We start from the raw sequence: 70214 nt of genomic DNA, 5'->3' as shown, positions 1-70214 counted from the left end.
ATCTTTCGCTTTGTACAGGTTCATAGCAATCTAATTGGAGTGCACGCTGGACGTTACTGAAGTGAACTCTTTTAAGCAGAACAATCTGACTACTGACATTGAGCATGTTGTCATTATGCTTGCAGATGCTTCTTAAAGACTTTAGAGACCGTACTTGTGGTACTCGTGGTAGTGTTGACGATGGAGTATCAGAGTTATCTTTTGCAAGTTAATAGTTCTATGAAGACGTCGGTCGTTTTGGATGCGCTCTAGAAGCTGTCCTGAGCATTCTTCTTTTTACGAGTTATTTTAGGATAGATTTGCTTTTAGATCAATGTTGAATTATGATCCTTTTCCGATTTCAATACGCGCTTATAGTTCCTGATCACATGCCGTCTTCGTACTCATGCGCATGTGCACCACACGCTTCCGTTGATTCTTGTTAATTTAACTACGTCATCTTCAGATTAGCTTAAGATCTGTTACATAGGGTTGCATGGTCTAAATGGTGTGTTGCTTGCCTATACGGCATGTGGAGACTTTAAAAGTTGCTTTGTATTATCATGACTACTCTTTTGAATAAAAAGCTATAGTAAAGCCTTTAATGCCGTCATTACCCATGTCGAAATACCAAGTTCGCATACTAATCCAACTCACACAGTTCAAGTGCAACCAGCAGTGTTTAAAGTGCTAGACATTGTAGGAGTTCGAAGAGTAGCAGGATAAGGGAGAGTGGGGTAATTCCGGACACGGGGTAATTCCGGACACTTCGATTTTCACTGGGTTTGAGTTAAGATAACTCAAAAGCCCGCGTAACAGAGGAAGATAATCAGTTAAAAATGATAATTCCAAATCGCCAAGGTAGGAGGTCAAACCGTTTGGCTGTGGTCGCTTCACGAAATTTGAGTACCATCAAAAATAGGCAAAAGCTGCATCTTTCCCTCGTATTTCCATGTACTTATCGTACCTTACCGTCAAGTTCAGTCCCATGACTAAAATTTTATCATATTATATGGTCATTGGACTTTACTTTGACCTTTCGGGATTGCTCGTATGGCTCGCCGTTTTCTTACAATTGAACATCAAAGGTTTTCACTACCTGTGGGGTAAATCCGGACAAGAGGGGTTATTTTCTTCAATTTCCCGCATAATGTTAAGGTAGTGGGTTTAAAACTGTGGACATGCATCCCCACCGTTTAGAAGGATAAAGAAAGAACGAAAAATAGCATAGCAGCTATGTTTAAGAGCATTACTCAAGACAGTGTTGTCAATTTAGGGGTTTTGATAGAAACTATTTCTTATAATATGCTTTGAGTAATAAATCAAACACTTCAGTTCGCAGCAAATGTCCTTGTGCGCCTTCTGAAATCATGCCTCACATCAAAACAAGCGAAAGTAAGCTCGAGTGGTGTCAAATATTAAGGTCGTCCGGAATTGCCCCATAGGTCGTCCGGAATTACCCCAGCCTGGGGCAATTCCGGACACTTGCAGGGCTTTTGTTGGGCGCCTATATCTCCCTAACCGTTGCTGAGATTTGGCTTTCATGTATATCATTTTGAAGGTAAAGGTCCATACTTTACTCTCCTGTAGTAACATTTGACCCAAGAAGCATATTCAAGCTCAAAGACCAAAAAGAAAAAAAGCGTCCGGAATTACCCCACTCTCCCTTAATATGTGCAGTCTAGGCCACATGGCTCCTGAAATCAAGGTCTCGGATTTCAATGAAAAGCGGTCAAATCGTGGCTTTGGATGCCCAAAGACGTTATTTAAGACTTAAGACAGTAATTGTTTGGTTGCCAGAGAAAAGAAAATAGAGAAGCTCCAGACCAAAAAAAAAAACACTTGGCCGGCGGCATCCTAGAAGCGGGCACTTTTTAGTGTTTTATCGGTTCCTTGTATGCATGCGAACTGCAGAAAAGACACTTGGACGAAATCCGACACCCCCTATGGTTTTCGTACGGGTCTGAACACCCTAAAAATGGCTGTTTTCGAGGGTTTGTGAGTAGATGGGTTCTCGCTAACCGAGACCCAAAAAAAGCACCCAAATGGGTCTCAGGTACTCAAAAAAGTGCGCTCTTTCGGATGCCATGTCGCACGAGGCTCTTACGAGGTCGGGTTCGGCCCTATCCCATTTTGAATGGCACCTCTTGTAACACACTTTTAGCATGGTGCCACAAAACATTTTTTCGGGAACGAAGTCTCCTAGAGCTCTGATAAGAACGGAACCTGGAGGCGACTTTGTTCCCGAAAAAATGTGTTTTGTGGTTCCATGTTAAAAAAGCGTTGCAAGAGGTGCTTATCAAAAGGAGATAGTGAAAAAAATGTTTTTTTCTGTACATAATATGTGTATTTCATACGAAATTTGTACGAAAGTTGAGCTCAACAAAAATATGTGACGTCTCGTTCACAATTGTACAAAACATTTGGTGGGAGAGGCTACGGCTATCTTGATCTTGATATCCACTGCGCATGCAAATGTTAGAAGGACTCGTTTGTTTGGGCTGGGCGCCTCAGCGGAGCGCGGCACTAGTGATAACCAAACCACAGCGAGAATCGCTGTGCTGTACACACTAAATGTTTTTGTACCAATTTAGTACGAGACTTAACAGTTTTGGTGTGCGCACACGAACTTTTCGTGCAAATTTGAACGCGATTTTTCACAAAAATGGAGAAATAAGTACAGTTTTTCGCACAAAAAAAATGTGCGAAAAGTTCGTGTGCTCAAAAAGCTGCGATGTCTCGTATAAAGTTGCACACAACATTAAACGCCTGGGGTCTCAAAAGATGCTAAATTCAATTACCCTTGACGAGCTATGAATAAATTATTGCAGCCACGGATGCGATGATTTGAATGAACCACTACTGTCAGTAGCCTTTTTTTTATCGCTGCTGATTGTATGCAACTTATCACATTAGAAATATCAGTGGATAACACTCCACGCCTTTCTTACCAGCACCACCTTGCCCGAAAGGTCATGTTCGGGGCCGTGCCGCCAGCTCCAATACACTATCACAGCCGCCACAGCCAACACAGCCGCCAGCGCGAGGACGACCATGACCGCCTTACGTGGCGTCCGATGACACACTGCCACGCACTGCGCAGGGCGCCAGCTCCGCAAGAGACTGGCAGACTGTATGACGCGCCGGGGGCCGCGTGCCCCGCTGTCGGTGCTATCACTGAGAATCAAAAGGTCAGACTGCTCGCCACGGCAAGACAAAAAGTCGGACCACTGCAAATGCAAGGGCGATACTTAAGTACAATTTTTGGTGATACTACATAGTATCGCCAACAAACGGCCTTACCGAAAAATCTTGCCTTCAGAACGGCAATACTCAGGCCAAAATAGGGCGATACTTTCGGGTATTGCCAAAATTGTGGCATTAAACTAAGAACTTGTCCCCTTGATTTGTTCAAAGTTTATTGCCAAATTGTGGCAATACTCCAAAGTATCGCCAAATTTTGGCGACACTTTTGTGTATCGCCGTTTTGAAGGCAATACTTTTCCGTAAGGCCGTTTATTGGCAATACTCAATTGTATCGCCAAAAAAAGTTCTTAGCAAAGCGGTCTTGCCGTGGACCGGCCGGGCAGAGAGGCGGGGCTGATGAGGTGGGAGCAGTGGGACCCATTTTTCACTCCAGTAGTTCCCAAGGTAAGATCACTGTAAAAAAACGGACATTTTTGTCCGGAAAATTAACGGAAGATAGAAGTACGGATACGCGGCAAAAAGCTGCACTTAACTAAATCCGTATCATGGCCGTACCTGACGTAAATACGCCGTATCATCTTCAAAATCATAATTTTTCTTTAGCGATATTTGAAATTTTATCTCGTGAACGTCTAGAGATAAAAAAAGTTCTGCACAAGATAACTCAAATTCAATTTTTATTTTAAGTTATCCTAAGCATAACTTTTGAATCTCTAACCGTTTACGAGACACAGGCACCCAAAAACTCAAAAATTGTTAAGTTACCACTCTGCAAACTCAAGTGTGTGGCATACACTTCTTTTCTGCATGCCTGGCAGGCACACACTTCTTTTCTGCATGCCTCAGGCACACACTTGCTTGTATGCATGCATTAGCGACGGCAAGTGTATGCATGCATTAGCGACGGCAAGTGTGTGCCTGAGGCATGCGGCAAAGAAGTGTGTGCCTGCCAGGCATGCAGAAAAGAAGTGTGTGCCTGCAGGCATGCACCAAGAAGTGCATGCCTGGCAAACACTTGAGTTTGCAGAGCACGCCCTGCGTACCATTCGTCCTCTCTCGCGTGGCCTCCCCGCCTGGCGACACGGACTTGACCTTGGAGGTTAATGGGATATTATGTTATCGTCCTACTGCCGGGAGGACTGCCTCTTCCTCGTCCCTTCCCCGCACGCAGCGCCGGGCCGAGCCCAGCGTCACACACTCTAAATGTCTTACGGCAAAAGGTTGCACCACCATATTATGGTAGAGATTTACTGCACACGAAATTCGACAAAATATCTGTGAGGAATGGTGAATTCTCAATGGTGGGCTATGAAGTCAGCTAGAATTTTCTCCATATCATAGAGAATCAGCCAGGCGCGGATCCAGGGGGGGGGGGACAAAAGTCGCACATTACCCCTGCAGGTAGGCAACTATCGCGACATCGCCCCCCCTGAACCCGTCCCTGGATCCGCCCTTGGAACCAGCTCTCAAAAACTTTTGAAGGGCACAAAGAACACTTTGATGAAGCTTTCCACGCTTTCCCCGCATTCCACTCTCAGCCGTTTACTATTTCTCATTAGCAGACGCATTTCTGTAAGCTACCATAATACTTAGTATTCCGTTCTTAAATACTTAAAAATGTCTTTTTGATTTACTTAGAAAACGGTTATATCAGTACAGTAATAAGCAATTGCTAAGTGGCACATACAAAAAATACTAAGTATATGGTTGCTTACAGAAATGCGTCTGCACTGAGATTCCAAACGCTACAAGTATAGCACGTATGGTGCAATGCAGCTGAGATATCGCACCGTACGTGCAATACGATAGCCATATTGCACCTTAGGTGCGATGCATCCCGAAAGTGCCCTATGCTAATGCATGGGGAAGGGGAGGCATTGCACTTCATGTGCGACGCTTTTGCATCGCACCAATAGACGTTATACTCATAGCGTTAGGAACGCTATAGGCCTACTCATAGCGTTTGGATTCTCAGTGTGCTAATGAGAAATAGTCAGTAAAAGGCTGAGAGTGTGCACATGACGGTTTGGAGTCGAGGTGTTAGGTTTGGACCTACACTGAAAATTAACGAGAAAGCGTCAAACTTTGTTGTATCACCGATACACTTTTGAGTATCAACCGTCGAAGGGCAATATCACGCCCAGGAAATCAAGGGCCAGTCTCACTGATGTCTGACCTTTCTTTATCGATAAGTCGTGTTATCGCCCTTTATTCGATTATATATTTGAGTACGAGACACTTAAGGGTGATACATTTGTGAATGACCATTCTTCTCATTCTTTTTGTACTATCGTCCTAAAAATTACTGAGATATTGGACTCTTTGAATATCAGTTAAGTTGTTAGTTATCGACTCAGCCTTAGCACTTAGTGTTACTATTCTTCTGATAAATATTTTAAGTTTGAGCCCCTAGTAAGCCAGCCAAAAAGGAAAAGAAAATATCAAAAATGCAATTTGACCTTCAATTTTACCTAAGATTGGTCACAATCTCGGATGTGAAGGCTGGAGACTGGAGGTGACTGCAGGCGCATAATGCCTCACACAGCACAATACACTATAAAAAGGCTTAAAACCTCAGGATAGTAAAAAACTAAATGACTTGCAGCTTTTACTTAGGCTCGAGACTTTGAATACACCTTCATGTTCAAACTGAAAGTTAATGAGATCAATGAAATAAAATCGAACAACTTGATATAGATGAAATTGATCAATTATTATTCACACCATAATAGCCACAGTCGTATACAGAATTTATAATTAGAAAAGGGTCACTACTGACTTGCGACTACCTTAATAGCTATGAAGCACGAAGTCACAATTCAGAGACTGGCAGTCAAAAATTTAAAAATACAACACATGTCAAGGTGACTGAAGGATTCAACGAGTACTCCATGATCTACCGTAAAGAGAATCGCACAATAAAATAGAAAACTAGAAAGATTGACCGACGGATACGTAACCATTTCAAGTGAAAGGCAGTCGACACGACATAAAAATAAAGCAAATTAAAAACTTCCACAGCAAACGGACACTGTAAGAGATCACGGTTAAGTCACACATCATTCATCTGTGGCCAGTCTGTGGGCTATTCTTCACACTGCGAAGCTCATCAGCAGTGACGGTCCGACGGTCCCGGACTTTGATCTCTACGCGATGGCACATCCTGGGTTGGGTGCCGCGCCTTCTTCGTCGTCGTCCTCCTCGTCCGAGGAATCGTCCGGCCTGTCGACGTTGCGCTTGCCGAGCACCACCTCCACGGGGCGGCCCGCCGCGGCGAAGCGCTGCTCGATGGCGCGCGCCGCGTCCTGCAGCTTGCCCTGCTCGCTGAGCAGCCCCGGGTGCAGCCGCACGGACTTGAGGCAGGGGGCGTTGGCGGGGGTGATGTCCGCCAGCACGCGGGGCTGCCAGGCCGGCTCGTCGCCGTCGTCCAGGTGCAGGTGCTCGAGCAGCGGCTGGCTCTTGAGGATGTTCTTGAACGCCGAGGGGAAGCCGGTGCAGAAGGCCACGGACAGGGTCTTGAGCTTGCGCATGCCGCGGACTGACTTGTACAGGCCCTGCGCCAACTGCTTGGTCACGCCGAACTTGAAGAACGTGAGCGTCAGGTCGTCCACGCGCTCCGCGACGGCCGGCTTGGCCAGCACCTTGAGGACGGAGAAAAAGAACACCAATTAATTGTCACACTCGTACTGTGTTTTATTTCAATATCGTATTGTCGATTACGCGCATCAATCGTTGGTCAAAACGAAATTGATGATTAGTAAACGTCAATTTCCTTTTCCTGATATGATGAGCCTCGTAACGGAATTTAATTAATGCGGAGAGCCGTCAATGAATAACTAACAGGATAAGAGTGCAGTTCAAACGAATCTTTACATACATACACGACGGACACGAACCTGCCTGTCTACATAGTACACACTTACAAATTAGCATTAAGTTAACAATACACAGCATTGAGTTACGGGACTTAGCATGCAGTGTCTACTTAGTTAGCAGTCAGGTTTGAAGTGTACTGAAGTCGACTGACAAAGCAATATCGTTTGGCTCAAGTCGAGTCAGGCTGGTACAAACTAAAACCATGTACCCTTCACGTACGTAAGTTACGCACTACCTGACACCATGCATACGCTTCTCCTTATGCACAACAACCTACACATTAAGCGTTGATGAGCACATTATTCAGAAGCTTATGCAAGCGCAGCATAACTTACGTAACTTACAAGAACTGCGTAAGCACTGTGAAAATTTGAGTCGTCACTTCATGATAATGTCAAGGCTTCTTTTCCTTACAACGAAGTCTTTAAAACAATTGATAACATGGTTGTCACGCCCATGCAATAAGTATGGGAGCTTGGGTGAAAATATCATAAATTTGTGGTGAGGTTGTCACCATTTGAAAGTGATGAGATTATCTATCACGATATGGACAAACTGACCACAAATTTTCACAGTGTGTCTCAAGCATCGCGGCGGTACCAACCTTGGCGACGGCCCTCACGTCCTCGCCGGCCGTGCCCGCCATGAGGAGGTGGGCGGCGGTGAAGTCGATCTTGGTGAGCTCGGCGCAGCCCTCCAGCACGGCGACGCTCTTGCAGCAGGGCACCGTGGCGTCGACGAGTCCCTTGCACGCGGCCAGGGCGGTGAACGCGGCCGCCAGGTCGGTCGGGTGCATCGAGACGCCGCCCACCTTCGCCTTGCGCAGGGACTTGGCGTTGGCCCGGATCAGCGCGGGCAGCAGGGTCCGCTTGGTGCACGGCGGCCCGAACGTCACCGACAGGCTCTGGAGGCGCCACTTGGCGGGCACCAGCTTCACCTTCGTGGAGCCCTGCAACTGAAGCAAGAGCAGACGAGCGGTAAGGCAGGGCGTTTTAAACACTGAGAAAACACTGGTGCAACTCAAGCGTACTTTTACGCCTTTCTTCATGCGTAGTAGAACCACGCTCGGCTTATCAAGCGTAGTTCTCCATTTCGCCTCTTTCCCGCCTATCCAAATGCATCGGAAAATTTCTTCTGTATGCTTGACTTCAAACGTGAAGTCTTCAAGCATAGTTGTATGCTTGAATGAAGCATACAACTACGCTCTAGTTTTACTAGTGAACCTTACAAACTATTTCAAAGCCTAACAAAGCAAAGCAGTTCGTTAGAACAAAAGTTATTTTTACCATTCATTCATAAAGCTTGAGAAACCATCCCTACTCGCCCGAGCGCTACAGACCACCGCCCTTCCTCGCAAGGGGCTGAGAGGGCATCTTAACTTCGTGGGTACACACTAAATGTCATGGGACTTTTTTTGTCCCATGAATGATGCAATTTTAAGCACATCCGGTGGTGATGCAATTTTGTGTCAGCCAGGCGGGACAAATTGTCTTGTGAAAGTTCAATTTGCAGCAGGCGTCGGACAAAATGTGTCTCCAGACGGCAACAAAATTGTATCAGCGTCGGATGTGCTTAAAATTGCATAAATCGTGGGACAAAAAAAGTCCCATGACATTTAGTGTGTAAAGATGGTTTCCCAGCACACGGTGAGCTTAGACGTTCTCCCTGCGCCGGGGCGAATTACGATGGTTCCATCAAGAGGGGTCGGTACGCTAATGAACAGATTACTACATTCGTGGTACGAACACTGGTAAAACTAAAGCGTAACTCTATGCTTGAGTCAAGCATAATGTTACGCTTGAGACGTTACGCTCTCTGGTATAACTCAAGCGTAGTTGTATGCTTCTTTCAAGCACACAACTCCGGTTGCAGACTTTACGCTTGATGTCAAGCGTAGAGAAGAAATTCTCCCATGCATTTAGATATGCGGGAGAGGGGCGAAATGGAGAACTACGCTTGAAGCCGAGCGTAGTTCTACTACGCTTGCGGAAAGGCGTAAAAGAACGCTTGAGTTCTACCAGTCCTTAAAATGAAGCATAGACTAAAATTTCCCCATGCATTAAGACAGGGAGATTATTGGTGGATGAGCCTGTTACGCTTGATTTCAAGCGTCAAGCGTAAACTAACTATGCTTGACGACAGAGGGTAACACTACGCTTTAGTTTTACCAGTGAAGAACCTCCCGTCGAAGGTCCGTGAAAAACGACGATGCAACTAGCGGAGTTATTCACGTGAAGTTCCTCGAATCACATGCACACCTCTCACTCCGCCTGTCACACAATTAACTATCCCTCTTAAAGAATAAATCAAACAATCTCTCTAACACAGTTGATCCAGGAAGCGGAAGAAGGAAATAATTCGACCTATCTCCAAATTGAAATTTTCTTATAATTGTGCCTCAGGATGGGTTGCATCATTACACGAAATTGTTTGACCCTACTCCTAACAGTTGAAGAGAAAATCCACATGAAAAATGGATATAACTCATCTTGACCCCTTTCAGGGTCTCAATTGCATCGGGAAATGGAGGTAACTCAACCGAAGTCCACAGAACTCCATTGAACAAAATGGCAAAAGGAGATAACTCAACTTGTGTCTTTCTGAATCTTATGTGAAAAGAATCAACTCAACTTGACTCCTCATCACTAGTTGCAAAAAAGAGGTAACTCCAAAAATGTACCACAGAAATACAGACTCTACACAGACCTCAGCTCCACTTAAAAAGTTCCACTTCAGGAAAACTTAGTAAACATGGTTCTGTAGTCCATTCCAGCGTTAAGAATTAAATCACAGAAACCGTCTGCAGAGTAATGCTACACTGTAGAAAATTTTCATAGTTATTTCTTAGACTTTTTGGACAAAAATGCAATTGCATCATTCATCTGATTGGATTCAGTTTACCCTGCAATCAGTTTATAATTTCTCCTGAAAAATGAAGAAAATTGAGTTACCCCATTCTTCCGCCTCATGGATCAGTTATGAAAGAGTCCAAGAGTTACTTCGTGAGCAAACGAACTTTTCGTAAAAATTTAAACGCATTTTAGCAGAGGTTGGGAGAAAATACGCAGCTTTTATGCATGGAATTAAATGAATAACTTTAACTGTACAAAAATCAGTAACATCTTGTCACAATAGAACTGATACTGTACTCTCGCTCGAAAAGAGACAAGCACACACACAATCCCACCAGACGCTTATAAACCGTCTCCTGAGAATAACCCAATACTCCTGAGAATCCCATGAGAATTTCCAGTGAAATGACCGATATTCCTGGAAATGCCAGGGGATAGTTCTACCGTGCACTTTCTCAATTAGTTCCCCTCCACTCACGTTCAGGCAGTATCCGGGGAGCTCGAGCGTCGTGAGGCCGGTTTCCTCCAGCGCGGTCCAGAAGCGCTGCAGGGCGCCCGGGGCGTCGTACGCGGCGTGCTGGTAGGGCGCGGACACGACCAGCTTCTCCAGGTGGCCCCTCACGCGGCCCAGCAGCGCGATCACGCTGTCCAGGCTGGCCTCGCCGAAGGTCAAGACAAGCTCCTTGATTCTGGGCGTGGCCGTGTGGAGCGCAACGAGCACCTTTAACAACGGGGCACAACTCCAACAAATTAGTAAACCTAAATTCATCGGAAGCCTTGGAAAGTTTTCGAAGTTAACCGCACTCGAACTGCAGCCGATCATCTGCAGTTTGACTGTGGCCGATGCATACTTCATTCTTCACACAAAAATAGCACATTTGTGAACACTTCAAGAACAATTGAGCCACACTACAACTACCCTGCTTATCCACTTCTAAGCATAATCTGACATCAGTTCCTGGGTACAATTCAGACTGCGGATTCTCCCGCGCGGATCAAAAATTGAAAGGAATTTACACTGAGAAAAACTAACAAACTATTACAGGCCATACAAAGAAAAACAGTTTGTTATAGTAAAGTTTTTTGAGCATACATAAGCCAAGAAAGAAAATACTTCGTAACTTACGAACTATTTCTTCGAATTACAAAGTAGACTTGTTTGCATTATGTACGGTATGCTCAAAATACTTTGTAAGGTTTGAAGCGTGTAGTCACAATTCAAAGATTCAAAAAAAAAAGTTGACAATCGAAACTTTGCGAAATTTAGGCGAAATTCACATGAATTCTTCAGGAAACAGAGAACTTCATGCCGAGATTCAAGGAAATTTGGAGGTAAATCGTAAGAGATGAGGTGGAAACCAAATGTTTGTTCACACTGCCAATCCAAGTGTGGACCAAGTCCACGCTTCCTTGCGTCGACCATTTATGGTCCACGCTTCCTTGCGTGGACCAGTTTGGTCCACGTTTCCTTGCGTGGACCACAGTTTGGTCCACACTTCCTTGCGTGGACCACGGTTTGGTCCACGCTTCACAGTCTGGTCCGTGTCAGTTTCCCGCACAGTCTGTGTCAGTCAAGGAAGTGTGGCCCAAAGTGTGGTCCACGCAAAGAAGCGTGGACCAAACTGTGGTCCACGCAATAAAGCGTGGACCAAAGTGTGGTCCACGCAAAGAAGCGTGGACCAGGCTGGACCACGCAAGGAAGCGTGGACTTGGTCCGCACTTGGATTGGCAGTGCACTGAAATTCAAAGTTACTTCCGCTTACCTGAAGCAGGGCCGTCCGGGTGCCCGGCCTGTTGCCCAGCGACAGCTCCAGCGCCGCGAGTTGGGGCGCCTCCGCCAGCGTCGCCAGGAAGTCTTGCAGCGCGGCCTCGTCGCGCATCGTCTTGGAGGAGCACCGCAGCCGCATCGCAGACCACTTGTCCGCGTCGCCCTGCGGACACAATGCGCACAAGCGGGTCAGAGATTAACATTCCGTCATAAGAATTGACTATGCCGATCAAAATAACAGGAAACGCAGCGATATACATCGGCAACGGCACTTTCGTTAGTGTAGTGACGTTAAGTCACTCTTGATGGAGTGTACTCATCTGAGTACACTCACGTTGGAGTGTACTTGCGAGTACACCCGCGCGAAAGGATCAGTAGTCAAACTGTATTTGAAACTGCAGTGGCTCATCTGCAGTTCCTTTCTGCAGTTCTTTTCTGCCCTTAAACTGCATTTAAAGTGCCATCAGTTCTGTATTGCTGGCTGCAGTCAATTTTGTGCTTTAAAGTGCACAGAAACTGTCCTTCAACTGCATTTTTGTTGCCAGATCCAACTGCAGTCTGCTTTGGCAGTCCAGAATGTAGTTCAAACGACAGTCAAAGTTCAACTTATTTCCAAATCCAAATGCCGTGACAAATATACTTCTAATTTGCTCTTTGCTTACACATGGAGAGTAAAAAAAAGTGTATGACATATGCATTCCCGGGGTCAATTGGGAATGCAGTCAAAAACTACAATTAAAGTTTATTGCTGTAGAAGTCAAAGAGTACTTCCAACTTCACCCTGAATGCCCTTTCACGTCACGGCCTGGAATGATTCTAATGTTCTAAATTTCGCCGAGTGAAGCTCGGCACTGCTTCCAGATAAGCTTGTCTCGGCAAATGACGGGAAAATTCCTCGTGGAGTGGAGCGCGCCGAGCGGCGGTAATCCCTCGTCTACCTGAGCGCGCGGGCATGGCCAGTGGCATCGCCCGCGCTGGCGCCAGACCCTCACACGTCTCCGTAGCGCAGTTGGCAGCGTTGCGGTCTGACAACCCTGAGGCCCGGGTTCGACTACTGACTGACAAACTTCAACAACGACTAAAAAAAAAAAAAAAAAAAAAGGGGGAGAGAGTGGGAGGGAGGGAGGCACCATAAAGCTGAAAATCAAAATTTTTGAATTTTTATGGCAAAACCGTATTTTTGTCAAAACTGTCGTGAACTGTCCGCAAAACTGCAGTTGAAACTGAAAAGGTCCTAAAAAACTACTAGTTTTTTGGCAGTTAGAGCACAGTTCAAGTACAGTTAAGTGTACTTAAACTGTATTTTAACCGTACTCGAACTGCAGCCGGTCATCTGCAGTTAGACTATGCCCGATGCATACTTCATTCTACACACAAAATAGCACATCTGTGAACACTTTCAGAACAATTGAGCCACACTACAACTACCCTCCTTATTCACTTAAAAGCATAGTGTGACATCAGTTCCTGAGTACAATTCAGAATGCAGATTCTCCCGCGCGGGCACGCTGAACAGAATGTGCTGAGCACACTGTTGAGTTTGCAGTGAACTCTTTATCGCTCAAAATTGAATGAGAATCACGTTGTCACCGAAACACTCTCATTCCAAGTACGTGACATCACGTTGGAACGACGTTCGAGCTGAAACTTTGGGCATTGAGTCACATACGTTTGGATGTGAATCGGTAAAAAATTAGCTTGAGAGGCATTTTTTTTAAGAAGTCCGATCGTGGAACACGACCGATGCCGATTTCCTCCATTTTTTGGTCAAAGGTAGTCAAAAGACTCCTGTTCACATTCAAATGACTGTGACACTATGCTTAATCGAACACGACATTTTGTCACGTTCGTTTCAACGTTAAGTGTACTTGGAATGAGAGTAAATTTATGTGAGGAAATCCTCTTGCAAATTTGGGTAGTAAAAAATACCTCACCCAACATAGGGTATTGATTGATGAACACTAATTTCTTTCTCAGTACGCAAGTTCAGCTCGGACCTACCTGAGGAGCGGCTTGCTGCTGCGCGACGTCAGCGTTCTGTTCGTCCACTGCATCTTGCCGCATCTGCTTGGCGGCCACGCCGAGTCCATCATGAGAAGGTCCGGCCTCGTTCGTCTGGAACACAAGGAGAACTGCATTGTAGAAACACATGTGCACACGTGCGAGGGCAGCCTTCGAGTGAAGAAAAAAATAATCTGCAGAACTGTCCATAGACAGTTTGCCTCATATAAAGGAACGTGGCTAGAACACTGCTAGAAGAATGAAAATGCTGGGATGCAAATGGATACACCGCATTCCAGCACTTTACGAACTTCCCATCCCCACTGAGAAAAGTTGTAATTTTTCAGCACATTAAACTACCAGTACTACACATAATTAGAATGCTCGTGCAGCAAGTGAGGTCACACCCTACGGGATGCTTCATTAGTTTAAACGCGAGCAGCGTTTATCATCAAGTTGTGCTCAGATTTGTTTAAAGTTAGGTTAGGTTTTCAAGCATTTTGACGCATATTATGAACATGCCACGTGAACACTAAGTCGTGCGAGTTTCACGTGCAAAGTCAATTGGCAACGACTACAATGCTCTAAAGTTAATAGGGTGCAACTTTCGGTTCGAAACAAATTCACACCTACTCTAGATCAATCAGAATCAAAGCGGAACACTTACATTTCTTCGCTTAGCTCCCGGCGCCATTGTGAGTTGTTACTGCAGAAGCTCAGCGACCGTCAGGCGAAACTGTTCACAGAGAATACACAAAATTGATGGTCACGCACACTAAGTTCTCAGACACTTTTCGACGGAAGTGACGCAAGATGAAGAACACGCGAGAGCTTTGAGCTATCGGAGCGAGAATTCGCGACGCAATAGAGAACTTCGGAGAAGAGCTGGACCGGAAGTTGCGAAGAAATCAAGAAGAACAAAGTACGTGAAATTTGTGCGAATGAGCGTCTGCGTCGCCGTTCTGCCGCTTCCGCAGAGTTACAAGACCGGCGTTTGTTCTTCTTGATTTCTTCTCAACATCCGGTCGAGCTCTTCTCCGAAGTACCCCATTAACGCAGGAGCAAGCACAGCGCGCATTAGCGCATGTAACGCAGGACCTAGCGGAACGTGCATAAGCGCATGGTACGCAGGAACTACTAGAGCGTGCACTAGAGCATGGTACGCAGGAACTAGTGTAGCGTGCACTAGCGCATGTTACGCAGGATCTAGTGCAACGTGCATTGGCGCAAGTTACGCAAGAACTGGTGAAGCGTGCACTAGCGCATGTTACGCTGGATCTACTGCAGCGTGCATTTGCGCATGTTACGCAGGAGGGGAAATGACTCTAAATTTTAACACCTACATTTACCAACATAAAAAAAATTACTCAGATTCAATAATGCTACGAACAATTCAGATAGTTCAAGCCCGAAATTTCAGCCGTCGAAGAACTGAATTAAGATCTAATACAACCACTGTGCATGCGAGCCTCAAAGGGGAGGAGGGAACTCTGCGCATACGCAGAAGCAGCTTGAGATCTTAGTTCTTTGACTACCCGTAGAAGGAATCGCTGAAATACCCTATGAACAGCGCGAACGCGTTGCAAAACCGTTAAGAACTTCCGAAAGCTCCGTTTCACGCAACGGTTAAGATTGTACTAAACCTGCTGGAAGCAGGGAGTTGGTTAACGTGAAGAAAGAGATTGAGAAGTAAGGAAATTCCTTTGAACACGTTCTCTGAGAGCGATCAAGACTTACTTCAAACAAAGTCAGCTTAAGTACTAATGGAATCCACCAGCACCCCAAACCCAGTTTTGCTAAGCCTCCAGGGGCAAAGCTTCACAGAGAGCCTTGGAGATCAGCGCAGGGCGATACCACGTTGCGTGAGCGATGATCAGTGGCACTCAGGTTATGGAGCAACGAAAGTAAATCAGGATGTTACGTTTAGTCCAGATGCGAGGTTTAGCAGAAATACTTTCTAGTACTCGCGGAAGTGTAAGAGACGATAAAGTGAGACACTCACCCAACAGGGTAATTTAACGAATCCCTGGCCCGGAAGTCAAAGAACAAAAGTAAGAAAAAAGACCGCTTCTGCGCATGCGCAGACGCTGCCTCGGAGTGGAGAGGAACGTCTGCGCATGTGCAGAAGCGGTTTTGGTTCTTACTTTAGTTCTTTAACTTCCGGGCCAAGGATTCGTTAAAATACCCAATGGGGCAGGAGGAGAAAGGTAACGAGCGGCATGTTACGCCAAGTCGTAATCTAGCAGCTTTCCCGACGAACTTGCCAAATTCAAGAGGCTAACACCGTGAGGCCTAACGCCAGGACTTCAGATGGCCTAAACCTGAAGCCTGTTACGCGGGGTGCAGTAGCTATGCGCCGGAGGACTTCGCCAAACACTCGGGCACCTGCAACCGCGGGAATGAGAGTAGGACCGGAGTGTGGTGCGTTCTCTTGATATGATGTTGCGAATAATATTAACGGGTTTCAATATACCGAGAAGATTAACCCCGACCTAAATGGCCATAAGTATATACCAAGTACAGTGTGTGTACACACTTTTTCCACCCTGAAGTCGTAATGTTACCGAATTATACTCGCATCAACACTCACACTTCGGAACCCGAATACACCCTTTCAGTCGTCACCATCTGAAGAGCGAAAGTGATCAACAAGCAGGAACCAGTTGCACGCTACCTAGCGGAGACTTATGAACTTCGTCCAGACTTACGCTTGTGACCAATCAGGGTTACGGCAGATTCTGGCATTTAACAGTAACCGCCGTTAAATGGCGCACTACTGGTTCCAGAATTTACGAGTACTTTCGTTATTTACACGGCGATAACGGACGGGGCAGCATGTTACGCAACAGCTATCATATTTTAACGACGGTTGATATCGAAGGGACATACGTTGTGTGCTTTCAAACACCTCCTGCAATCAGCGGAACCTTTAGAATTAAGCTTACTCAGGTAACGAGATATTCGGAATGGAAGAAGTCATCTGAAGAAGACCTTCACCAGCTACCTCACGAAGTTAAATGACAAACAAAATGCTTCCCAATCTATTTGTAATCAAGTCGTTCTTGGCGATTTCTTCACCATTCTCGTTACCTGATCGTCAGCAAGTGAAGACCGAAGGCGGAATCTCCTCTTTCCTTCTAGATCAGTGCTCCGCGGGCTGAGAGAGAACGCCACCTTTGGTACCGACTGCCAAAAACAAGCTTCAAGAGAGAGACCCGCACGTGCGACCACTGGTATAACTGAAACGTAACTCTATGCTTGAGCCAAGCACTAAGTTACGCTTGAATACGTTACGCTCGAAATGAAGCATACTCTGGAAATTTCACTATGCTTTTAAAAGGGAGAATCTAGGCGTATGAGCGTGTTACGCTTGATTTCAAAGCGTAAATTGATGACGCTTGAATACAGAGAGTAATATTACGCTTTGGTTTTACCAGTGACGCGTCTGGCTGGACGCGAAGATCACTGCGGTGCATGAGGCGGATTTCTTAGACAACGCGCTGTAGCCTCCACTGTAGCATGCAAGGGCACCAGAGGACGACCGAGGCAAACGATCAATCGAACAAGCTGCCCCACTCTGACACTACCTGCAGACACCAGGCGCCCTCTAAGAAGCCGGAGATGCAGTTGCTTCATAACTTCAAACGAAAATGAATACTCGAAAAGTTGCATAGTGAAGACTCTCTATGTTAAAGTGAAAATTGTCCATATCATAATGGTGCAGCTGCCTTTATAACATTTCATCGGGAATTCACTGTACCTTATAGATATTTTGACGAACTTCGCTTGTATTATGGAGAAAATTGCTGGATCCAGCTAAGGAGGAACAGGGAGACAGATTTCTTTCGGCTGTGTACTTCCGGTGTGGTGCCAACATCAGGGAGATTGATTGATTGATTTATTGATTTAAGGTACACGACAACGAGACTGGGGAGTCCTACGAGCGCCAGTACCGCTCTCACAAAATTTCAAACATAATTGAAAACATAGGGAGGGAGAGAGAGAAAATCTTCTTTCTTCCGTGGCTTCCAGGCCGGCCTTCTCAGCCTCTTCCTCCCGGCAACATCAGCGAGGGCGGTGACTGCACGCAGCAGTATAGCCAACTTAACATTTATACATATAAAAATAGGCTGTGGAGCTTACAACACAAAGCGAGGAGTTAGTTGGTGAACATGCCAAATGTAAATGGCAAAAAAATGTTCTCTCACACTTTTATCACATGCCATACTGTTATATTAATCTGTACATATAAACTCATGAATAATCACTATTATTGTAGGTTTGCAGACTAACAACAAAGCTGTTTTAACATAAAAATAACTCAATATGGTGACTGACTTAATCTTGCAACACATGGCGTCTCTGAATGTACAAAATTTTTAGTGCTTCAATGGCTAGGTGAAGATGTCGGCCGTTTGGTCACCGTTGAGCTGCCCTGATTTTAGTTTGATGGCAGTCTGATTGTCGACGAACATTTCTGCAGGTATGTCCTTGTTTGTTAGCTCAAGCAGAAGAGCCCTGATGAACTGTAGTTCTTTACAGCACTCTACAGCTGAGATGTATTCTGCTTCAGTGGTTGAGAGAGCCACTACAGGCTGGCTGGATTCTGGAGCACCAGGAGAAAGGACTACCATTTATCACAAGGTAGGTGTACGCCAGACTGTGTCTTGTCGTAACAGGCTTCGCGATGCTGCGCCAGTTTCGACAATCCACGCCTGGCGTATACACCTACCTTGGCCTGCGTCGCTAACCTGCCTTCGGCAGGCTGCCTTCCTTGGCAGACTGTAGGAATGGGCGTGATCCCCTCAAAAAGAGCATTTGGTCATCAAAATCTACACTAATGGGGCTAAACTTTCGGTCGGAGGTTTGAATGGGTTCTATTTTCGTCATCAGCAGCCTCCAAAACATTTAAAACGACATTGAACTTGACAAAAAATTGAAAGTTCCAAAAAAGTTGTTTTTTCCTGCCGTTTTTAAAGTGTTTTTTGGCTAATATGACCAAATGGATTGAGATAGAAAGCTGAATTTTGGTGTGTGGCGAGCCAAGGATATGCCCAATGACCCTGCAAAATCTCAGCAGAATCGGCCGAGCCGTTTGGGAGGAGTAGTGCGGACACACAGACACACACAGACAGACAGACATGAAAAACTTTTCAACCCCACTGGAGTAACAGGCTTCGCTATCGCTCAGCCAATTATGGTGCAGCCGGTGGTGCTTCTCATCTTGTCTACTATGCCAGACCCGGCAAAGTTGGCGTCAATGAATGCTTGTATTGTTATATCCTTATGACGTCCATACATGATGCCGTACACTGTTAAAAAAATTCTTAAATTTAATACATAATGACATCTTAATTTTAATAACCTTTTGAAAGGATATGAAAATCTCATAAAGGTTTGTGAAGTTTAAGAAAATTTTTTACATTTACCAAAACATTTCTGACAAGTAATGAAAATATTGGTAAGTTTCAGAAACTTTATTAAAATTAAAAAACAGGTTCATTAAATTTGAGACTGTTTACCAAATGCAATAATTTGTTTCTTAAAATTCAAAATTACCATGACTTTTCATATTTGATTCGTATCCTGCCAGTTAAAATTGTGATCATTGGACGCTTCACTACCAGTGTACGTAAAGAACAAATTTGGATGATCTTGGTCATGTGAAGTCGTGTTTGGAGGCCCTGGGATGAGCGCTTCCACTGCCTAGCGGAGTCTCCGCCGAGAGGCTTGGAGTCATCCACATCCTAGAGCCCGCCTCGCAGAGCTCACTCGTGGCGCAGTTGGTAGCGTCGCGGTGCGGTAATCCGGAATTCCGGGTTCGAGACCGAGTTTGAACCATGCTTCCAAGCGATTTCGGCAGTGAAATCGACTACTACCATACAATGAACAACTCATTACGTACATAAGGCGTTCAATTTTTACCTGCTCTATATTAAATTCTTCTTAAATGCAAAAACAACTTTTAAGAAACAGATTATTACTTTTCAAATTTGATTCTTACTTTTAAGAAGAAAAAGTTTATTACTTTTCCTAGCAAAAAGTCTTTGTAAACTGCTTCATAAAAAAGTTTCTTAAAATTAAGATGGATTTTTTTAACAGTGTAGTTTGGCACTGTGTTTAGACATTTAATTGTTCTTCTCGCTCTTATCAGGTCGGCCTTCGTTGGATCTTCAGTGTATCGGCTTGCATAGCTCACTACAAATGAAATGTCGGGCCTGGTTTTGCAGCTAAGATAGAGATCCTAAGAGCTCTCTGTATGGATATCGTTTGTCTCTAGCTCAGCGGTTCCCAACCTTTTTCAGCCTGCGACCCCAAAATGGGTTCTAAAAGTTTTCGCGACCCCAGGAATAAAACAAGGTAGGTGTACGCCAGACTGTGTCTTGTCGTAACAGGCTTCGCGATGCTGCGCCAGTTTCGACAATCCACGCCTGGCGTATACACCTACCTTGGCCTGCGTCGCTAACCTGCCTTCGGCAGGCTGCCTTCCTTGGCAGACCGTGGAAATGGGCGTGATCCCCTCAAAAAGAGCATTTAGTCATCAAAATCTACACTAATGTGGCTAAACTTTCGGTCGGAGGTCTGAATGGGTTCTATTTTCGTCATCAGCAGCCTCCAAAACATTTAAAACGACATTGAACTTGACAAAAAATTGAAAGTTCCAAAAAAGTTGTTTTTTCCTGCCGTTTTTAAAGTGTTTTTTGGCTAATATGACCAAATGGATTGAGATAGAAAGCTGAATTTTGGTGTGTGGCGAGCCAAGGATATGCCCAATGACCCTGCAAAATCTCAGCAGAATCGGCCGAGCCGTTTGGGAGGAGTAGTGCGGACACACAGACACACACAGACAGACAGACATGAAAAACTTTTCAACCCCACTGGAGTAACAGGCTTCGCTATCGCTCAGCCAATTATGGTGCAGCCGGTGGTGCTTCTCATCTTGTCTACTATGCCAGACCCGGCAAAGTTGGCGTCAATGAATGCTTGTATTGTTATATCCTTATGACGTCCATACATGATGCCGTACACTGTTAAAAAAATTCTTAAATTTAATACATAATGACATCTTAATTTTAATAACCTTTTGAAAGGATATGAAAACTCATAAAGGTTTGTGAAGTTTAAGAAAATTTTTTACATTTACCAAAACATTTCTGACAAGTAATGAAAATATTGGTAAGTTTCAGAAACTTTATTAAAATTAAAAAACAGGTTCATTAAATTTGAGACTGTTTACCAAATGCAATAATTTGTTTCTTAAAATTCAAAATTACCATGACTTTTCATATTTGATTCGTATCCTGCCAGTTAAAATTGTGATCATTGGACGCTTCACTACCAGTGTACGTAAAGAACAAATTTGGATGATCTTGGTCATGTGAAGTCGTGTTTGGAGGCCCTGGGATGAGCGCTTCCACTGCCTAGCGGAGTCTCCGCCGAGAGGCTTGGAGTCATCCACATCCTAGAGCCCGCCTCGCAGAGCTCACTCGTGGCGCAGTTGGTAGCGTCGCGGTGCGGTAATCCGGAATTCCGGGTTCGAGACCGAGTTTGAACCATGCTTCCAAGCGATTTCGGCAGTGAAATCGACTACTACCATACAATGAACAACTCATTACGTACATAAGGCGTTCAATTTTTACCTGCTCTATATTAAATTCTTCTTAAATGCAAAAACAACTTTTAAGAAACAGATTATTACTTTTCAAATTTGATTCTTACTTTTAAGAAGAAAAAGTTTATTACTTTTCCTAGCAAAAAGTCTTTGTAAACTGCTTCATAAAAAAGTTTCTTAAAATTAAGATGGATTTTTTTAACAGTGTAGTTTGGCACTGTGTTTAGACATTTAATTGTTCTTCTCGCTCTTATCAGGTCGGCCTTCGTTGGATCTTCAGTGTATCGGCTTGCATAGCTCACTACAAATGAAATGTCGGGCCTGGTTTTGCAGCTAAGATAGAGATCCTAAGAGCTCTCTGTATGGATATCGTTTGTCTCTAGCTCAGCGGTTCCCAACCTTTTTCAGCCTGCGACCCCAAAATGGGTTCTAAAAGTTTTCGCGACCCCAGGAATAAAACAAGGTAGGTGTACGCCAGACTGTGTCTTGTCGTAACAGGCTTCGCGATGCTGCGCCAGTTTCGACAATCCACGCCTGGCGTATACACCTACCTTGGCCTGCGTCGCTAACCTGCCTTCGGCAGGCTGCCTTCCTTGGCAGACCGTGGAAATGGGCGTGATCCCCTCAAAAAGAGCATTTAGTCATCAAAATCTACACTAATGTGGCTAAACTTTCGGTCGGAGGTCTGAATGGGTTCTATTTTCGTCATCAGCAGCCTCAAAAACATTTAAAACGACATTGAACTTGACAAAAAGTTGAAAGTTCCAAAAAAGTTGTCTTTCCTGCCGTTTTTAAAGTGTTTTTTGGCTAATATGACGGAATGGATTAAGATAGAAAGCTGAATTTTGGTGTGTGGCGAGCTAAGGATATGCCCAATGACCCTGCAAAATCTCAGTAGAATCGGCCGAGCCGTTTAGGAGGAGTAGTGCGGACACACAGACACACACACAGACAGACAGACAGACATGAAAAACTTTTCAACCCCACTGGAGTAACAGGCTTCGCTATCGCTCAGCCAATTACGCGACCCCATCCCTTGTTTTTTTTTTGGGGGGGGGAGATTTTTTCGAAAAAAGAAAAAAAAACTTGTTACAGTTTGAATTTTGATCCAATTTACATGGTTTGAGTGCATTTAAGATAGAGGGCAGTCTAGCATCTCTCTCCTTTTCATTTTCTTCTTTTGATGGTTTCAATGGTAGTGTTAACGGGCTTACACTGACTCATTCGGAACCTTTGCAATGCAGACCCTTGTTAAGATAATTGTTCTGACAAATGAGGATGCCTGTTATTTTAAATTCAATTCCCAGGCATGTTTTTGGTTGTTCTTCGATTTTTTTAGATTAAGGGTGTGGTCAATTTTGTTCTGGCTCCTGCTCATTATGATATCATCGTCAACATGCACAGCCAAGAACAAGGCGGGCTTGCAGCTGTCGAGCGTGCTGCACGTCCTCGCGCCGCCCGGCATCGGCGGCGTCGGCGCGCTGCCGCTCCTCGTCGACGCGGACCTGCAACGCGTCGGCGCGGACCTGCTGCTCCGCGAGGCGCAGCTGCAGGGCGCGGTTCGAGGCTTCTGCAGCCTCGGCGCGGGCCTCCGCCTTCACCAATTCCCGCAAATATTTGCGGACTTCACGTGCAGTTGCATCGTCGCGGTCGGCAACTAGAGTCAGTTGCCGCGGCGCTCGCCATTTGCGCGAATGTTGGTCATCATCTCCAGGACGCTGTGATTGGCTCGCAGCACTTCTCTGTAGGTCTCCAAAAATCGCCTCGTAGCTCCTCCACGAGCTCCGCGGCGCTCTCGTTGACGAGCGCCTTGAACAAGTTGTTTTTGTAGATACATTTATCCGTTATGAGCTGTGTCATATTGATGGAGTCCCAGAGTATCGATATAACTGAACTGAGAAAAACTTACTTCGCTATGTTTCATTCCCATCTCTCCTACGGTATTACACTATGGTCATACAATCTTAGCAAGGCAGATTTTGGAGAAATTTTTAGATATCAAAAGACAGCAATTAGGTTAATAGAGAATGGTAACAGGAAAGCCGTATCCTGCAGAGGAATATTCAGGAAACTGAATATTTTAACATTTATTTCGATCTTCATCTTACAAGCCGCATTCGTAGCTAGGAAACAACTTAAAGACCATACCAATGAAAAAGTTCACAATCATAACACCAGGCAGAAAGGAAATTTACACCTAGCGAACGACAACACCCCTCAAGAACAAATTATAGTAAAAATTTATAATAAAATTCCATCAGAATGGAGAAACTTATCTGATCAGAGATTTAAGAATGTACTTAAAAAGTCGCTAATTGAGCATGAGTGTTATGATCTGGAGGAATTCTTTGACCTTTCGCAGCTGTGATTTGCCAACCCATAGTATATCTAAGCATTTTTTTTAGTGTATCTAAGTATTCTTTTATGTATTTAAGTACTCTTTTTATGTAAATGGTGCCCTCAATTTACCGTGTGATTTTTCCTATCATTTTACTAATGTATGACAACATTCCTCATGTACATGAATAACGAAGGCTAAATAAATAATAATAAGAGGTATGCTGTCTGCCTTTTTGACCATCTCATAGGAGCTTGTTTGAGACCGTAGTGCTTTGTTGACGCGGCAGATTTTTCCTTCGTGTTCGAAGCCTTCTAGTATTTTCATGTAGATTTCAGTATCAAGCACACCGTTTAAAAAAGCAGTCTTCACATTAAAAGTTTTATGGTCATATTCTCATTTGCTGCCATGGCTAGCAGAACCCGGAGGTTGGTTGTGTCAACAACGGGACTGTGGTTTGTTAAAATTCTAGGTATTTTCGCTCACATCCTCTTGCGATCAATCTAGCTTTAAACATCCTATTTTATTTTCTTCTATTTTCAAGATAAAGTTTGTCAAACCAACCGTCGTGGTGTTGTTACGTTGTGAGTGAGAACTGTTACACAGAATTGAAGAAAACATGACTAGAAAACCATAGCCTTTTGTAACAAGCTAAACAATTCAACGTCAGCAACAGGGGCAGTTTTAATGCGCGACTACAGTGCTGGTGTTTTCATCTTCCCGATTTTCGCAAGGGCGCAGACGCCGTGAAAATAGTTGCCAACCCGTGCAAATTAATCTACTGCCTTCTTTCTGCTACGAACATTTTAATAATGATGGACTCCAAAGATGTTCCATTGTCAGAACACTGCGGAATACATTACCATTGGAATTTTTCGAATTTCCCTGCATTTTGATTTCCATTTATTGTCATGTTTAAATTATGACGGGTGACACATCGACCACATTGGTACCACTGCCATTGGTAGTCTCCCCTGAGCCACCTATCCCTTTACACAACTTCTTTTCTTTCTCCACACTCTTGCACAATAACCAAAACCAAATTGACGGTTCGTGACTCCTGGGATATCTTGAAATCGTATTTTTTACAATTGCGTCCTCCTCATCCTTGACCATGGTCTTTCTCCATTTTGGATCATTGTGGTATGTTTCATATGGGAGACATACTTCTCCATTGGTGGTGATGTAGATTTCATGGTTTTCATTGTTTCATCGCAAGGTAAAAAATCAATTCTTGGTAACTTTTTCGGAAATTCCAAATTAAACTTGGTGACGAAAGTGCCTGTGTAGCCTTTAAAAACTTGGTGACGAAAGTATCTGTGTAGCCTTTAGCTATGGTCCTTGGACTAAGTTCTGCAGCATAGTAGCCCTGTCTATCTTATTTACTAAGCTGCGACTGTTTTAAAACTAGTCTTTGGCTCACAATTTATTTTTTGGAACCAGTTGTGGGTCTTGACGATACAACTGTGAAAGGTAGTTAATTTACTGCCTTTAAAGGGCGGTGATTTTTGTACCACCTTTGGAAAGGCGGTAATAAATGGATCCCGCCCGTAGCAATATTACCGCCCCCAAAACTGGTAATTTTACCGCTCTTGGATTTTCCGTGAGTCTACAGACACTCGAAACACGTGGTTGAGACTGTTAACGAAAGATCGGAAACGACATAAGTAGATCTATTCTGTGTGGGTGATTACGTGTGTGTGGGCGAATTCTGAGTGCCACAAATTTGAAAAGTGAAACTTTCATTACGGGGCCAATTTTGGTCCGAAGAGCAATCTTGAGTACTCCAAGATGACCCTCCAAGCTTAGGTGCGGCGTCAAGTTCATTTTTCACCCCTTTAAAAACACACCAAAATAATGACGGATCTTACAGATCAGAGATGACGGAAATTTCATGTTTCGGTCCCTGTGCAAAAACTACCTATCCGACATTCCCCGTGTTTCGGCCGCTCCTTGCCCTAAAGTTTTCACGCGTAGTGCAAGCTTTCAACATTTCTCGTTTGGTAGTGAACGGGGATGACGGAACTTACATCAATTAAAAATACGCACCTATTTTTGGACTTACCCCGCCCTAAGTACTCTATTGAAAACTGTGATATCCACAGTTTCTCATCCTAGGGTAGTATCCGGCTCACTATAAGGAGAATTTTTCATACCTCGATCATGCATTGACCGGAGCTTAGCTTCTTACTTTCTTCTGAATTTTGTCTGTCAGGAATGCGCATGGCTATGGTGCATGTTAAGACCGCGCGCCCTGCGCAGCTGTCCATCCTCTCCCAGGCTAAGGTGCACCACCGCCGGACACGCCGAACGAGATCCTGCTGGCCCCCAACACCATCACGTCGGAGCCCGCCAATACGATCCGCCTGTGCTTCAGCGGCAAGGGTCGAGGCTGGGGCCGTGTTTACGAATAGCCGTCCTTTATCTTATCTTTGTGTGCCAGGTCTTGCCAAAAAGTATATTTATGTGAAGATCGAAAATCGATGGTTTTCCTTTCTGGTTTCTGTTGTTGTGTCCCAAACTAGGACTTGCACCAGTCCAAAGACAACACTTAAAATTGGCCATAGAATTTTATTTGTTCCTAGACTATTGAAAACTTGACTTTGTTACCCTCAATGCTGGGATAAAGTAGGAAAGACTCAACGAGTAGAGCACCCGCGCAAATATTTAGAACGAGCTGTTTATAAATTTTGAGCTTTTCAAGTATAAAAGATTAGTCTCCCGATAAACAAATCCTTTTCATGGCTACATCGCGGGATGTGAAAATGGGTGACCCATTCATCTGACTACAAGTTACAATTACAAATCAGTCGGAATTTCAGTCAGAAATTGATCCAGGAAGCGGAAGAAGGGAATAACTTGACTTATCCCCAAATTGAGTTTTTATTTTATTATTGTACCTTAGAATGGTTTACATCATTACACCAAATTATTTGACTGAATTCCAAGCAGTTTAGGAGAAAATCCACATGGAAAAAGGGTATAACTCAACTTAACCCCTTTTACGGTCTAAATTTCGTTGGAAAATGGAGATAACTCAACCTTAGTCTACATGAGTCCGTTTGACAAATTGGCAAAAGGATATAACTCAACTTGTGTTTTTATGGATCTAGTGTAAAAAGAATCAACTCAACTTAACCCCCCCCTTAATTTTAAATTTCAATTTGGAAAAAAGAGCTAAGTCCAAAAAATACACCAGAGTAACATACACTTTATGCAGACTATTGTTCCACTTGACTTGTCTCAAAATTCCTCTTGGTTTAGGAAATATAAGGTGAGCTGACTCTGTTTTCCATTTCAGCGGAAAGTGATAAGTCGCAGAAATCCTCTACGGAGTGACCTTACACTTTTTATTTTTTTCCAAAATTTTACTAATGCTTTTTGAAATTATTAACATCTGCAACATTCATTTGTTTTGTTTTAGTTTTCCCTGCTAACAGTTTTTTGTTTCTCCTGAAAAATGACCAAAATTGAGTTATCCCCTTCTTCCGCTTCCTGGATCAATTTAGGCAGTGCAGCTATTAACCGCTATTGTCCTAAATGAGTATACCATAAGAAATACTGGAAATCGTCTGGCTATGGATGTTCCAACAACCAACTTTGGCCTCAGGTACTTGATTGCAAGCGTTGTCAAACCAAGTGATAAGAACTCAAACTTCTTGGAGCGGAGTAAATCTCTGCACTTGGACGAGTGTAGTTTGCAGTCACACACTTCAATCGACATTTTATTGATATTCATTGATGTTTGTGCGCATTAACAGAATTCCGTTAAGAAGCTTAACAGACGAAATTGATAATAATGTTTCGTAAACAAATAAAAGAGTTAATACGCTTATGGATGCGCACAAACCTCAATATGTTATTTAAAAAAAAAAACTCAGAACGAGTCTAAGAGTACTCCAACACTTCAAGTGTGGTATGGAGTAGCTCGCAGAGCCCGTATCTCTTGACATGGTTCAAGCGTGTGGAAATCCACTATTGAAGTGTGGAAGTGCAAATTCCACACTCGTGCATTTTAAGTGTCGGCTTCTTCACATTACACTGTCATTCAACGACTGTGACGTCACATTCGTTAAAACGTGAATTTTTGTCACGATTTACTTCGTTAAAAGGTTGACCCACGTTCAAAGGAATATGTGACAGATCCTTATTGAAAAGCCGTCCCCATTCCAATCAATGATACATCGTTCAAACGCCCAGAAAAAAGTCTACGAAGCATCGTTTTGTAATGTGCGAAGAAAACGAAGGCATTGTAAAATCTACGAGAATGAAGCAAAATCCTTCGCAATACGAAGTATTTCTTCATGATACGAATCATTTCTTCATAATACGATACGAAGAAATTGTTGCCTTCTCTTCGTTATTACAACGCAGATGCTTCGTTCAGGGTGGCCACGTGTCAGGGAAGTCAGGGAAATAAAAGTCTGTCAGGGAAGTCGGGGAATTGTCAGGGAAAATGGCAAGCTGTCGGGGAAAATCACAATTGTCTGACACTGATTTTTCAGTGTGAGCAGAAAACGTATCTATAGGCTGACTAGAAACCCTCGGAATCGAATTTTCGCCAATATAATGCGATGTCTTTTGGCTCGCTTTGCTAGCGTCAAAAATAACTTAAAGAGGCTACAAGCAACGTACATGATATATCCTTTTCACTACTTTATCTCTGTATTTATTGTGCACGTTTGGTCAGGGAAAGTTGATTTAAGGTCAGAGAGTTGTCAGGGAATTTTGTTTTCCATAGTTTGTGGCCACCCTGTTCGTTGACTCTTTTGAAGGTGATCGTGACGAAGTTCACGTTCTAACGAATGCGTTAGTGTTAGTTTCACAGAGAGGTCCTCGTCACTTCGGAGCAGCCGACGGCCGTCCGTCGTCGCCGTCGGAGCGAGCGGCCGCCTTGCCCCGCGGGGCCTTGTCGGGCGCGGGGCGCTTGCAGTGGCACAGCGGCCGCAGGGCGGTGGACTCGGCGCACCAGCTCGAGTTGCCGTACGCGTTGAGGCGGCTGATGGAGCCCGCCAGCTGCATGCGGTCCGACTTGATGTGGTGCCGCACCGTGGCGGAGAACAGGGCGTCCCCCGGCTGCGTGCGAAGAGTCACCTGCGGCAAGGGCACTCTCAAAGCCTGAGAACTACACTCTCAGCACGTTACTGCACTGACTTGTCCCTCATTTTGTCAGTGCTTATTCAAGTAATTTGTGCAGCCCTGATCCAGGAAGCGGAAAAAAAGGGGATAAGTCGAGTTGAAACCGTGCACTTTTGCAAAGCCTAATCCTTGCAGGTGGGAGACCAGGTGGGGAGTGTCATCTAAAAATAGATGCAAGAGGATGGGACTTGTCTCACCACACTTACTTTTGGACCGAATTTTCGCTCATGTTTACTTGATGGACTGATAAGAGGTCACTATATCAACTCGACTTACCCCTTCTTCCGCTTCCTGGCTCGATACGTACTTTTCCTTTATTAAAGCACTACTTAGGAAATATTAAATCATGTACTAACAATTTGGCTTTATACATAATTTTACAAAGGAAATTTGCCATACTTACTTAGGAAATACTGAGTATTATTGTTGCTTATACGAATACGTAATTAATGAGGAAAAAGTCAGTAACATGCTGAGAGTGTACGAAGTAAAGTTGCGTGACCTAACAAAGTATTTTGAGCATACAGAAGCTCACAAAGAAAATACTTCGGAATTTATGAACTGTTCAACTGAATACACAGTTTGCACCTCACATATGCTCAAAGTACTTCGGATACTTCGACTTTGATTGCAGCTCGCTTTAAGCCTTATGAAGAATTTTGAGCATACAAAGAACAAACAAAATGACCTTGTTATATGAAGGGGACGGGGGTGTATCAGTAAAATTAAGGATATTTCAAGGAATTCACCATAAAGTCATTGAAAAATATACGTTTGATCTATATAAAACAATCAAAGAGATACACGTCTTTTCAAATATTCTATGACATAATAAATCGTTGCAATTTTGACTGAGGGAAATCCGCGAAAAATTTCGTAACCCTGAAATTGGGTAAGTTTAAAGGTGGGAGCTTACCTGAAATTCGTTCTCGTCCGCCTCCTTTTTCAGATCACGCGTGTGCAGTGGCGTGCCTTTCCGCGCCTCAAGCACGGAGTCCAAACGCAACGTGGAGCACGCCAAGGTCACGATCGAGTTGATGTGGCTCACCACGAAGTTGGCTGATTTCTGTACGCTGGAGATTCGTAAAGAAACGAGGATCAATTCAGAATCTTGAGTCCGTCTCTGAGATATTTTGACGGATTTTGTCTGAGGAGAAAATCGCCACCATATACCATGGTGCACGCCTTTCACCGTGGGACATTTGAGTGATCATCTGACAGGACAACGTATCTTCATAGGGAATCCCATTCACAGTAAGACGTCTACGAAGAATCGCTTCGCAATGCGAAGAAAATGAAGGAAAATCTACGAAGAAATGCTACGTATTCTGAAGCGGAATCCTTCCTTAATACGAAGCATTTCTTCATAATGTACGAAGCAATTCTACAATGTCTTCATTTTCTTTGTGGCTAAGAAGCAAATTCTTAGCCTTTTTAAGAATGCGTAGGACATTTGAGTGATCATCTGACAGATCATCGTAACTTTATAGGGAATCCCATTGTAGACACGCTGTCATGGACGAATGCCACACATTTACAGTGCGCCCCCAGTGCTTACTCTGGCGCCTGCGGGTCGGCCTGGCTCAGGTGCTGGCAGGCGCAGTAGTTGGTGGGGATGCCGGCGTCCGAGCACGTCCTGGCCGCGGGGATGGGCGTGAACAGACTGATGCCGCGCGGCGGGGTGCCTCCCTTGGCGGCGAACGCCGCAGCCACCCGCGCCCCGTCCGCCTCGACCTTGGCCTGCTCCAGCGACGTCAGGTCCATCAGGTTGTGCAGCGTGCGGTGCAGGTCGAACACCGTCACCAAGCTGTGGCGGTTGCACTCCAGGTTGTGGATAGCCAGCGGGTAGCGGCGCCGCACCCACTCCGGCAGCACAACGTACATCGGGGGTAACATGTTCTCGAGGTGGCCCTGCGATGAGACATTTTGACTTGTGAAAGAAGAAACGGTCCTCGACGCGTCCGAAGAAGTATCTTAATTATTTGTGCTGCACTAGAAAACCCTGCGAACTATTTCAGGCCTCACTAAGAAAAGTAGTTTGTTATAACAAAGTAAATTAGTTTGTACTTAATGTAAGCTAAAAATACTTCTTAAGGTTTTAAGAGTGTGTTCGAGAAAGATGAAACAACCTTTCCGGGGTAGTTAGAGTTAACCTTCTTACCCTACGTTTTTATCAGAAATCTCTGAAATGATTGGTACCCCGATTCATGTTTGGCACTTTACCCCAGTTGAGATGACTATTTTCTATTTTAACAGAATGTGATAAATCCTCTGCAGAGTGACCCAACCATTCATTCGTTTAGTATTAGTTTTCGCTGCGAACAGTTTTTTGGTCCTCCCCCGCGGTTTTAGAAAAGAAAATTTGTTGGCAGGATGATAAAGCAGAACAAGAAGAAGCCCTAAAAACACTTTTGAAGTCAAAACTTGTATTGGATTGCCCGCAAAAGCAATAATTATTGACTGTGACCATACGGTCACATTGGCTGTCCCGGGATTGGCCATTTCATGTAAAAATACAAGTATGTGTTTTTTCACCAATTAGCCAGCCCTGACACCATTGACGACGAAAACACGAGTTGTAGCCATATGGTCACGTTGGCCGTTACAGGGGATGCATCCACGTGTCTTAATTTGAAAGTTGGCTGATAAAAAACCAGTTGGCTGATAAAAAAAACAGTTGGCTGATGAAAAACCAGTTGGCTGGTAAAAAACCAGTTGGCTGATGAAAAAACAATTGGTTAGATCAAAACTATGGATTTCACCTTCCGCACATACAACTCAATTCTCAAGGTCTCATAAACAAGGCAAAAGTTAAAGTTACAACTTAAACGTGCAAACTAACGTAAAAGCACGATGTAGAAACGCTCTACATCGTGCGTAAAAGGCACACTCTAAATGTTGTACAGTGAAGATTCTCCATATTATGGTGAAAATGTTCCATATTATGGTGGTGCAGCTGACTTCATAACATACCATTGAGAATTCATTGTACCTTTTAGATAATTTGTCGGTATTATGGAGAAAATCTCCACCATAGTATGTTGGTGCAGCCTTTCACCGTAAGAAATTTGCAATGCACCTTTGTTATAAGTTAAGGACTCCAGGATGCCTCCGGAGCAAAGCTCCGCGAAGCGCCGTCTCCGAAAGCTCACCTGATAGGTGCTGAGGATGCTGCCGAATCGCAGCCCGTGGTCGCTCATGAAGATGACAGCCGTGCTGTTGAACAGCCCCGTCGCCTCGAGGTCGCCGAGGAAGCGCGCGTACATGTCGTCGGCCTCGTCGGGCTGGTTGAGCATGTCGTGCGACAGCGAGGTGCCCCACACCAGGCCGAAGAACTTCCTGCGCAGCACCGCCATGCCGCGCACGAACTTGAGCCCGTAGTCAAACAGCACCTAGCATTTTTTCCAAAAACTTTAAAGTGTCAAAACAATCACTCAAATTTTAAACAAAAAATCAGTTTTGACTATTTTAGAGGACGAATCTTTCTGTTTTTCAAAGGCAGGAAGGTAAACAACAAAAGTTTTTTTCGTTTTTCTTTTGTTTAAATCTTTTGTTTAAATCTACTGAAACCCAATAATCACCAAGGATTCATATCGACTATTCGATTATTTGATGTAGCAAAGATTATTCCATAGAAAATGAAAAGTTATCCGGGGTTTTAAACTTCCCGAGCCTATTCATCCCTACACTGCAAATCTTATTGTCCACGGACTGCATACCTACAAGTACACACTTTCAACTTGGTCCCATTCTCTACTCTAAAGTCTATGATCCTAATGCTATACTCTTTGATTGTCAGTCAAATTCCGCCACACACACTGTGTGAAAAAACCACAGTGAATCCCGTTAATTTTTTTGCCGGGATTTACTGTAGTTCAGAACACAGGATTTACCGTGCCTGGCTACAGTATCTACTGTACCTGGTACAGGATATTCCGTACTCCACTCCTGTGGTACAGTAAATCCCGTACAAAGTACAGTAGATCCTGTTAAAAAAGTACAGTAAATCCTGTACTCTGAACTACAGTGACAGCTGTACTTATCACTACAGGATTTACAGTGATTTTTTCCCACAGTGCAGGGACCTCCCCATCCTCCCCGCCTCTCTCTCTCTCTCTCTCTCTCTCTCTCTCTCTCTCTCTCTCTCTCTCTCTCTCTCTCTCTCTCTCTCTCTCTCTCCTTCGCTCTCCTCTCTCTTTCCTCTCTTTCTCATCTTTCTCTCCTCTCTCTCTCTCTCTCTCCTGTCTCTCTATCTCTCTTCCCTCTCTCTCTCTTCTGTCTATCTCTCCTCTCTGTCTATCTCTCCTCCCTCTCCTCTCCTCTCCTCTCTCTCTCTCTCTCTCTCTCTCTCTCCTCTCTCACTACCTCGATCTGGTGGCGCTGGCCGATGCAGTACTTGGCGTTGAATCCGCCACCGCGGCCGAGGTTCTTCTCGCCGAGGTACAGCAGGGGCCGCGGGTCGTAGTCCGTGGGCTGCACGGCGAAGCCGCGCTTGAGGTAGTGGAACAGCCCCATCCAGGCGGTGTCCTCGGCGAACATGTTGACGTAGCCCTCGGCGTTGAAGCGCTTCCACACCCAGGGGCAGGCGTCGAAGTGCGCCGAGTCCTCGGGCCAGCACGAGTTGCGCAGCTCGGGGATGTTCATGCCGGTCAGCAGCGGCACCAGGTTCGGGAACGTGTTGTCCTCCACCTTGTTGTAGGCCATCATGCTCCTGGCGCCGAGGTGCTCCTCCAGAAAGGCGCGCGTCTTGGGCATCTTCCGGATCATGTTGAGCCTGAAGGCGAAGCAGCGGAGTTTCATCTGTCGCCAGCACTCTCACCCTCAGTGCACGGCTGAAACCTTGCGAAGAATTCAGCAGCATTGTTCTTGCAAAGAATTTATCGCAAACAAATTTGGTTTGCATTAGACATTTGTCATGCAAACTTTTTATTTGTTATACAAGGTAGGTTTACGCCAGACCACGTCTTGTCGTAACAGGCTTCGCGATGTCTCGCTGCCTGTTTCTCCAATCCGCGCCTGGCGTACCTACCTTGGCCTGCGGCGCTAGCCTGCCTTCGGCAGGCAATGGCTCGTCCATAGTCGGTTTTCCTAACTTGTTGCATGCTGGGGGTCTCCACCCCCCCAGACCCCCCTTCATTCTAGATGGAGTTGCTTCATCTGCAGATAACGCGATCTTGACCCTTGTAGCTTTTTCACTTGTCCTGGCTGGGGGGCTCCGCCCCGCAGACCCCCTTTCTTCAAGACAGAGGCAATTTGCCTACAGAAAACTCGATTTTTCGCCGGCTTTAAAAACCAAACCAGTTGAGCTAGGATGGTGAAACTTCGCGTGTGCCGAGCCAAGGACATACCTAATAAGCCTGCAAAATCTCAGCCGGATCGGCCGAGCCGTTCAGGAGGAGTAGTGTACACACACACACAGACACACAGACAGACACACAGACAGACAGGAAAAATTTTTCAACCCCACTGGAGTAACAGGCTTCGCTATCGCTCAGCCAACAATGGGGAAAATCCTTCGCAGCTTCTTCACAGTTAGGAAAAAAATGTTGTGGAGTGAGATTAGCAAGCTGGGAACTCCCACCGGAGCGCTGGTGTCGGTCGGGTGAAATAAGGCGTTAGAAGCCGCTAAAGTGCGTAGAACTCGAACCATTCCGTAGTTTCCAAATAATTGTATTCTTTTGGTCAATTTTAGGCACTGAAGCAGCCCCTAACGCCCCATTTTAGCCAGCCTGGGCTGGTGCCGACACCAGCGCTTTGCGACTTTAGGAGCTCGATGACCTCGCTCGTACACTCTCAGCACGTTATTGACTTTTTGCTCATTTTGTCAGTACTACTGCAAGTAATCCCTGTGCAACCATAATACGTGCTTTTCCTTTTCTAAAGAACTACTGAGGAAATATAAAATAATGTACTGATAATTTTGTTTTGTACACACTTTTACAAAAGAAATTAGACATACTTAGAAAATACGAAGTATTATTGCTGTTTATATATACAGATACGTAATTAATGAGGAAAAAGTCGGTAACGTGCTGAGAGTGTACGCGACCTCTACCTGGACAGGGAGTCGATGCCCACGATGAGCACGCTGAGTGCGTCCTCGGACACGTGCTCGCGCGGCGTGATGCCCCCGGGATGGCCGCGCGGGCGGCGCAGCGGCACGAACGCGTGGTAGTCCGTGTACAGCTTGTTGTCGACCGTCTTGTTGGAGAGCCGCCTGCCCGTGCACGTCACGCGGACGAACTCGTGCGGCACGGCCACGGGCTCCTCGAAGGCCACGCAGTCCTTCGCGAAGCTGGTGTCGGGGAAAGAGAGCACACTGAACTTCAGTTCATACTGATTGAGCGCTTAGGGCTCGAAATAGGAGCCTAAAATTGAATACGTCACGCCTTTACAGGCCATTTTGACTTCCCCACTCCCTCCCCCCTTGTAACAACTTCGTCACCCTCCGCCCCTGCCGTGACGCATTTCTCAACCACTAGCGTCAAACAATGCATCAGGCAAAAGTACATTCCAATTTTGATTTTACTTCACAAAGACACACTGGGATTACGTCACAATTGAAACTATTAATGGAAGCTTGAAGAAAATGGCGCACTCAATCGAATTGGACCTAGCCCAGAGCTGTAGCTCAAACTATTCACGAGAAACGGTTTCGAGCTCCATTCTTTTTCACCCTTTGTTTAGAACCTGATCTTCAATAAAAAACGTGTTTTTTTTTTTTAAGTTTTCTGTCTCTATCGATTAAAACATCTGAAAGCAACTTAAACCTTTCAAAGGCATTTTGCGTACCGAATGTCATTGCCGTGCCTCAGGCCGTCGCGGAGCACCTCGGGGTCTTCCTGCCAGCGCGGTCCTTGGAAGCGCCACATGGCAGTGTAGCAGCAGGTGACGGACGACACATTGTAGGCCGCGGCCAGGCCCTTCTCCAGCATCAGGGTTGTTAATTTACAGTAAATTGCGTTTTTTTTTTGTTTTTTTATTTTGTTATCATTAATTTTTATTATTTTTCATTCTTTTTTGTTGGAATAGACTCAGAAGGTTCACATATTCTAGGAAAATTTCCAGTTCGATGAAGTATGTGAGGCTGTTGGCCAGAGGAGGACGAAAAGTCAAAACTTTTGACTTCTCGTCCTTCTGAAAGCAATAGCATCACAAATTGATCCAGGAAGCGGAAGAAGGGTATAAGTCGAATTGAATCCGTGCACTTTTGCAAGGCCTAAACCTAGCAGGTGGGAGAACAGGTGGGGAATGTCGTGTAAAAATAGATGCAAGGGGATGGGACTTGTCTCACCACACTCCTTTCTGGACCAAATTTTCGCTCATGTTTACTTGATAGACTGATAAGAGGTCACTGAATCAACTCGACTTAACCCCTTCTTCCGCTTCCTGGATCAGTCATCGAACTGAAAATTTTCTTGGAATATTTGAACCAGGGACCCTTAACATACTTTAAAAGGGCATCATAACGTTATCGTACGGGGTGAAGTCATAACCCTCAACTTCTGGCTTATTTTCGAAAGGATAAGTTATTTTTCTTGTGTCTCGAATTTGTGTGGAGATACTTCTGGCGGTACTTGCAAAAGTCCGTACCCTTAACCTTTAGTCAACATTGTCTTGTGTTACGTTATGAAAGCAGTGCGAGTTAAATGTTAAGTTAAGGATCCCTGATTTGAACCTTTCTTAGTCCAGCCCAACAACAACAACAACAACAAAAAACCTCAAAATAATGATTAAAATTTTTGAACACAATGTGCACACACTCTAAATGTCTTACAAAGAAATTTGACCTATGTTATTCGTATGTTACAGTGAATTCGGCGCAAGCATAATACGAAGCAATATTCCTTCGTAATACACAAATCTTTTTAGATTTTTTATTGTAAGATACAAAGAAAAACCTTCGTAATACGAAGGTTTTTACACCTTCATGTTATGCTTGCGCCATTTCCTTCGTAATGTGGGAAATTTCTTCGTAAGACGTTTAGAGTGCAATTCATTTGGAAATTAACGTTAACAACCTTCTCCAGCATCAAGTGCGTGTCGTTGGAGCGCACCAGCGGCGGCGGATCGGCGCACCGCACGCTGGGGAAGTCCGAGACGAAGCCCTTGACTTCCGCGCTGAAGGGCTCGTGCGCCGGGATGCGGCAGCCCGGCGAGTCCAGCAGGCGAGCGGCGGACGCTGGGGGGCGGACGCAAGCCGGGAACGGCCGGGCAGTGGGCTGAACCCGCACATGGAACGCAGTGTTCTCTGGAATTGAAGAAATCGCACTTAGAATGAATGAGTCTTCACTGTTAAAAGCGATTCGATTTCACCATAGTGGTCTAGCAAAATTTCTATGCATGTGCAGCACACTAAACCAGTGGTTCCCAACGCCGGTGTCTCCGGGTTGTTGTACCCCCCGGCTGGCCTGTACCCCCGGTACACCATACCCAAGGCATCGTGTACCGGGGTTACACCAAACCTAGGTATGGTGTACCGGGGGGTACACCATTCCTAGGCATGGTGTACCCCCCACCCTCGAGGACAGGGGGTACACCAACCAGTCCTTAGGAATGGTGTACCGGGGGGTACACCATTCCTTAGGCATGGTGTACCCCCTCCCTTGAGGACAGGGGGTACACCAGTCCTTAGGAATGGTGTACCGGGGGGTACACCATTCATTCCTTAGGCATGGTGTACCCCCTCCCTTGAGGACAGGGGGTACACCAGTCCTTAGGAATGGTGTACCGGGGGGTACACCATTCCTTAGGCATGGTGTACCCCCCATGGTGTACCCCCCGGTACACCATTCCTTAGGTATGGTGTACCCCCTCCCTTGAGGACACACGGTCAATTTGATGTCTGGCAATTTCCAGATATTTTTTTTGCATTTCCAGGTATTATCTGGAAATGCCGTTATTTTTTTCAGATTTTGTCTGGAAATGTCTACCTTTTCCAGAGAGTATCTGGAAAATGTTAAATCCCAGATAAATATCTGGAAATCAAAAGGCATTTCCAGATAATATCTGGAAATAATTTTTTCCAAAAAATGTCTGGAAATAAAGGCCTTGACGCCGAGTGGGGTACACCATTCCTTAGGTATGGTGTACCGGGGGGGTACACCGTTCCTTAGGTATGGTGTACCGGGGGTACACTATTCCTTAGGCATGGTGTACCCCCTGTCCTCGAGGGTGGGGGTACACCATGCCTAAGGAATAGTGTACCCCCCGGTACACCATGCCTAAGGACTGGTGTACCCCCTGTCCTCAAGGGAGGGGGTACACCAGTCCTTAGGCATGGTGTACCGGGGGGTACACTATTCCTTAGGCATGGTGTACCCCCCGGTACACCATTCCTAGGACTGGTGTACCCCCTGGCCTCGAGGGTGGGGGGTACATCATTCCTAGGAATGGTGTACCGGGGGGTACACCATGCCTAGGTTTGGTGTACCGGGGGTACACATCCGAGGGGGGTACACCATACCCGTTACACCGGGGTCGCGACCCCATTTGGGGTCGCGGAAAAATTTTGTGGGGTCGCGGCAAGCTACCTGGGGTCGCGTGGGGTCGCGAGTTGGCTCCTGAGGGTCGGTCTATGGGGAAACTGCCAGTGCGGAAATACGGAAAAACCGACGGATGTTTGGTGTTTTTGGCGCTTCCAGGCCAAAGCAGACGCCTAGAATTCAGGTTCATGTAAAACCCTGCGGAGGGGAGGGGATTAATTCGTCCCCTTAGTCTACCGATACCTGGAACCTGGATTGATCGTTGCCCACCATTCTATTTTATTTCCTTCCTGCGAATCCTCAAATGCTTTATGTTCATGCGGCCCAAGTGGAGGGAATCGCCGTAGGCGCCAATGTTTTTGAAAGGCACCGCGCGGGCGGCACGTAAGAGTTCCAAGCTCGGGTGTCTCACTTGAAACAGCAAGGCAGCTATCATTTGAAAAATAGAATGTCTCATTACAAATTGCGGCCCTCTATTTTATATACACTCAAATCCTCTAAATTGGGTCAAAATTCAAAATTTAACAGTTAATTTTCGAAAAATTCTTCCCCCCTTAAAAAAGATGGGGTCCCGTGGGGTCGAGTAATGTTGTTCCTGGGGTCGCGAAAAATTTTGGAACCCGTTGGAACCCCGGGTTGAAAAAGGTTGGGAACCGCTGCACTAAACTCTGGTGGACTTCTTAAATGCATAACTACACTCTAAATGTAATGTAGGGTGCCCAGAAACTGGGCGCCTTTGTCGCCCGCCCCACTTCTTAGGGTGCCAAATGTCGCTCAGTTTCTGGGCACCTTTGTCGCCCAGTCTCGGGGTGGACATATCATATGTAACCGGCCCTCTCCCATGGTAGAGCATGCACAGGTTTCTAGTTCCTGGGCGACTGAGGTGCCCAGATTCTGGGCACCTTTGGCACCTTAGTCGCTGCTGAGCCATGGGTGAAGGCAGGTTCCTTAATGGTTTGTCCACCCCGAGACTGGGCGACAAAGGTGCCCAGAAACTGGACGACATTTGGCACCCTAAAAAGTGGGGTGGGCGACAAAGGCGCCCAGTTTCTGGGGACCCTACATTTAGAGTGTATGCACTTTTATGAATGCGACATCTTACGTACGTATATGTGCATGCATCATTGTGCAAACGAAGTCCACAAGAATTCAGTGTGAGGAAAAACTAATACTATTCAGATACATGCATGGAATCCTACAGATTTGCAAAGTGGTTTTTTTTTTTTTTTTTTTTGCAATACGGGCTGACAATGCTTAGGAAAATTAATTGAAAAGTTCCATATTTCAGGCGAAGTGTTATAGTTCAAGTGCAATACTCCAAAAAGGAGGATTTTGGACCGTAATTTGATGAGTCTGATGTCTTGGAGTCCAAAATCCAACTTTCTTATACTTCTGTCCCCGATTTCCGTGGAATTACGAGTCTGAACCCATATCATGCTTTGCTTATCACTTTTCGTCATTGAATCGTTCCTATCGAGATTTTGAAATTTTGCCTTTATTTTACAGTTATACCAAATGCAGAGTCTGAACAGTTTCCAAGGAAAAGTGGCTGCGGGTTCCCAGGGAACAGTGAACGCCGTTCCTTCAGGCACAGTGTCTACTGTATCCCAGGGACATTCCATGTGAAGTCAACCAGGCCTTAGCCACCATAGGCTCCGATCCGGTTCTCGTATTCAGGGTTTGTTACCCCTATGGTCCCATGAAATAATCGGTACTTGGTTTGGGGTCCGGCCCCCCAGGGGCTGGGGTATGGCCAATTTCCTTTTTTGCTATATATTGGAACAACGCAACTTTGGAGGGCGATATCTCAGCAACCATTCGTCGTAGGTCAAATCCGAGACCAGATTTGGAAAGAGGATGAAAAACTAAATCTTTTTTGTCTTTGAAGTTTTTATGTCCAAAAACTTTTTATAACTTTAAAACTTCAGTGAAGTTTTCAAATTAGCGCCATTTCCTAGATCCTCAACCGATTTTGACCAATCTGGGCTTAAAAGATAGCTTAAACCCTTCCCTAAACGAAAATGTTAACCAAAAAATGTGTTCGGCTTCGTTCCCGAGAACGAGCCATTTTCGTGAACCCCTGCAACCACGTATTTCACCAAATTGTAGTGACGGCCGCACTCGATACCACACTGGACGCTCTCTTGGGTGTTTTCGGCTCAAAGCAAGTTTCCGGGTAGCTTTTCTAAGGTCAGGGGACCCAAGCGCCTGTCAGGTAGGCCAACAAACAGCAGACCTGCAACGCACTAGTGACGACAGGTTGGCCTACACTATAAAATCAAATGTGTGCTTAGTACAAAGCTGTGGGAGTATGCTTGGAAGCATACGTCTGTAGGAGTGTGCTTGTCAAGCACACATCCATACAAAAGTTCTTGACAAGCATACATCTATAGATGTGCACCTATAGCTGTGTACTTGGGCAAGCATGCATCTATGGCTGTGTGCTTTTAAATGGGTGAGATGAATGCATGCTTGCCCAAGTACACATCTATAGATGCGTGCTTGCCCAATCACACTTCTATAGATGTATGCTTGACAAGCACAGTCCTATAGATGTAAACTTCCAAGCATACTCCTACAGCTGTGTACTAAGCACACATTTGATTTTGTAGTGTAGGCCACCCTGTTGTCACTAGTGCGTTGCAGGTCTGCTGGTTGTTGGCCTACCTAACAGGCGCTTGGGTCCCCTGACCTTAGAAAAGCAACCCGGAAACTTGCTTTGTAAGCACACAGCTATAGGAGTATGCTTGGGTAAGCATGCATCTATAGAAAACTGCTTGACAAGCATACGTCTATAGATGTGCACCTATAGCTACTTGGGCAAGCATGCATTTATGGCTGTGTGCTTTTGGTGAGATGAATGCATGCTTGCCCAAGTACACAGCTAGAGGTGCATTCTTCCCTGAGTACACATCTATAGATGCATGCTTGCCCAAGTACACTTCTATGGATGTACACTGAGAAAACCTTCCAAACTATTTTGGGCCTTACAAAGAAATGTAGTTTGTATAACAAAGTATTTTGAGCATACATAAGCTTTCAAAGAAATTACTTCGTAATTTACGAACTATTTCTTCGTATAACAAAGTATTTAAGTTTGTTATACGTATGCTTAAAATACTTCGTAAGGTTTTAAGAGTGTATGCTTGACAAGCACACTCCTATAGATGTATGCTTCCAAGCATACTCCCACAGCTTTGTACTAAGCACACATTTGATTTTATAGTGTAGGCCGCCCTGTCGTCACTAGTGCGTTGCAGGTCTGCTGTTTGTTGGCCTACCTGACAGGCGCTTGGGTCCCCTGACCTTAGAAAAGCTACCCGGAAACTTGCTTTGAGCCGAAAACACCCAAGAGAGCGTCCAGTGTGGTATCGAGTGCGGCCGTCACTACAATTTGGTGAAATACGTGGTTGCAGGGGTTCACGAAAATGGCTCGTTCTCGGGAACGAAGCCGAACACATTTTTTGGTTAACATTTTCGTTTAGGGAAGGGTTTAAGCTATCTTTTAAGCCCAGATTGGTCAAAATCGGTTGAGGATCTAGGAAATGGCGCTAATTTGAAAACTTCACTAAAGTTTTAAAGTTATAAAAAGTTTTTGGACATAAAAACTTCAAAGACAAAAAAGATTCAATTTTTCATCCTCTTTCCAAATCTGGTCTCGGATTTGACCTACGACGAATGGTTGCTGAGATATTGCCCTCCAAAGTTGCGTTGTTCCAATATATAGCAAAAAAGGAAATTGGCCATACCCCAGCCCCTGGGGGGCCGGACCCCAAACCAAGTACCGATTATTTCATGGGGCCATAGGGGTAATAAACCCCGAAAACGAGAACCGGATCGGAGCCCATGGTGGCTAAGGCCTGGTTGACTTCACATGGAATGTCCCCCCAGGGCACGGTAAACACCTCCTTTCGATGAACAGGGCAGAGCGGCATCAGAATTAACAGCCACAACTTTCATCATTTCTCCTAGTGCATGCTACCATGAAGCTGGATAACATTACATCACCTAAATTTGGGCAAGAAAATGTTTCTCAATCAAATTTGGGTGATAAGATAATCCTGACCCTAATTCGGGTGATATAGTTGCTGTGTACGGCACCCAACATTTAAGTGTTGGTCATGACGTATTTATTCTCTGTGATATCGGAACGGTCTTAAAAAAGGGAAGCTACATCCCTCACCTAATAAAAATAGACTCTTTCTTGTTAGCACACAATGCAGGTAGAAATACTACTTCGATATTTCCAGACCCGAAACACAATGCTCGTAGAGTTGCACTGCAAATTTAAAAGTGGGACAGGCATGCACTAGGTAACGTGGGACTGCACTGCAAATTTAAAAGTGGGACAGGCATGCACTAGATAAGGTGGGACAGGCATGCACTAGGTAACGTGGGACAAAGTGTCCCACACTTGCAAGCGTGGGACAAACCGTGTCACACGTTTGTAAGCGTGGGACAAATCCGTGCACTCTCAGCACGTTGTTGACTTTTTGCTCATTTTGTCAGCACTTATGGAGGTAATTTGTGCAACCATACTACGTACTTTGCCTTTTTTATACAACTACTTAGGAAATATTGAATAATATACTGAGAATTTTGTTTTGTACATAATTTAACAAAGGAAATTAGTCATACTTACTTAGAAAATACTGAGTATTATTGCTGTGTATACGAATACGTAATTAATGAGGAAAAAGTCAGTAACGTGCTGAGCGTGTGTCCACTTGGATTTGCAGTGTGCTATTGATACTTGATGCAGGCTTGCTTCCGAACAAGATCAGAAAAAAACGTATTATCTGCGTTCACGGGAAAGCAGGCCTTATCTGTGCCAATGCCAAGGGACCACACTTTGTGGAATTCCTCTAACTCTGAGATAGGGCGCGTTTTTACGTGTGTCCACAGATAAGGTCTTTTTCCAGGAAACGAAGGGATATGATCTTTCAAACAGGGACCAGCGACTTGTCCTTCACTTGGATTGGCAACACACTCCTGTAGAATTACACTGTCACGGTTCTTAGAGCATTGTGCCACACTCGCATGGCTGATTCAGATCCAAACGACCGTCATACAATGCTCAAAGACTTTTACTGTTAACTGTTCCTGGATGTTCTTCTATCTGGACACACTGGTCAAACTGAAGCGCAGAATTACCCTCTGTTTTCAAAGGTAATCAGTTTATGCTTGAAAACACTCGTATCAACAGGCTAATCCGCCAAGAAATCATCTATCTCTATGAACGCATGGATGCATTTCTAGTCTATGCATCATTTCAAGCGTAACGTCTTCAAGCGTAACTAACTTTATGCTTGACTCAAGCATGGAGTTAAGCTTTAGTTTTACCGGTTCAAACGAGGGTTCAAACTTCCATCGTGCACGGTAAGTTGTACTCCGGGACAACTGGTCGGTGGGGATGATTGGCGGTCGGGGAAAACGGCAGGCCAACGCGCGTTGTTAGTTATGTTCGTCGGCTCAGTCAGTCCTTATTTTCGACCCATCCTCGACTCCTCACTCTTCAGGTGCACTCTTAATATGGAGTGCCTAGAAACTGGGCGCCTTTGCTGCCCGCCCCACTTTTTAGGGTGGCATGCACACGAGGGGGTAAACACTCGCGTAATACCCTGTACACAAAAACCGTGTATTACGCGTAATACACGTAGTTGTAATACCATTTTTGGGCCAAATATGCCAACTTTTGGCATTTTCATGCCGTAATACACGTGTAATATCCCCGTAATACACCGTAATACCGCGTAATACCGAGTACTCTGTACATGATTTCGTGGAGTGTTTACCCCCTCGCATGCACAGCCTGCACAGCCTGGGCGACTAAGGTGCCTGATTTTGGGTACCATTGGCACCTAAGGCGCTGCTGAAGACAGGTTCCTTAATAATTTGTTCACCCCGAGACTGGGCGACAAAGGTGCCCAGAAACTGGGCGGCATTTGGCACCCTAAAACGTGAAGCGGGCGACAAAGGCGCCCAGTTTCTGGGCACTCCAACTTTGTAGTAGTGAATTTGGACTCACCATTTGGAATTTGGGAGAAGAATCTGCCCTGCAGCAGGAAAAGGCCGTACAGGATGCATATGCCGAAGAAGAAGCCGATAAAGCAGCGGCGGCGAAGGCAGCTCGTGAGGCTGAGCAAGTTGTGCGGGCACAGGAGCCGCGGCCTCGCAGAATCGCGCCGCCCGTTCTGTTATTGAAAAAAAAATCCGGAATGCGATAGGGAAAGCACCGGTGAAACAGAATGCATACAAATTATGCCGTGTAATCGATTTACGCTTCTGTAACGAAGTGAATCGGTTTATGCCCTTTCAAGAGGCGTGACTTGAGGCGTGAACTTACAAGTAAAATTGTAATGCCCTTCTGAAGGTATCAACTCGTTACGCCCTTAAAGGTCAGTGCTTAAAACTCTGATTTCAGGAACGTGGCATCACGTAGAAACTAATGTGACAAAGTGTCACGCTCCTTTGAACATTGTGTCACATTCGTTTGAATGTACATCTGTAAATCAGCTACAAGGTAGGTTTACGCCAGACCGCGTCTTGTCGTAACAGGCTTCGCGATGTCTCGCTGCCTGTTCCTCCAATCCACGCCTGGCGTACCTACCTTGGCCTGCGGCGCTAGCCTGCCTGCGGCAGGCAATGGCTTGTCCGTTGTCGGTTATTTTTTAACTTGTTGAATGCTGGGGGGCTCCGCCCCCCAGACCCCCCTACATTCTAAATAGAGTTGTTTTATCTACAGATAACACGATCTTGACCATTGTCACTTTTTAACTTGTCGAGGCTGGGGGGCGGAGCCCCCCAGACCCCCCTTTATCCAAGACAGAAGTGGTCTATCTGCAGAAATCTCTATTTTTCGCCGTTTTTTAGGTGTTTTTCGCCTATAAAAACTGAACCAGTTGAGCTAGGATGGTGAAATTTCGCGTGTGCCGAGCCAAGGACATACCCAAGAAGTGTGCAAAATCTCACCGAGATCGGCCGAGCCGTTCAGGAGGAGTAGTGCGGACAGACAGACCGACAGACAGACCGACAGACCGACAGACAGACCGACAGACAGACAGACAGACAAAACTTTTCAACCCCACTGGAGTAACAGGCTTCGCTATCGCTCAGCCAATGAATTAGGGGCTGTCCATAAAATACGTCACGCGTTTTGGGGTCATTTTTGACCCCCCCACCCCTCCCTCATCACAACTTCGGCACATTCGGCTGACCCTACCTCCCCCCACCCACTTATGACTTACGTTTTGAGAATGACACTCGTGTAAATTTTGTCAGAATGTCAGAAACATGTCTGAAATCCTGATCAAAATTTGCGCACCTCTGAAAGCTGAAATTCTGAAAACTTACTCTGATATTGATGGTGTGAGTTCTACAGAATGTCAGGAGATGTTTTCAGCTTTCAGAGGTGCGCGAATTTTGATCAGGTTTTCAGACAGGTTTCTGACATGGTGATAACATTTACACGAGTGGAGCGAGAAATCGCGCAATATGCATTAGTTAATTTCATTTTTCTAAGTCTTTACACAATCGAGTAAAATAAACGCTTCAGTACGTTAAAAAACAATGAATTAACTTCGCGGGAGGGCGTTTTCATTGCTTACCCACCCGAAAATGTCGTATTAAACCGGTATTTTTGAAAATATAGGTCACAAGACCCGACCCCCCCCCCCCCCCCCCCCAGCGTCACAACTCATCACACCTCGCCGATACCCCCACCCCCTAAAACGCGTGACGCATTTTATGGACAGCCCCTTACCTTATCCACATTCCAACGAATGCGACACAATGCTGAAAGAAACGTGACAAATTGTTACATTTTTTGTCACGTTCCTGGAATGAGTGTGAAGGGGAAGTGTCTGTGTCTTTCACTGTGCGAAAAAACCACAGTGAATCCCGTTAATTTTTTTTGCCGGGATTTACTGTAGTTCAGAACACAGGATATACCGTGCCTGGCTACAGTATCTACTGTACCTGGTACAGGATATTCCGTACTCCACTCCTGTGGTACAGTAAATCCCGTACAAAGCACAGTAGATCCTGTTAAAAAGTACAGTAAATCCTGTACTCTGAACTACAGTGACAGCTGTACTAATCACTACAGGATTTACTGTGATTTTTTTCCCACAGTGTTGTTTTGCCATTGAAGACCAGGATTTTGCCAAATAGCTCCAGCGTTAATTGCGCTCACCGCTTTTGATGTGATGAGAGGATCTCCGTCCATTAAAAGACTTGCAAGTTGTCATCTAGACATAGCAGACGTCTGAAGAAAGAAGACAAATGAGATTAGCCTTCGATCGGAAACAGAACCAGACGGAACTGATTTTCTCATAATCTTTTAAGATAGTCATTTGGCCGACTAATAGAAACCAAAGGGGTACATCCACTCTCAGCACGTTACTGACGTTTTGCTCATTTTGTCAGTACTTACACAAGTAATTTGTGCAATTATAATACCTACTTTTCATCTTTTAAAGAACTACTTAGGAAATATTAATAAATGTAGTGACAATTTAGTTTTGTACAGATTTTACAAAGGAAATTAGTCATTCTTAGAAAATAAAAAGTATTATTTTTGCTTATTACACGACTACGCAATTAATGAGAAAAGTCAGTAACTTGCTGAGTGTGGATCCCTTTTCCGAGAGTCCCGTTTCAGTCCCGAAGTGAAGTCCCGATTGAGTCACGACTGAAAATCATCATTTTCGGGAGTTCAGGGTGCACTGCAGAAAATAACCACAACTAAAGTGCACAAATTTCTGGCAAATTTTTTTATCAGGAATTTAGTGTACTTTTCAAGTACAACAATTGTTGTACAAAGTACAACGGAACCGGCATGACGAGTGCTGGGCAGTCCTGGGCTGGTTGTGGTTTGTACAGTTCTCGTTGTACTTTCTACAATCCCTGTTGTACTTTTATTGTACAGTTTTTGTTGTACTTTTGTTGTACTATCCACACTTTTTCTTGCAGTGTGGGAGGACTGTTGCAAAGTCCCGTTTTACTACTGTTCTTCGGCGAGGTAATCCCTTTTCGGAGCGTCTTCGAGTGCTCCCGAAGCGTGCCGATTGCGAACCAAAATAGACGCGTATCGCCTAGTTTTCAGCAATAATGCACACGATACGTTCAGTAATGTCCATAAAACGAGTGTTGTGCTCACTGCCTTTTCTGCCTGACATGGTCCATCATCAAAAGTACAACTCGCACACACTACTTTTTATGCAATTCTGAAAGCTCTCATCATCGTCATTCGACAAGCCCTGAGGGTTTTTTCAAGTGCGTTGGTGAAATGTTGAGAAAAATCAATCTGAAAGTCACTTTCTGACACAGCACCAGGACGGGTTTTTCCAGAATTTTCAAGTCACTATTCCGGGATGATTTTTCCCGAGGCATGGTACAAACTATTTAATGAAAGATGAGAAATTCACCTATCTGACAATACCCCATTTGACTTCGTTCAAACGTTCTTAAGGCGTAAATCGTTACATACCCTTAGGAAGAGCGTGAATGGTATAGGACTTTCAAGCAAACTTTTAATGCCCTTGCAAAAGGCATTAACGATTAACGCTGCTCCAGGGGAGTAAATCGTTTACGCCCTTAAAGGGCATAATTTCAACGCCACTGTTTCACCTACCAGTGTTTGAAAGGGAATCAAAATTTCGCCTAGAGGTCCTATACCATTCATGCGCCAAGGGAGTAAAAGACTTCACTGAGAATGAATTGGTCACCACCATCACCCTTTAAATGGGTGATGCAACTTCGTTGCCCAAATTTTGGTGATGGAAAATTCATCACCCGAAATTGGGTAACGGGCGTTTGGTCGCCCAAATTTGGGTAACGCCGTCGACGACGCCGTGAGGTTCCCGATGACGTCAGCTTCCGGGGCCACCACGATGACCGTAGGTCTCAACGCCACATTGGGTCATCGTGGTGGCCCCGGAAGAGCGTCATCGGGGACCTTCCGGCGTCGCCGACGGCGTTACCCAAATTTGGGCGACGATTTTATGACTGCCCAAAATTGGGTCACCACGGGCTCGTCACCCAAATTTGGGCAACGGTGCGTGCGTTACCCAATGAAAGGGCGATGGTGGTGACTCTTTCATTCTCAGTGTTTGTGCCCTAAAGGGCGTAGTTTTTATGCCTTCTTATCATTGAATTGAATTGAAATTTGAAGCCTTTTCTTGAGAGATGTAAGTGCTTCAATGAACTCCACCTGCACACGGGCGCACCCTCACCTATGAGCCTCTTATCGCTAGCGCGGACGAGGTGCTTACGTAGAGGCAATGTCGACCGTCACCACGCCGCGAGTGCTGACAGACCGTACACTTCAACGGTATCCTGGTTTAAGCCACGCGCCTGCTTGACAAGAGATATAAAACACGAGGTAGTTTCAAGAAAACAGAAGTTGTATAGGTAGCTCTTGCAGGTGAGTGAGAGCAAACGTGGCTAAAATTTTATCTCATGTACTCAGGCGCACTGACAACCTTTCTAACTATATTTTGGGAACTTTCAAAGTACAACAATTTTATAGAGTTTTTATATTTATCCGACACGACGGGTACAGTGCACCCCAGGCCTAGTTGCACTTCGTTCAATTCTCGTTGTAATTTCTACAATCCTCGTTGTACTTTTGTTACACTGTTTCTTGCAGGGAACAGAGACTTAGGTTCGTCTGAATACGACAAATGAAAAATTGAAGATGAAACACTTCTGAAGTTGAATAACTATTTCGTTTTTCATTTTAACCTGTGGCATGTGCTGATATGTTTTGATTGTCTTTTTAAGACCACGAACGTCTGTAAGGCAGACGGCGGACATTGGTGGTGGTGGTGGAAAAGGGGGGGGAGGGGGGGGCAAATAGTAACACTATGGCCTTAGTTTAGCAACGAGGTGCCTGGACTGGCTGGGCTGGAGGTCGCGGCTCGCCTTTACCGCATCGGTCGACTGCACTCGGCATTCGGCAGTGCTTGCGTGTCGTTCGGCTCGCAGCCTGTCTCACTCGCAGGCTTCCGCGTTGCCCTCGCCCTATCAACAGGGGCTCGAGCCTGGCGTGCGGGTATATTTACATCGTTACCAACATGGATGCTCAGATTTACCGTAATACTACATCAATTTCTTTAAATCGATACTGGTGAAATATGTGGGAGTAAAGCTCCCATGGGGTTTCGCAAGAAGTATCTCAGCGAAAAGCCCATTCAATTGCACCTCATTTAGTCCAGCGGTCAGAAGGCGAGTTTGGGAAAGTCAGCTGACGCAGACAAAAATGGAACGAATAGTGTGTAAGCCTCGAGAATATAACAATGTCTCTCTCTTGGCTGCAAAGTACACCTTTACTTTTCTTCTATCAATGACCGTAACAAGTTTTCAACTTAGATGCAGCAGTAAAAAATACTTACATTGGTAACTGACAGATGAGGCCCCTCCTTTCGACGTGTGTGCATGGGTGCCGGTGTCTTGTCGGACTGGTGTGCCCCCGATCGGGCAATACGCCACGTTCGCTCGGTGAGAACCAGATCGTGTGCATCCGTCCTCAACTTTCACGCTGAACTTATCGCCTCACGACTTGTAGCGCCACACCTTCACTGTGAAAATTTGCTGTCACTTGTGGCTAAATCGCAGATGACATTTTTTATCACATTAAATTGATGACCCGTTTATTGACGCTCCTTTGCTTGACAACAACGTCGTCAGCTAGTTTGGTGTCACACTTGTAAGGAAAATAAGCCCTGAAATTGCCATCCAGTGACAACGGAAAATTTTCAGCGTTCGCAGACTGACGCGTTAGACGCTCACGACTCGACACTTACAGTCCACCTGCAAGGCAGAGGCCGGCCGAAGCGCCTCGCCGCATTTTCCGCGACGCCAGCAGGGCGCTTGCACGGCGCGCACTGCGCAGGGCAGCGCGCCGCGGCACTTGCTCGACGAGGAAAAGGTGATAAGCCAGCCTGCCCCCTCCCCCTCCAACAATCAGCGCACACACGTCGAGCAATTCTACCGATACCACGATCGCGACGGGGGATTTCACGCTCCTACAGTGTTTTTTTTCTTTCCTTTACTTTGAACAGAAGTGTGAGGTGCAAACGCCCCGACGGCTCCGTTAAAAAATAAAATAAAGCCTTTGGAACCACTTCCTCTCAGCACGTTACTGACTTTTTACTCTCTTTAAAGTATTATTGTTGCTTGTACGAATACGTAATTAATTACGTATTCGTATAAGCAACAATAATACTTGGTATTTTCAAAGTACGTATGACTAATTTCCTATGTAAAATTATGTGCAAAACCAAATTGCCAGTACATTATTTAAAATGTCCTAAGTAGTTCTTCAACAAAGGAAAAGTACGCATTATAGTTGCACAAACTACTACCATAAGTACTGACAAAATGAGACAAAATGACAAACGGAAGAGGCGCATGTTGCTCACTCTGCATGAGGTGAGTTGAGGGTGAACATTGAGCTGATACAAATTTTGAAACTCAGGTCTACTGGATATAGCACACTCAAAACACCTTGCAAAGTATTCTCCGGCATTGTATTGCAAACTCTCTTACAAACTATTTTCTTTGCATTGCGAAGTATTTCTTTGCAACGTTACGAACTAATGCTTCGCAGCGTTGCAAACTTTTTTCTTCGCAACTTACGAACTATTACTTTGCAATGCGAAGAAAAAAGTTCGCAAGGGAGTTCGTAATACAATGCCGGAGAATGCTTTGTACTGCAAAGTACTTTTCTTTGCAAGCTTTTCTGGGTGCATTTTGTGATATACGTATTGCGGGAGGCGTTTATGGAATCTGGCAGAGGGGATAAGTGGTTTGCCCGCCCCGGATGGAGGATTTGACTCAACGATCATGTAACATGAAGTTTTAAGGGGGCTCATACATGTTAAACACACTTTGTAAAAAAAATTTTTTTGATGTAGATGGATTAAGATTTTACAATTTCTGTGTTAAAACCCTTTTAGATAATTGAGTAAGCTTCATTTTGGCTTAAAGGAAAGTGACTTTGGACATTTTTTGGAGATTTAGTCGAAACGTTTAAAATTTTGGTTCTCGTAAGATTTTGTTCGCATACTTGCTCAGATCTGTGGGGAAAAAATCAGGGAGACTCATCCCTAGTAGTGTCATAGAATTGACTACAATGGGCTTTATATCTGCAATAGTTTTCAAGAAAAAAAAATAAAAACAATTTTTTGTTAAAAAATTTGTTCAAAAAATCGTTAAAAAAATTGTTTTTATTTTTTTTCTTGAAAACTATTGTAGATATAAAGCCCATTGTAGTCAATTCTATGACACTACTAGGGATGAGTCTCCCTGATTTTTTCCCCACAGATCTGAGCAAGTATGCGAACAAAATCTTACGAGAACCAAAATTTTAAACGTTTCGACTAAATCTCCAAAAAATGTCCAAAGTCACTTTCCTTTAAGCCAAAATGAAGCTTACTCAATTATCTAAAAGGGTTTTAACACAGAAATTGTAAAATCTTGATCCGTCTACATCAAAAGAAATTTTTTACTAAGTGCTTTTAACATGTATGAGCCCCCTTAAGTCCACTTCCGAAAACATACGCCAACGCAGAGTGGAGGGGGTTCGTCCGCACGTCTGCGTTTGAGCGGTTTCGTTCCTGCTTTTGTTCTCTGGCTTCGGGTCCAGGTAGCATTCGTGTAAATACCCCATTGAGCCTAGTAACTCCACTGTGGCAAAAAGCTACGGAAAATTCTGTAAACAGCTTGTGGTAATTCTCCGTAGCCCCCTTATCAATATTCTCCGCAGGCCCTTACAGCATTCTCCGTAGGACCGTACAGTCATCTCTGGAGGACCTTACAGTGTTCTCCGAAGGACTATACAGTCTTCCAGGTCCTACGGAGACGGCTGTGCGGTCCTACGGAGAATACTGTAAGAGCCTACGGAGAATACTGATAAGAAGGCTACAGAGAATCCTGGCAAAAAAATTAACAGAATTTTCCGTACCTTTTTGCCACAGTGTCGGGTGTACAAACATTTCTACTTTACGGCGAACTAAACTGTATGCAGAATTTGCCGATGCAGAAGTTGCCGATGTTGAAGAATTTCTTTGAAATTCAACTTACGTCATGAATGAAGATATCTGACAAATATTCAAGATTGTCAATGAATTTTGGTCTATTAATTTTTGTGATTGTTTCCCCACTGGGCATTTAGGAAACAGTCTGTCTTTGCAAACGACAGTTTTGAAAGACAATCGCAGGACTCCTTTGAGGGGGATGAGTTAATAGATAAGGTGTGAGTAAGAAGGACGTAAATGCAAAAAATTCAACACATTTAATTATCTTGTTAAAAACGAACCCAGCACTTGTGTTCTAAGATTGTCAATTAGATGTGGTCGGTTAGTAAAACATTTGACCAGTACTTGCAAGTTTTAAGTAATTATAATAATGTAAACTGGTGAATAATAAGAATTAAAGTGATTGCTTCGAAGCTGAAATCAAAGTAAGTATTCTCGCTTCAACCTAACAGGCACTAGCAGAAGGAACATCAGTTGCCAGAACGACATCGTAGTGGACGCATCAATGTTCAGGCGGTGTTCCCAATGTTGTTTTTTCGCAGGCGCTTGAATTCCTGCAAACATAACAGAAATTCGTAAGAAGAAGCAATGCATAAGCTGGGAAGACGAAACCAATCGAGTAAACTCGCAATCGTTATAGGTTTGGTGCACACACTCTAGCACGGCGCATCGGCAGGCATGAACTCTCCGGGTTCGGCTGAGGCTAGAACCATGTCTCCGGCGAGTCACCGTGGCCCACAGAGCTGTTACGACGCAAAAAGGACAATTGCCCCCCCCCCCTTCCCCTGACCCCTAGATAGCCACCGGAATGGCAGGCAAATAGCACCACTTTGCCCCTGTCAGTAGGCAAAAAGTGCTACTTCGCCCACCCCCCTTTTGGGCCGACTCTGGATCCGCCACTGCCGGCCTGCTACCACAGTTAAAACTCGTTCTATAATCTATTGTCGCCGTTCGGTTACTCATTGAAGGAGTATTGTGCTCACTGGTTTTCTGCTTGGCACGGTTCATCATCATGTTTCTGTAAGTACAACTCTAAACTACTCTGAAAGCTCTCATCACCGTCATTCCACTGAGATTCCAAACGCTGAGTATAGCACGTATAGTGCAATGCAGCTGAGGTATCTCACCATACGTCCAATGCCACAGCCATATTGCACCTTACGTGCAATGCGTCCCGAAAATGCCCTATGCTAATGATGGGAATAAGGAGGCATTGCACTTCATGTGCAATGCTTTTGCATTGCACCAATTGACGCTATACTCTAGCGTTTGGATTCTCAGTGTCGGCAAACCTCGGGGTTTTTTCAATGCGTTGGTGAAATCTTGAGAAAAATCAATTTAAAAGTCACCTTCTAACACAGCACCAGGTCGATGTTTTCCAGAATTTTCAAGTCACTCTCTCAGGATAATTTGTTCCGGGGCATGGTACAAACGATAAAATGAAAGTTAAAAATAAGAAATTCATGTATCTGGCAATACCCCACTTAACTTCAATCAAACGATCTTAATTTATATTCTACACACTTCAAACGCTACAAAGAACCGCTCTTTGTAATACGAAGAAAACGGCGGCTTCGCAGCCTGCGAAGGAAATCGTTTGTAATACGAACGATTTCGTTTGTAATACAAAGGAAAAATCCCTCGCAGGCTGCGAAGAAGTTCTTCGTAGGCTACGAAGAATTTTTCCTTTGTATTACAAACGAAATCGTTCGTATTACAAACGATTTTCTTCGCAGGCTGCGAAGCCGTCGTTTTCTTCGTATTACAAAGAGCAGTTCTTTGTAGGAATTTATCTGTGTAGATCTCAAAATCAAATTTTAAAAAAAATAGAAAAAAATTGAGAAAGTACCTTTCTTTGGTCCTAGTAACTGTACAAAATTTCAGCCTGGGCAGAGACTTGGTTTGGGAGCTGTGGAAGAAAGCGTAAATTTCACTTCGCAGTCTGAAGGACTATAGCGGTGAAATCACTCAATTGTAGCCTAGGTGTATCGGGATAAACAATGATCCCATGACGGAAAGAGTGGTCTGATGAGTATCTCCTACTTCCTTACTTGTGTTTTGAGTGTTTTCAGCCTGTCAGGATCATGTTTCAAAGAGCCGAGTCAGGGGCAGAGACAGTTTGATTACGATTCCACTTGTGGGCATCTTGTAAATTTTCAAAAGTGTCCAAAATCACTTTTCTATATATAAACGGATTCGTCTCGACAAGAGAGTGGTTCTTTATCTAGGGAGCACAAGGTTTTTTTTGGCTGAGCGATAGCGAAGCCTGTTACTCCAGTGGGGTTGAAAAGTTTTGTCTGTCTGTCTGTGTGTCTGTGTGTCCGCACTACTCCTCCTGAACGGCTCGGCCGATCTCGGTGAGATTTTGCACACTTCTTGGATATGTCCTTGGCTCGGCACACGCGAAATTTCACCATCCTAGCTCAACTGGTTCAGTTTTTATAGGCGAAAAGCACCTAAAAAACGGCGAAAAATAGAGATTTCTGCAGATAGACCACTTCTGTCTTGGAGAAAGGGGGGTCTGGGGGGCGGAGCCCCCCAGCATTCAACAAGTTAAAAAATAACCGACAACGGACAAGCCATTGCCTGCCGCAGGCAGGCTAGCGCCGCAGGCCAAGGTAGGTACGCCAGGCGTGGATTGGAGGAACAGGCAGCGAGACATCGCGAAGCCTGTTACGACAAGACGCGGTCTGGCGTAAACCTACCTTGTTTAATAGTGTCACCGATCTGGACCAAAATTTAACCACATGTACCCAAAAGGAAATGTGGTAAAATTTTGGTCCAGATCGGTGACACCAAAAGTAGACTTGTGCTCCCTTCCCTAGATATGGAATCACTCTCTTGTCGAAACGAATCCGCTAATATGTCGAAATGTGATTTTGGACAAGTTTGAAAATTTACGTCCTATTTCAGTATGAGAGATACTAGGGTAAATTTTCAAAAGTGTCCAGAATGACTTTCCTATATATCAACGGTTCGTCTCGACAAGACAAAATTTATGTGCTCACATATATATCATAGGCTTGGACGCAAACTCAGAAGGTTCACTGTTAAAAATAATCGTAAATTTACGACATTTTGTAGAACAATTATGTCGTTTTTAAACGACATATTTTGATACGACTCAAGTCGTAAATTACGACTTGAGTCGATAATTTACGACATATTTGTCGCTAATTTTTATAGCGAGACGTTCCGTTTTGAATCGAATTAATTCGTAAATTTACAACTTAATCGTAAGTTTCCGAACGATCGTAATTCATCAATGGAGTATGTCGTGCAGTTATGACTTAAGTTGTACACGAATCTTGTCGAAAATTTGTGTAATGAATCGTAAATGAACGACACAAATCGTAAATAAGCGAGCAAAATTGCAACTTTTCATCAACTTTTCGGGGGTTTTAGATTTCAAAACATGTAATCGCGATTACGACATTGTCGTAGAGAAATGATTTTTTTGGCTGAGCGATAGCGAAGCCTGTTACTCCAGTGGGGTTGAAAAGTTTTTCCTGTCTGTCTGTTTGTCTGTCTGTCTGTGTGTCCGCACTACTCCTCCTGAACGGCTCGGCCGATCTCAATGAGATTTTGCACACTTTTTGGGTATGTCCTTGGCTCGGCACACGCGAAATTTCACTATCCTAGCTCAACTGGTTCAGTTTTTATAGCCGAAAAACACCTGAAAAACGGCGAAAAATCGAGTTTTCTGTAGGCAGATCACTTCTGTCTTGAAGAAGGGGGGTCTGGGGGGCGGAGCCCCCCAGCCCCAACAAGTTGAAAAGTTACAAGGGATCTAGAATGAAGGGGGGTCTCCCCCCAGCATGCATCAAGTTAGAAGTAACCGCATTGCCTGCCGAAGGCAGGCTAGCGCCGCAGGCCAAGGTAGGTACGCCAGGCGCTGATTGGAGGAACAGGCAGCGAGACATCGCGAAGCCTGTTACGACAAGACGCGGTCTGGCGTAAACCTACCTTGTAGTCGTTCAGTTACGACGAAGTAGTTTCAGAACGATTTCTGTCGCTATCAAAATTAGCGACGTTTTTGTCGCTAATTTACGACAAAATTTCTGACAGTGATTGGTTCAAGAATCCAAGAAAAACGGACAGAATGATACACATCCAGAAACAAAATTTACTGTGGGCCGACCAAATCCTTTCAGGATTTTCTTCCAATATGTGAGAGTATCATTATGTGAGGAAAGTCACATCGAAATCGAAGACAAGCTATTTCGGAACAGTGGTTTTTCGAAAAGAAGTAACATAAATGGAGAAAGCGACATCAAAACTTCATACGATTGACTCGAAACTATTTCCATCGTGTTCACCAGCTCTTTATAAGCAAAGAGCCAATTGTCGGAAAAACTCTAAAAACTTTCCGTAAGTACGTAGAAAACTAGAGAAAATATCGAGACTTTGACCAAACGGGGTGAGATATCGCAAAACCCTCTGACATGGGATCTTTTCATAATGACCCCTACTCCCACAAAAAGTGTCATCCAAACCGAAGAGATGAATTTCCAAGAGTTCAAAGGTTTGGCATGGGATGGCCTATGATTTATCATATAGGGCATTTTAGGGATGCATTGTAAGTAAGGTGCAAGATGGCTATGGTACACTGTCAGAAATTTTGTCGTAAATTAGCGACAAAAACGTCGCTAATTTTGATAGCGACAGAAATAGTTCTGAAACTACTTCGTCGTAACTGAACGACTAAAAAATCATTTCTCTACGACAATGTCGTAATCACGATTACGTTTCAACCTATTTGAGCGCCTTAAGACACAATTTTTAAAAATCTAAGAAAAGTTTTGAAATTCTATTTGAAATTTCAAAAAATCGCCACGGCCAAAGTTCTGAATTTAAGAAAAAAAATAATGTGTGTGGTCCTTGAGTGGAAGGCTATGATAGAAAAAAATTGGAGCCGGATCTGAGCAAGTGCGTTTTGGACCATGATAGTTTGACGTGGAATGTCTCGTGAACTTACGTCTTGTCAGCACCTGCCACGGCTTCCTCGAGGAACTTCGCACGGATAGTGTCCACGAACGTCGGGTAGAAGAAGAACACGTGGAAGTACAACACTGGAAGCAGAAAGAAACGATTAATACTACTTCAAATCCAATTCATCGTTGCAAAAACAAACAAATAAAAACTAACATAAAATAAAACAAAACATAAATAACATAAATTAAAAAACTTTCAATCTTTTCGGAGTATTTATTTTATTATGCGGTAGGGGAAACAGCCCGGCGCGGCAGCGCCGACGCATACGAAAAAGAGCAGCATAAAATTGAGAAATTTGGCCCAATTGCCACTGCAGTATTTCCCGCCAAACCATATTTTCCGCTACCCATATTTCCCATTTCCCATTGGGCATTCTTCCCACCAGTAGAATTGTTAGGCAGTTGCTGATGAGAATAGTGTGCGAAAATGATTTGTTGGGCCAAGGCAGCAATGCACTGCAAACCCAACTGTCTACTTGGTGCACACTTCCCGCAACAACTCACAAATGAATACTTAGCCTCTGACACCAACATTTGCACTCTTGCAAATGCATGTTTTGTCAAGTACACGCTTAGAAGTGCATCTGCCAGCAGTTTTGAGGGACCAAGCAAGTCAGTGAGCAATGAGTAGACAATTACGTTTCAAGTGTAAGGAGCAGGGCGGCACGAAAATGATTCTTCTGAAGCTACGCATGGGCAGAAAAGTGAAGGAGCCCTCAGAATCACAACGATGGACAAAATCGAAGCACCACTTTTTAGCCCATCAGTGTCTTGAAAGAGCCTGCTCCGGTACAACATGAGAACCGTTGGATCGGACTTCGAAACAAACTGGGAAAGTGCCACCCTGCACGGTTACCTCCGTACCGATAGATACCAATTGCAGCGCTAGTTCCAGCGCGGTCCCCCTCGTTAATGCATGTAAATATTTGGGTCATTGAGAAAATTGGGTACATGGAATAATTAAATATTGGGAAGACCAATGTGGCTCACATATTTTTGGAAAACTTGTTCAATAGGAACAGGGGTTTGGGAACTTTGACCGACAACCACATTCGCATGCATTTTTAGGCATACTATGCAAATTTGAGGTTATGCACTGTTAAATGATGAAAGTAACCGAAATTTTACCTTTGAGTTGTCTTGTACTTGCAAAAATCCTACACATGTACAGGAAACACCGATATTCTGATAGATTAAATTAAGAATTTTCCAATTTGAGAAGGTTTTTTCGCTATACGGACCGAAAATGTATTGGGAAATTCCTATGCATAAGTCCTGACATAAATCCTATCCATCTATAGCAATTTTGCAACACAAGGTATGGATTGTACTGAACTGATCAGAAGGGTTTGGTTCTAAACTGCACAAAATCATGCAAGTTACACGTAAAAAGTTCTACATAAATATACAGTCTACAACTTCCGATCGGTCGGAGTCCTTCCTGCCACAGTTGAAATACGTACAGGCATGAAGCGGCCACAACAGAAGCGCCTCCAACAGTGAAACAGCCCTGGAGTGAAGCCTCACCGCTTGTAAGAGACCCGCCACAAGCCTCAGGAACAGGAAATCACTGAAGGACTTCACTTTCGAATAACATTTCTGTAACATAAACATATCAACATGTAGAGGCAACGGGTGGAAACTCTGTTCCCAAAAAGGGCATGCAAAGGTTTTGGCACACCTTAGATCTTCGAGCCTAGAAGTGGAAGGTTTGACCCGAGGGCATATTTCGTATCCTCATGAAGGTTATTGTAAGGTGAAAAGACTATCTTCCAAAGTATGGGTGGCAGACTAAGAAAAGCCAGATTTGAAAATATGTACACAAGTTAGCAAGCAAAATGTTTTCCAAAATATGTTTTGAATTATTCACTACTTTTGGTTCAATTTTTTGTTTTTAGAGAACAGTTCTTGTTTTACTTTGGAAATTTGGAAATCCGGCTTTGTCACAAAATAGGGAGATTAATAAAGAACTTGTAAACAAAAATTCAGGTCTCGTCAACTCATGGTTCTTCGCAAGGAGAATTTGGGACAACGACCCAATTTGTTCCATAAACTTCAATAACTCAGAAACTTATAGGAGTTGGGTGCCTTCCCTTTGGGTTTAAGTTCATCTCCAAATAAGGGACTGGAAACCATATTCATGATGCAATTATTATATCAAAAAATGAAATTTCACATTTTTTTCACTTTACAGTAACCTTAATATCCACTCGGCGTAGGCCATGTTTTGCAAAGGGTCGGTCATATTGCCATGAGAAGGATAAGAAAAAAACAAGTGAAAACCGCTGAGGATCTAAATTTACGCTTTACGGCGGAAATTGCTGTTTTTGGCCCGCCCTTCTTTCAAAAAGTAGGGGGAGGGTCTATGCAATTCACTCTGTACGTCGTCGTCGTCTATGTACAAGGAGGGAGTTGAGCTAGAGGTCCCAAATTTGGAAGGCACTGTCAGAGTGCTTTGGACCTAGGAAAAAAGGGGTCGACTGGCTGAAAAATTTGATTGCGGTCTTCGATACGTCTCACCAAGACCTTTTCAACTAGAAGTCGGAAGGGGGATCTACGAGCCAGCCTTCGGCAGCTGTCCCGATCAGAACCTTAAAAAAAGTTCCGCCGAGGCAAGCTTCGCAAAGCGGTCTTGCCGTGGACCGGCAGGGGGAGGCCGGGCAGAGAGGGGGCAAGGAGGGAGGGGAGGGGGTGGCTATGAGGAGTGGGGACTGGCGCGGCGAGGCGGGACGGCGCACACTCTCAGCCGTTTACTGACTATTTCTAACTAGCAGACGTATTTCTGTAAGCAACCATAATACTTAGTATTTAGTTCTTAAATACTTAAAAAATTCTTTGTTATTTACTAAGGAAACGGTAATATCAGTACAGTAATTAACAATTGCTAAGTAATACTGACAAAAAATACTAAGTATTATGGTTGCTTACAGAAATGAGTCTGCTAATGAGAAATAGTCAGTAAAAGGCTGAGAGTGCAGGACGACGACACGACGACCAACACGACCATGCAGTCCCCTCTCAGCGCGCTGAATGGATGGATGGATGGGATGCGTGGGGTCGGATGCAGAACTAGAAGCGGTAGCAAGACCGCTTAAAAAGAGGAGTCAACCAACTGAAAACAATCTATTGCAGTTTTCGATAGATCTCGCCAAGACCTTTTCAATAAGTGGTCGGAAGAGGGGTCAACGAGCCCGCCTTCGGCAGTTGGCCGACCAGGTTCTTCGGCAGAGGGGTCGACCGTCCAAAAAATTTAATTGCGGTTTTCGATAGGTCTCGCCAAGACCTTTTCAACGAGGGGTCTGCACTAAGGATATTAATTTCGTGAGCAAAGTCTCTCTTCAGTAAATTAGCAAGTTCAGCTAAGTTATTTTTCCACGCGCAACACGCGGGCAATGCCACCTTACGTGCAATGCGTCCAGATAATACCCAATGCTAATTAAAACATGGCAATGGATTCTCAGCGCTTTTTCGACACAAGACATTGAAGCACAAGCCCCAAGGACCCCGCTAAGCCCTAGTAAGTCGTACCTGTTGCATTCCGAGGTGGACGTTGATCGACAGCAGGAAACCGTAGGAGAACTCGAAGATCATAACCATAATGAAGAAAGGGGAAAGCGTGGAAAAGTCCTCCAGTGCCTTCGTGTGCCTCAGGTTGCCATGATAGAAGTCGTACATGGAGTACCCGAATACCCTGATCCACACGTGGTACAATGCAACATGATTCAAAACCGAGACCACTGGAGCAGCAAACGTCAGGGCATGACACTTGAAGCTCTTGCAGAGGTCACCATCCAAACGGACCGCCACGTCTATGGACTCCTGGTCGCCCATGCAGACAAGCACGACCAACAACACCACAACAGCGGCAAGGCACACCACCTGAAAAAAAAGTTGTGAATACAGAATTTTAGTCTTCGCCGGTCAAAGAACAAGTGGGAGAAGGAGCCCAGAAGCAGGGAGGGACGGGGTAGGTGCCGGTAGGTACACGGAGAAAAATCCGTTGGTCCAATCGATTCGTCGGTTGGTTTTGGTTCAACTGAGGCTGCACTGTAAATGTCTTACGGTGAAAGGCTGCACCAACATATTATGGTGGAGATTTTCTCCATAATGCCAACGAAATTCGCCAAAATATCTATTATATAAGGGTCAGTGAATTCTGAATGGTATGTTACGAAGTCAGCTGCACCACCATAATATGGAACATTTTCACCATAATATGGAGAATCTTCACTGTGCAACATTAAGAGTGTGTTAAATGGTAACACTTTGCGCCAAAATATGGAGGTACATTTAGTTCCGCCAAGTTTCAGTCAGACCTGAAAGTCTTGACACGTGGCGAGACAAGAAAGACTCGCCACTTTGAGGCGAGACTATCCACTTTTTGTTACTTTACAGGGAATTTGTGACAAAAATTTTCGTAATGCATGATCCAGGACTCTCACGTCACACTCAGCATTCTCACGTCACGACTCCTGTGTTTGGCTTCTCATACACCCTGAAGCATAACAAAAACCACGCCGCACTCCGCAACCCCCAATTTAGATCTTCAAGCGCGTAAAATGTTAATAGGAGGTACAAAATCATGAATTTGTTCCTTTGACCGGTCTATTTGTTGCGCTAAAAATTGTTAGTCTTACCAACAAAAATTTCGTTACTCCAACAATTTTTTTCGGCTATCACGGAACCAACGTACTTTTTCGTTGGGTCAACGACTTCCTTTTTACCGTGTTCTATGTGGCTGATTTACCAGTGTACATTGCTATCATCTACGGGTTGAGAGTCGGCCATTAATCGCCGAGCACAGACTTACCGATGAGGCGTATCCGACGGCCTTCAAGAATGTCTCCAGAGGTAAACCGAAGACTTCCTCCACGCGCTGGTTCATATAGTTCTGGCAACATTCAGTACATACAATCAAAATCGAGGGGGTAAAATCGAGGTGGGATGATAAAATGGAGGACTTGACAAGCTCCGCGGCACAAGCACAAATCCAAGACAAATCACAACGAATTCAAAAGTCAGACTTTACAGCACTCCAAAGACGAGATGAAGTTTTACCACGCTTTAGTCAGGCCTGGAAGGCTTGCCAAAATGTGGTCAACAAAAATGGCGAGACATTCTTGTCTGACCACGATGTGGGGACTTGCAAACCAGGTCATTGTCATAACGGTCCATGCGGCCTTCCCCGCGAGTCCTTGAGACAAATGAAACCTTTCGATTGCACCCTGAAGAAACTACCATTTTACGATTGGGACCACGAAACAGCCTCAAGAGTGCCAGAAAAATAAGCTCAAACAGGCGTTTACGGGTAGTGGGAGTAGAACTTGACAATCCATCCGGAGCCAGATTTGGATTCCTCTTGTGATTTCGCCTTCGAACAACCATTTCAAGCCCTCCAGAGTGCACGGTGGTAGGGGACAAATTACACACTTCACTTTTTTCAAAAGAAAATCTGAGTAACACCACCTCAGGGTGGACCGAGATCTGGGATTAGGTCACGGATTCTGTTCATGCCAAAGGGTTTTGCGATCTCTCACTCGGTTTGGCTGTAATGGCATAGCGAAGTTTCCACATTGGTCAGAATCATGATATCTATTAATTTTTATACGTAAGTGGTGAAAGTTTTTAGATTTTTGCCGACAATGGTTCTTGACATATAAAGGACTGTGGAACACGATGGAAACAGTTTCGAGGCGATTGCATCAAGTTTTGATGTCGCTTTCTCCATGTCAGGTAACTCCTTTTTCTTTTCGAAAAGTCGCCGTTTACGATCTCCGATTTCAATGTGACTTTCCTCACATGATAATCTCACATATTGGAAGAAAACCCTAAAAGGATCTGGTCGCAGTCTACCTTAAGTTTTGTTTCTGGATAAGATAAGATGACTCATTTTGGCCGTTTTTCGTGAATTGTCGAACCAACTATCTGAGTTTGCGTCCAAGCTTATGACGGCACACATAAATTTTGCCTCGTCGAGACGGAGACGAGTCCGCTCATGTGTAGAAAAGTCATTTTGGACAATTTAGAAATTTAACTAGTGTCTCTCATGTTGAATAGGGTGTGAATTTGCAAAAATCAATGAATTCGTCTCGACAAGGCAAAATTTATGTGCCCACATGTCATAAGTTTGGACGCAAAATCAGAAAGTTGGTTTTGAGAATTCAAGAAAAACGTCCAGAATAAGCTATTAAGAAAACAGCGACTTTTCGAAAAGAAATAGAAATTACTTTAAATGGAAAAAGCAACACCAAAACTCAATCCAATTGTCTCGAAACTATTTCCATCGTGTTCCCCAGCTCTTTTTCCTACAATGGTTCTTTACGCGGAAAGAATCATTGTAGGAAAAACCTTAAAAACTTTCAGTAAGCACGGAGAAAAATAAAGAAAATATCATGATTTTGACCAAACAGGATGAGATATCGCAAAAGCCTTTGACATGGGATCTTTTCATAAAGACCCCTACCCCTAAAAAAGTTTCATCCAAATCGAAGAGATGAACTTCCAAGAGTTCGTTGGTTACGCATGGGGATCGCCCCTAAAGAATGCTACCCAAGGACCTAAACATTAGAGAATCGCCCATCTCCAACAGTGCAAAAGAATACCACAGCGGCAAGGGAATAGTTAATGGTCACATTCAGGCCCAGGCCGAAACCGGCATGGAATGACTCTTAAAGATATGTTTGAATTTACCTGAACCTTCTTGCCGGCCCACTTCAGCGCTGCCCGAAGATTTAAGGTTAGAGACATTGTAACAAAGGGTCGCTGCAACAAAATAAAACACAAGAGATGCTCAGACAATATACGTTCAGTACTACAATCAAGAATCTTAACCTACAAGGGGTAATAAGGGGGAGGGGGCAGCGGTTACACTTCACCCATAGAAACAAGCATAACTCGTTGAAAGAACAATGGATAACGTGAAATTGAGTGTAGAGGTGAATCGCGAAACGTTGGCGACGGGGTGGGGGGCCTGGATCAGCATAACGCATAGTTTCATCTGACGTTGGACGAAAAGTGCCTGAGGCTGCGTGACACAATGGATAGCGACACAAGGCACTTCCGACAGAAAGTCATCAGTTGTCACGATGGCAGAAGTAGCTCTTGTCCGCCGTATCCCTACAGGGAAGCAAGGCAGTAGGCCTAAGGCAGAAGTCGAAACCAAAATGATAATCGTTAAAAACTACTTCAAATGCATAAATATTAATATGCCCGACCAGGCCATGAGATCCCGAGAGAGGGTAGGTTCCGACCCTATTTCGTCTTCGCATTAACGTTCTACGAAGCAGGAAAGTAAGCCTACTCTTCGACGTGTCTGAAAACCGAGAGCAGAGCACGAATATCTAACCACGCATTCTACTGAACCTGCGTCCCATTCGGGAAAAGACTACAGAAAGGACTAAGTGTTGGACAGTACAATCGAATAAATCGTTTCAGACTTATCGTTGATAGCAGATTCATCAGTCCGACTTCCTCGTAGAGAATAAACTAGAACAAACTAATGAGCTTCCGAGTGGCGATGACTGAGGGTAAACTAAATGTAACGGGAAGGGGGTGAGGGACGCGATTTAAGCACTTTAACAAGATTCCCTGATTCCCAGCTGGGAGACGCGAAACATGTACAGCAACATGGTGTCTCCCCAATGGATGTAGCTGCCGGTGGTACCGTCGCTTCAATTGTACAGGCAAGATTTCTTGCCACTCCACTCGAGTGGCGCTCTGCTTCCAGAGCCTATTTCCCTCTGAGTCTTTTGGTATTTGGCGTCCTACACTGAAAATCCCGAGGGGGTAAACACTCCAAGAAATCGTGTACAGAGTACTCGGTATTACGTGGTATTACGCTATATTACGGGGATATTACACGTGTATTGGCATTCAAATGCCAAAATTTGGCACATTTGGCCCCAAAATTACAATTACGTGTATTACGCGTAATACACTGTTTTTGTGTACAGGGTATTACACGAGTGTTTACCCCCTCGGAAAATCCAAACTTCATGAATAAAGTCAACTGGTGAAATGCAATGCATATCTCAGTGCATTGCACCATACGTGCAAACGTTTGAAAGTGTAGGTCACTGGAGTGCCTATAGATGCCATTCTGAGGGAGGGGGCAATTCTATCTAGATCGCCAAATTTAGAATATCAACTGGGTGCGCTACTGTAGTGTCTAGGGAACTTTACACTAAAATAGAGTAAACTCGTCGTCGGTTATCGAAGAACAAAACCGGAAGCCGGGGAAGAAACGGAGTAGGTAGCGAGCTTGGTTTCAAGGAGAAATGTCTACCAATGTTTTTACTTCCTGTGCCAAAAAGTATTTGAAACAGACGGTAGTGCTTCTGAAGAAAATACGCCGCAGAAAACTATAAAAACTGCTCCACTCATGGAAGTCTGCGAAGTGATGTTGCCGGCGCCGGTTCAGGTTTAATCCTTTTGGTTCTTCGATCGGTGACGATTAGAATGCCCTATAGAAATGTGGACCTAATCGGGTAGGCTATGGGTAGTAGTCGCCGATCGAAGAACAAAGAGGGAGAACAAAACCGGAACTGGCGCCGGCAACATCACCTCGCGGACTTCAATGGGTTCTCCGAAGCGTGGTCTCCTCCAAAGACACTTTCGTCGATTTCAAATACATTATGACACTGGAAATGGAAATATTCGCCAACAAATCTCCCTTAAACCGGACTTCCCACCTAAACCCTTTCTGCCTGGCTTCCGGTTTTGTTCTTCCTTATGTACTTCAATTGGCGGCGACTGGAATGCTCCATTCCCCATCGGCGGAAGTGACATTAAGAACCTATATAGCCCCAATCCGACTGACTGACTCACTCATAGAAATGTTTGGGGTCAAGGAGTGGTCGTAGAGACTTGCGGTTTTTTCCATTCGATTCCAAATTTTATGGTAAAATTGGGAAAAATCCCAAAAGTTGAAAATTCCTCACCGTTTCCGAGCAAACCTACTTTATTTTCAAAAAAGGGGACCAAATTCCTCACCGCTTCCGAGCAAACCCACTCAATCTTCGAAAAAGGGGACCGACCGACTAAAAATTTTTATTCGCCCTATCGGTAGGTATGGTCGAGACATTTCCAAAACTGTGCCGCAATCTGGTCCCCGTCACCGGCAACACCCTCAAAACGATTAAATAGGCCTAAATTCAACAAAATCCACTCAATCTTCAAAAAAGGGGACCGACCGACTGAAAATTTTTATTCGCCCTATCGATAGGTCAAGTCGAGACATTTCTGAAACTATGCCGCAATCGGGTCCCCGTCACCGGCAACGTCCTCAAAATCATCAATCAAGAACCTATATAGCCCCTATAAATCCGACTGAGTCCCTCACTCACTCACTTTGTTTGGGGTCAAGGAATAGTCGTAGAGACTTGAGGTTCTTTCCATTCGATTCCAAATTTTATGGGAAAATGGGATGAAATCCCAAAAGTTGAAAATTCCTCACCGTTTCCGAGCAAACCTACTCAATCTTCTAAAAAGGGGACCGACTGACTAAAAATTTTTATGCGCCCCATCGGTAGGTCTGGTCGAGAATTTCCGAAACTGTGCCGCAGTCGGGTCCCCGCCACCGGCAATGGGGTAAATCATCATCATCAATCATCATCAAGAACCTATATAGCCCCAATCCGACTGACTGACTCACTGACGCACTCACTCACTCATAGAAATGTTTAGGGTCAAGGGGGCAGAATTCAATATTTTCCGGACCTTATATGCACCCATTGACTGCCACAGTAGCCAATGCAATACAAGCTATCTATTTGGGCCAGTAAAAGTATAGCCTAATTATATGGTCAAAAGCTGTTAAATAGACCTTTCAAAGAAGCAGTACATTTACTTCCTTAGAAAATTTGCCTTTGGTCACCACGGACTTGCTGAAAATACTTCGGCACGCGCCCCACACATGCGGGGGTCTGGGGGCGGAGCCCCCAGCGAGCAGCGCGAGTACACACTAAATGTCATGGGACTTTTTGTGTCCCATGAATGATGCAATTTTAAGCACAACCGGTGGTGATGCAATTTTGTGTCCGCCAGACGGGGCAAATTGTCTGGTGAAAGTACAATTTGCAGCAGGCGTCGGACAAAATGTATCGCCAGGCGGGAACAAAATTGTATCAGCGTCGGATGTGCTTAAAATTGCATAAATCGTAGGACTAAAAAAGTCCCATGACATTTAGTGTGTGCTCTTCGACTTCCGGTCTAGGATTTCGTCAAAATTCCCCATTCCCCTAATGCTTGCTGTGCGTCGACACGCTACATGCGTAAGTCCTCTATACAGAGTGTGACGCACGTTGGAGGTTTACCTGGACAACTTGGTGAACGTTGAGCGTAAGTTGAAGGGCTGGTCGTACTTCTAATGAGTCGCGAACTTCCCTGTGAGCGCTCTGCTCAACCTGCGACAAAAAAGGTGCCACAAGCTACTGAAAACGTTCGGGGTATTCCCTCATCATCAAATATTCTCTGTTCTTCCGATGACAACCCTACGAGTCAACAACGAAGAGCTTCGAGAAAAGAAAACAACACAGAAATTCCTGAAGAACTGCTCGTTTGTAATGAAAAGAAAACGAAGGTCTAGCAGCCTGCGAAATAGAAAGAAAAATTACAATACAAAGGAAAAATCCTTCGCAGGCTGCGAAGAAGTTCTTTATAGGCTACAAAGAATTTTTCCTTTGAATTTAAAACGATTCCCTTCGAAAGCTGCGAGGCCTTCGTTTTCTTTCTATTACGAGCAGTTCTTGGTAGGATCAAAAGCCCCGCAGAACGCGCAACACCTTTAAGACCTAATGTGACCGACTGGTATCTCTCGAAGAGACACGGTCTGGCGTACACCAGGGGTCTCAAACTGGCGGAAGACCGCGGGCCGCACCGGGAGAAAAGAGAGAGATGGGAGATCAGGCGAGTAGGCCGGGGAGGTGTGAAATCGGCGCTGACCGGCGCTGGCTTTGCTTGCCTTCGTCCAAACGAAGCGAGCACATCGTCCATCTCTCTTGCTCTCACTGACTCCTATGGGAAAGACAAGGATAGATGCCAGCGGGCGACACACCGGGCTCGAACCGGCGGCCCGGCGGCGACGAACCAGCGCTCTGCTGCCTCGGCTCACGTCGGCCGCGCGAGCACACTGTCTGTCCTTGTCCCTCCCATATAACCGTGGGAGTGCGAGAGAGACAGCCTCACTGCCGGCTGCTCGACACATTCGACAGCAGGGAGACGAGCCAGCCGCCGTCGCCGGCCCGGCCTGGACTTGTGTCTCTCGCCTACCTTTCCCATTGCGGCCCGCTGCGGGCCGCACTGCGGCCCGAGAAGCGCCTGAGCGGCCCGCGGGCCGCGTGTCTGAGACCCCTGGCGTACACCTACCTCGTACCCCGATCAAAAGCCCCGCAGAACGCGCAACACCTTTTTGGAAACGAATGCGGCCGACTGGTATCAGTTCTAAGTCGTAAATCTAGTAATACGATCGCTATATTGAGAAGTCTGCACACACACCTTAAAGTGTTCACCCCCTCGAGTCCACAGACCCTTTCGCTCGCCGCCGAGACAACAAAAGTACTCTTCAAGCCACAAACCTCGAGGACCGTTTCCACTGGTTCTTACCCCTTCGACAACTGTTGTTGACGAGCGAGATGGTCCGAGATGGTCTCTATCATCCCCGAAGTTCACCGTGCCCACCCTACCAATCACTCTACGAAGACGAGCCACCGTCACAAAAGGTCGATTCGCCGTGAATCGAGGCTGGATGAAACTTCGAAACTTACTTTTCAACTCCTGGGTCTAAATCGACGCGCTCGCAACAAGTCCGTAGAGTCGCTCCTTCCTCTGCCACGGGCACGCCACAACTGGACTCGAGTAGCCTGCCGCCTGCCGCAGCGGCGTCACGGGAGAGGGAGAGGGTGGCAGGCCGATTCCGCGAATCGCTTTCGTCGCTCGTCTCTCTCGCACTCTTGGGGCGTCGCGAGTGGGTGCGAGAGAGACGGAGCGACGAGCACGACTCTCGGAATCTGTCTACAGAAGAGCATGGAGCTGGCGGGCAGTCCGCCTGCGTCGGCACATTTCGCACCCTACGGTAAGCATTCCGTCTCTCTCCATCACCGCGCACCGTGCGGGTCTTTCGACAGAGACAACATGAGAGGACTCGCAGCGCAGCCCGCAGCAACGAGGCGATAGCGGCTCAGCGCCGCAAGGGCGGTTGCGGGGAGGAGCCGGCAGAGCCCGAGGATTGTTTGGGATACGCGACACCGAACCGCCGGCTTCGATGACTCACCCGTGGAGTATGGCATATGGAGTCGCAGCTCCCGCGGCGATGCGTCGACCTGTATGGAAAATGCTTCAGAGAGAAAACGGCGCATCAGCAGATCCAATCTATAAAATTCCTTAAACACGATCTTGAACTGTTCTGCCTCTTTGACGTCTCACAGTGGGCTGGAATCGCATTCTAGCCGCTTAAAAATAACTTTTTGATAGTCGTCCAAATTGGCCGATTTCAAATGTATTTCATAGGAAATTTTCCGTAGATTCCAAGTCTGGTCTTGGAATTGACGTGCGACAAATACTTTGACCGCTACATGCCGTCAAAGTTCAACATTCGCTAAAAGTTCCAAATTGATGCGAAAAATAAGCTGTTATATATTTATACTTTGTGGGCGATTGGAGTGCTAGTTTCAAACTTCCGCTGGGTTCCTCTTGAAGCTTAAGGTCTGCCCTTTCAAATGGCACTAATGTTTTTCTTTTCTGACCAAAATTGGATGAACGGCGCCCTTTTTAACCACAAATTACGCAAATTATCAGTAAAAAAAACCATAGAGTTTGAGATATACTGCCGAATCAACCCCAATCAAGCAGGTCTGTACACAAGACATTGACGAGAGGCATGTCTTGATAAAGGATCAACCGAGAAAAGCTGCGCAAACTTGCGCA

At 44.9% G+C, this 70214-nt stretch overlaps 5 protein-coding genes across 45 annotated transcripts in view; 1 reads left to right on the top strand and 4 right to left on the bottom strand.

Annotated features, from left to right (window-relative positions):
- Positions 1-579, top strand: part of LOC117652444 (gastrula zinc finger protein XlCGF57.1-like) — a 7519-nt gene extending 6940 nt beyond the window's left edge. For all 8 annotated transcript variants that reach the window (XM_034397369.1, XM_034397377.1, XM_034397376.1 and 5 more), the window contains one exon: positions 1-579. This exon is cut by the window's left edge and continues 752 nt beyond it. The gene's annotated coding sequence lies outside the window, so the exon portion shown is untranslated.
- Positions 1-3076, bottom strand: part of LOC117652443 (uncharacterized oxidoreductase SERP2049-like) — a 16412-nt gene extending 13336 nt beyond the window's left edge. Inside the window, exon 1 of the mRNA XM_034397368.1 lies at positions 2931-3076. Within this exon, the coding sequence (XP_034253259.1) occupies positions 2931-3035 (105 nt within the window). The 5' untranslated portion in view covers positions 3036-3076. The remainder of the gene's footprint in view (positions 1-2930) is intronic.
- A 2802-nt stretch (positions 3077-5878) lies between these two features.
- On the bottom strand, positions 5879-17201 carry LOC117652540. 23 transcript variants are annotated; one of them, XM_034397546.1, is made up of 7 exons: positions 17118-17201; positions 14351-14419; positions 13684-13797; positions 11678-11845; positions 10393-10635; positions 7667-8017; positions 5879-6827 (listed from the first exon to the last, which is right to left on the bottom strand). In XM_034397546.1, the coding sequence occupies exons 2-7, from the start codon at positions 14375-14377 to the stop codon at positions 6333-6335; spliced, it is 1398 nt and encodes a 465-aa protein (XP_034253437.1). In that variant the 5' UTR covers positions 14378-14419; positions 17118-17201; the 3' UTR covers positions 5879-6332. The 23 variants fall into 23 exon arrangements, with proteins under 23 accessions (XP_034253437.1, XP_034253427.1, XP_034253436.1 ...); XM_034397536.1 differs by lacking the exon at positions 17118-17201 and adding an exon at positions 16774-16912; XM_034397545.1 differs by lacking the exon at positions 17118-17201 and adding an exon at positions 16629-16736.
- Positions 17202-27340: 10139 nt separating this feature from the next.
- On the bottom strand, positions 27341-50141 carry LOC117652330. Of its 5 annotated transcripts, none has more exons than XM_034397162.1 (12): positions 49654-50135; positions 48493-48613; positions 46452-46523; positions 44286-44451; positions 36794-37023; positions 35565-35695; positions 34828-35067; positions 33138-33546; positions 31925-32164; positions 30331-30683; positions 29689-29845; positions 27341-28727 (listed from the first exon to the last, which is right to left on the bottom strand). In XM_034397162.1, the coding sequence occupies exons 3-12, from the start codon at positions 46482-46484 to the stop codon at positions 28473-28475; spliced, it is 2214 nt and encodes a 737-aa protein (XP_034253053.1). In that variant the 5' UTR covers positions 46485-46523; positions 48493-48613; positions 49654-50135; the 3' UTR covers positions 27341-28472. The 5 variants fall into 5 exon arrangements, 4 of the variants coding, with proteins under 4 accessions (XP_034253053.1, XP_034253054.1, XP_034253051.1 ...); XM_034397163.1 differs by having other exon boundaries at positions 48532-48613; XM_034397160.1 differs by lacking the exons at positions 46452-46523; positions 48493-48613 and having other exon boundaries at positions 49654-49839; positions 50065-50141.
- Positions 50142-52537: 2396 nt separating this feature from the next.
- LOC117652252 lies at positions 52538-69245 on the bottom strand. 8 transcript variants are annotated; one of them, XM_034397014.1, is made up of 8 exons: positions 69056-69245; positions 67607-67696; positions 63984-64055; positions 62104-62184; positions 60822-61172; positions 58757-58892; positions 57278-57371; positions 52538-52853 (listed from the first exon to the last, which is right to left on the bottom strand). In XM_034397014.1, the coding sequence occupies exons 3-8, from the start codon at positions 64038-64040 to the stop codon at positions 52802-52804; spliced, it is 771 nt and encodes a 256-aa protein (XP_034252905.1). In that variant the 5' UTR covers positions 64041-64055; positions 67607-67696; positions 69056-69245; the 3' UTR covers positions 52538-52801. The 8 variants fall into 8 exon arrangements, with proteins under 8 accessions (XP_034252905.1, XP_034252907.1, XP_034252902.1 ...); XM_034397016.1 differs by lacking the exon at positions 69056-69245 and adding an exon at positions 68658-68773; XM_034397011.1 differs by lacking the exon at positions 69056-69245 and adding an exon at positions 68562-68605.
- Positions 69246-70214: the final 969 nt, after the last annotated feature.

The sequence above is a fragment of the Thrips palmi genome, unplaced genomic scaffold, assembly GCF_012932325.1.
Source record: "Thrips palmi isolate BJ-2018 unplaced genomic scaffold, TpBJ-2018v1 HiC_scaffold_7, whole genome shotgun sequence".
Lineage (NCBI taxonomy): Eukaryota > Metazoa > Arthropoda > Insecta > Thysanoptera > Thripidae > Thrips > Thrips palmi.
Note: the sequence above shows the minus strand (reverse complement) of the source record. Positions and strands in the feature narration are given on the sequence as shown.

Excerpts from the sequence above, each read along its gene's own strand:
- LOC117652252 (XM_034397011.1), bottom strand. Across the intron at positions 62,185-63,983 it reads GGGCCGGCAAGAAGGTTCAG|AACTATATGAACCAGCGCGT; the intron begins GTAAATTCAAAC and ends GAATGTTGCCAG. Across the intron at positions 61,173-62,103 it reads CCGTCGGATACGCCTCATCG|GTGGTGTGCCTTGCCGCTGT; the intron begins GTAAGTCTGTGC and ends CTTTTTTTTCAG.
- LOC117652330 (XM_034397160.1), bottom strand. The coding sequence starts at position 49,698 with ATGCACACACGTCGAAAGGAGGGGCCTCATCTGTCAGTTACCAAT. Across the intron at positions 37,024-44,285 it reads CTTCTCCCAAATTCCAAATG|AGAACACTGCGTTCCATGTG; the intron begins GTGAGTCCAAAT and ends CTTCAATTCCAG. Across the intron at positions 29,846-30,330 it reads GCCGACCCGCAGGCGCCAGA|CGTACAGAAATCAGCCAACT; the intron begins GTAAGCACTGGG and ends ACGAATCTCCAG.
- LOC117652540 (XM_034397546.1), bottom strand. The coding sequence starts at position 14,377 with ATGGCGCCGGGAGCTAAGCGAAGAAAT. Across the intron at positions 8,018-10,392 it reads TCCCCGGATACTGCCTGAAC|TTGCAGGGCTCCACGAAGGT; the intron begins GTGAGTGGAGGG and ends CTCTTGCTTCAG. Across the intron at positions 6,828-7,666 it reads ACGTGAGGGCCGTCGCCAAG|GTGCTGGCCAAGCCGGCCGT; the intron begins GTTGGTACCGCC and ends TCCGTCCTCAAG.